The sequence below is a fragment of the Sipha flava genome, unplaced genomic scaffold (assembly GCF_003268045.1).
Source record: "Sipha flava isolate LNK unplaced genomic scaffold, YSA_version1 270_pilon_pilon, whole genome shotgun sequence".
Taxonomy (NCBI): Eukaryota; Metazoa; Arthropoda; class Insecta; order Hemiptera; family Aphididae; genus Sipha; species Sipha flava.
In genome coordinates this window covers 102,481-168,451 of record NW_020272934.1, presented here as the reverse complement: position 1 = coordinate 168,451, position 65,971 = coordinate 102,481, and the positions used below count along the sequence as shown (strand labels likewise).

Genomic DNA, 65,971 nt, shown 5'->3' with positions numbered 1-65,971 from the left:
GGATGTTACCTACAGAACAGCCCTTTGCACCCGAAATATTTTTTATAAAAAACCGTGCAACGTTGCTGAACTGTAATATTTCACGATTGGCACTCGTATAATATTATTTATCAATTTAACTATTTTTATCAACCCATTTTATCTTCATTGCAGTTCATAACAATTCTCACTTTTAACTGTGAATCATTTACTGAAACTACTATCATACTATTTATTTACACTTATAAGTTAAAATGGATTCCGAAGTAACAAATAAAAACCATGTGTGTGAGCACATATGAGCCATAAATCTACAGGTACTACATTATCTTTCAGGCACAACTGTCCACATCCTTCGGACCGCAAACGGGCTGCAACTGTCGTCCAACGACTGAACTCGAGTGATTTCAATTTCTAGAGCAAACATCGAATGGATATTATTCGATTCGATGCCAAATCAATTTGTACACGACACCATGCGAAGAGATTACTACATTAATCGACATGAAAGATATGTAAAATTTGTTCCATAAGGGTCGTTCCGTGATTGGTATCCTTTACACAGTGCCGGCGTTATGATTTGCGAGGCCTTGGATCTGAATGTACAACAAAATAGGAGCACGAGGCCCAAGAGCCGATCCAAAAGTGCGAGGCCCAGTGCGATTACACTTTCTACACAACCCTCTTGCCGGCTCTGCCTGTAAACATCGATACAGTGGCGTAGCCAGGACTTATAAATGGAAGGAGCTAAACACTTTTTTTGTGTAGATTAGGCAAGTAAGGCTTTGAGAGTTCACTCATTATCCCCCTCCCAACTTTTTTTTAAATGTTTTTTCAATATTTTAATATTGTTGTAATAATATTTATTAATATATAGTTAAAAATTATAATAAACTAGGGTGGTTGGCATCGCTACGACATAATATGGTATAAAAACTATAATGGTTATAAAACATAATTGCTAAACGATAGTCGCCACAACGTTCACGATTGCTACCAAAAAGACAGTAGTAATTACGGTAGAAGTAATACAGTTATGTATTTACCAATGACAAACACCCGTTGTTCATCAAAATTTAGTTGGTATCGAAATTTTAAAATATTTAAATACCAAATAGTAGTATACTAGTTTAGTACATACACATAAACATGACCTATAAGAGAGGGGGGCCATATTACCCTAAAATTTCCCCCTCTTTCGCTACGCCACTGCATCAATGCACACACTATCTAGCGTGCGTTTTTAAGCGACTACAATTTAAAGGAAATCCGATTGTCACTCGCGTACGAAATATTTACAGATTTATCTAGGTCTAATGTGGCAGCAGTGTACTTAGTATGTATATAACACTAATGTAACAATTTCAAAACTACGAGAGTTTTGCATAACATTTCCAACAAAAAATAAACATAGTTTTCTGCTGAGATCAACAGCTTCACTCCAATATATACATATATATCACCATGACGTAGATTACAAGACCAACATAACGATCTTCTAAATGCAGTACTCGAATATTATTATATTATTATATTATTATTATTATTATTATTTTATATTATTTATTTTTTTTTTTTAATTTTGACCATTATTTCTTTTTGATATACATGTTATTATTATTTTGATTATTTAACTAACCGTCACTATAAAATTTACTAAAATATTTATCATAATTGATAAGTTGTTAATGGTTATAGTTAACATATTCATTGCTATTCATTGCTACATGCATCGAATGTTATTATGAATAAATATTAAATATATTCCATCATGTTAATAAAAAACTAAAATTATTAAAACTACTATATTTTATTTGTAATATTATTATTATTAATATTAATAATATTACAAAAAACAATTGTAATTTCTATACGGTATAATTTTGCTATTTCAAAATTAAATCATTGATAACACAATATTTAGCCTAGTACCACGTTGAACATAAAATATATTTTTGAGCATGAAAACACAATCATTAACAATAATCATATTTTTAAAATTACAGGAAAGCTTCGTATAATTATGTAAATATATTGAGATGATATTTTATTATTATACCATTATTAAATCATTGTATAGTGAATCTCAGAGAATATATTTTTTTTTTTATCGGCACTTGGAACTGTTAACATATAATTTGTTCACTAGTTTTATAATACTTATAATTAGAGCAGAGGACTTGTAGCATTTGCATATTTTTTTTTGCACAATCACAAAAATAGCAGAGTTCGAAACAAATAGGTTTCATGCTTCCACAAAGCTAGTTCTGAAATTTTATTGTGCATATAAATGCATATTTTGCATTTTTTTTATTTTTAGGGCATATTTCTTCCATTTTATACTTTTAGATGCATATTTTAAATAATACATAACTTCATCAATATTTTTTTATCGACGTTTTTATTTATTTATTTATACAACCAAAATAACGTTGAATTTAAAATTATTTTAGATTTTGATCATAATATTAAAATGGTTTTTGATTTTTTCCAGACCCATCATAGTTTTTCTAAAAACACGTCTCGAAAGTTGTCGAGTTATTAATTTTATTTATAGACAGATGAGATAATATTGTTCAACGCACAAAATATTCATACGAGCCACGGGGACGCCTGTCGTCATTATCGGACGTATTCGTACTTCAGTAATCGTTGTGTTTCTCAACGGTTGACAATTGACCATACGTCCAAACACAGACTATTTACTATTTATTATAAAAAATGCCTTAAGTAAGTAGCCAGATAAGAAAATCCATAAAATAAACCCAATTATTTAATTGTAACTTGTAAGTTATTAAATAAATTTGTAAATAAAATGTATTCATTATAGTAAGTACCTATAGAAAAATTCTTATTTTTTTTTTCAAAAAAATTTACTTTAAAATGCATATTTTGTATATTTAAGTGCATATTTGATGAATTTTTAGAGCTACTAGTTCTCTGTTCTACTTATAATACATTATATTATATCTAGAGCTTCAAACTCGTACTCTAATAATATAATAATATGATAATAATTGGTTTTAAAGTATACTCTATCAGAAAAACTAATTATAAATGAAACGTTTTTTTACGAAAAAAAAAAACCATGACTCAAAAAATTTCCCTCAAAGTACACGTCAATAAATATTCGTCATTAAATATCTGTACAATAAATATTTAATCAATAGTGAGGTAGACATAGTATTCGAAAAGAAGATTTTAAATACCTTATAATTTTATTACTTACTCATAGCGGAATCTTCCTGCGTACCCAAAATTTCCTTAACGAAAATTATACATATATACTGGCAGCATTCCAATGGGAGATTATATTATTAACTGCTGTAGTTTATTGTGTATATAAATGCTAAAATTCAATAAAATATAGTATATAACTATAATATTATAGTATATATAAATATATATATATATGCAATGCATATTATATTATTATTGTTTTTATTAGTATGCATATTTACCGTTCAATGCAGCTGTAAATGAGTTTTCATAAAAATAAAAGTCACAAAAATATTAAAATTTAAATAAAATATCCATAAAAAATAATTTATTGATATTGAACGCAAGGCAGTGAATATTATAATTAATAAATATTTTAGTTGGTACATGTGAAAGAGACATGAACAGTGGTTAAAGTGGAGGGGGATGGAGGGGGACGCAGTCCCCTTTCTTATTTAAGGTAAATATATGTGTCCTCTTTAATTTAAGTCGCCAAAAGTCCGGATGGACCTTTAATAGCATTGGTCACTAAAATACAATATTGAATATACAATACTTATTATAATATTACAATATTACATGGAATTTATTTTCTTGATTTATTTGAACAAGTGGAAAAAATTTCGGAGAAATAATATTTAGGTATAACTATAAGAAAAAATGGTAGATAATGTACACCATGGGTTAATTTGATTGACGCTGTATCTAATTATAGAAGATCCCCAAGCGATTATTACCCATAGCTCTAAAATTAAAGTGATAATGATATCGACTATTATTTAGGATAAATATAAACAGAATAGAATAGCTATAAATAGTATAAATATTAAATTATAATATAGCATAGACACAATCTTATAATATAAACAGTATACACCTTATGTACAATGTACGTATTTATTACTGTCTACGTCGACCAACAACTAGCAAGGTTAGTAATTGTTTCTTTTTAGTATTGTGAAGTTTAAGTTAAGTTTTTTAAACATTATCTACTATGTATTTCAATTTATTTCTTTTGAGCAGGCATATGTATAGAATTATTTTTCTTTGGGGGAAATTTGTTTTTATACCCTATGAAAATAAAATTTTTATGAACGTATATGTGTAACAAAGGAGGCTTAGACCTCATGGGTTTCCTAAAAAAGGTTGGTAAGATTTAAAATTAGGAAGGGGAACGCTCCTCAATTTTTGATGAATATAGTCTCCCCACAACATTTTCTCCACTTTAATCACTGGGCATGAAATACATAAATTAAAATCCAGCTCATTTGTAGTTTGAAATTCGGCTATAGTTCGGTTTAAAAAATTTCAGTCTTTGACAATTTGGTTTAAATTTTTGCACAGAAAATCCGCATAGAAAATTATTTTCATTAAAATTGTGTGTATCAGATATTTATCTATATTTCAATTAATTTTCGTTATCCAGGTAAAATTTAGTTATGTTCTCTATATCTGTTCCAAGATGATTTTTTGTTATATAATTGGTCCTAACATTGATTATAAGTGCAATGATAATTATATACCTACTTTACAAATTATTGGATTGTACGCATTAAAATATATACGAGCAAATTTATTAAACTCCATTTGAATTTTTAAAATATGAAAATGCAAAATGGTTTTTGGGTGGGTAAAAAAAAACTAAAAATTATAAATAATGAACATTAGTTTTTGATTAGGATTATAATTTTCAAATTATCAATAAAATAAAATATATCGTTATTAGACAAATATTGTTTCATTTGTCTATGTGACCAATTAATAATTTTTCCATTTAGAAAAAATTCAATAAAAAAAAAATTACTGATCCCTACTGGAAAATACTCAAAGACAGTAATAAAAAAAAATGTATTTGCAAATATTACAATTTTATTTGTATACATATTTATCATAATATTATAATCCAATGATTTTTAAGATATGGTTTTTTTCTCTGTAAAGGCCGTCGTAATCGTAGCGCAAAATGTCTTAGAAATAAAAAATATAAATTATGAACTATGAAAAAGCAACATACAAAAAAACCAGATCTTATTTTATAGTGGTTAAAAAAAATGTACAGTTATACACGTTTTGGGCTCTGATTTAATCCTCATAAGTAGGTACAGAATTGTCATGCATAACAAATTGGTTTTTGAACATGACTGGTCTTTAAGTAGTGTTTCTGACCATTGATATTTATTATAATTATGCATATTTATAATATTTTAATAAAATATTAACGTATAAAGAATAAATGTTTATGTTATTCGTACTTCAATTTCATAAGATACATAAAATATTATGTAGGATTTGCAAAAAAAAAAAAAAAAACTAGCGGCTTAAATCGGAAATGCGTTCTTCTTTAATTTATTGAAATTGAATAATTTTGTTTTATAGTCTAAAATAATCTACATGATCGAATTATAGCAAGTATTGTGATTGATTTCACGAGAAAATGGTTTGAATTAATAAACACAACATTTGAATAAAAAATATGTTCTATGATGGTGTGTGTTTTACATTTTTTATTTCACCTGTAACAAGTATATATCTCTTTATAGTAAAATATTAATTTACCAGTCCACCAAACAGTTAATAATGTTTTGAAGTCTCGAAAAAGCGAATAACGTATTGGCGGAGTGAAATATTAGGTTATTTTTTTCTCTAACCTCATCAATATTATATGTTTATTGCGGCATCTATATTAAAGTGTTCAAATTCTCGATGGTCAATTTAAAGTCATTAGAATTGTGATTAATGAACAAAAGTAATGTATATAATTTAGCTATAATAGATTATTTTTTTTTTTTTTAAAAACTTTAAACATTTTAAATGCATCATAACTGATTACTTCCGTGATGAATAGTGTAGAATATTGTAATTTTATTGCTTTTGTTCGAAATGTATTACTGATATATTTTAAACATAAAAATGTTATACAAGTTCATATTATTGTTACATTATAGTGCAGAGTTTCTCAATCTTTGTATTATGGCGACACACAATTAAAATATTTTATACTTTGTGACACACAATAATAAAAATAAGAATCATGGGTAATATTAAATATTTATAATTAATTGATAAAGTAAACTTAAAAATAACAAAGAAAAATATAACATAAAACAGCATTTTAATAAGAAATGTATGACTGATATTTCTTACATTATGTATCAATACGTGGTAAAATCTTTGACAAGGCTACTCTTAACTCTTCTTCGACATTAATTAATCTTTACCTTTTTTTGTTTTTAATTTCGTTCAATGCAGAAAAAGCTATCTCGCACAAATATGTCGTTGAAAATGGTAATATGATGAAAAGTGCCAATTTTGTTAAACTCGGATATTCTTTATTTGTATAAATCCAAAATTCGCCTAGCCCGAGCTCATTAAACTTCATTTGAACAGTGCGACCGTTTATTAAGTCTGCAAGTTCTTCTTTCCCTTTAAATAAAATATATGAGGTTTCTAAATTAGGATTAAATGGATTCCTCACCTAATCAAACATTTTAAAATTCCATAGATGATAAGTTATCAATTAATAAGACTCTCGGAAATTAAATAAGATTTTTTTTTTTTAGCTATCAATTGGGCAATACAAAAACTAGCTTCTTGTGCTTTATCTAAAATGTTCACTGATTTCACAAATTGATTTGATTGTAGTTTTTTAGAATCTCAAAGCCAACGTTTATCAATTAGAATTACGATAATGATAAAATTGATTTAATGTCAATAGCTGATATTCTATTTTTATTCATCATAGAAATGATATCTAATATCTTTTAATTTTTGTAGTATCAATAATATTAATAGTTAATAAATATATTAATATTAAAATATATTAATATAAATTATAAGTATCAATAATATTTGTACATTTTGTGTCATTTAATATTTGTACTTCATGGGACACATTTGGATTTACCCGGTGACACATCGGTTGAGAAACACTGGTCTATAGTGTATAATTATTATTAAAAGAGTATGCTATTTTTGCGGTTTAAGCAATCGTTAATTTATTTTTAACCGCTAAAACGAAGGACGAACACTCGGTTTTAGTGCCCACCAACAACTGAGATTTCCGTTTTCATATTTTTGTTTTCTGGATGCTATGATAGGATAACCTGTAGATGTGTATGTAAGATATCTCAACATTATTAATACATTTGATCAATTCATGATTCAAATATTATAATTTATTGATTAAAAATCAATTTAAATTTAAACAACATGTATTAAATTCGTAATAAGTATAAGTGCTAAAAATATATAAGCTATACTTATTTTGATTTATTAATACCTAGAGGCAATATTTAACAGTTTAAAATACCAAAACCGTATCAAACGTTTTTTATGTTTTAATTTTTTACCTCATGTTTTTATAATCAAGATCGAATGTCACGTATATTATTGAGACATGTAAATGGTAAAAATAACGGAACAATTTAAATTAAATTTATGGCATTCAATCTTAATTGCAATAAAATACTAATATTCCAATCATTGTATTGAGTTATCGTGCTATTTTATGGGCGGTGCATTTTTCACACCACGCTTTAAATTACTTTTACGCATAATGATGCAATGCATTATGGGTGCATCATAAATTAATTTTGAACCAAATTCAATTATTCAAATTGTTTTAATGTTTATTACTACTGCTACTGCTCACTCAATTAGGACAATATTGCACATCAAAACTTGTTTAAATTTTTTTTTTTTTTTTTACTCATTTCTATTGCGTTTTTGGATGCTGAAATACGTTTACGCACAAAAAATTCGTTGTGAAGTCAAAATATTTCCTCGAACCAGTTATCAAAGTATCAGTAAAATGACGGAAAAATGTGCTCGTCGTATTTATCACTATACTGTTCATGCAGTACACTATTGACGGACAATTGATCAGTGAAACATAATTTGAACGTTGTAAATGTTGCTCAGGCTTGTGTCAGTATTGTTATTGTATTATCGTGAGAAATGAACGATGATATAGTTAACATATATATAAAAAAAAAAAAAAATGGGATTAGCGATACACAAGTACTGTTTTTCTATTTAAGTCTGTTACATTATACTTATGGTTTATATTCAAGACCCACTTACTAACCATTTTTTGCGACCCATGTAAACTTTGTTAGCTATGAAAACCAAAAAAAAGTTAAAATCGCTTAATGTATGCCATTGTATAAGTGCTTTCGTAAATAAAAAAAATTAAAATTTATATTTTTCTGGGTATCTAAAAGTTATTTAATTTTAATTATAAGTATTGATACAAAAAAAAAAAAAAAAAATGCATGTAATGGTAACGAAAAAAAAATATGTAATAGTACACAAAAAATATTAGTGCGATATTTGCCCTAAATGTTGTCACACAAAATACCTCCACCTCGGCTCGATCTTACGCAATACAGATTATAGATAAATTACATGTAAATTAGTTATATGGATTGAAATAGACTATCGCTATACCATTATTCCATTTGATTGTTCATTCTTTTTTTTTTTTTTATTTGAAAATTAAGGCTTCGACAGCAATCCATTGGATGTTACTAATTACATCCGTTAGGTCTTAGATTTAAAATTACAATATTACATACTATATAGATAAAATTAGGTATAAATTAAGATTTATTGATTATATTTGTGATACTGAAGAATTTGATCATTTTCAGAGTTTGGCTCTTGCCTAATACTTTTACTATGTTAAATGACATGTTCAGGTCGGTGTGTATTGAGAAATTGTGTAGGTACACTCCTCCACTATGTGTTCGACAGATAATAATTTGTGACATAAGTCGCATATTGGTTGAAGTTTTTTTCTTATCAAGTATGAGTGCATGAGAAAAGAGTGTTTATTATATTCTTCTAAAAATATAAAATAATATAAAATAGTACGGTTTCGGATTTATTCAAAAACATTTTTATTCGATATCATATGACATACATAATATACAAACATATATAAATATGACGTCTTTAAATTTTAAACAGAAGACTAATCACGAGTCAATCTTAAAACTTATACGACCCTAAATTGGGTCGTGATCCACCGGTTGAAGATCACTGGTGTATATTATTTGAACTCATTGAATAATAATTTAGGAAGTTAACCTGTTGTTATTATATTATGTAGACTTCAACATAGGACGATTATAATTTTTTAAAAAATATACAAAGAATATTTAATAAGTTAAATTATCTCATTATGTTAATAATAGAGTAATTGAGAAAAACCAACGTCTAACATACTATATGAAATAATTGTTCACGCAAATTATAAATGAAATAGGTTTCATTTACATTTTTGATCATGGAAAAATGTAGAAATTATAAAACGGAGTTTGGGATAGGCAATCGTGGTACGTACGTGTCTACGAGGGCGATGGTATAATTACGAGAGACAAGGGTAATGGTAATATTGGGATTAGCATAAAAAATAAAATATTTTACATATTATGTAAAACGAAGACAATATTTTCATTTCAATGCCTTGATTTTCATGAACATATATATAATATATGTATTCATTTATGAAGTATTTTATGCTACGAAATTATATATTTCATAAGCATTCATCGGCGAAACTTTTGTTTTTAAGTGTAATTTTTCATAGAGATTTTCGAAGTAAACTGTACGTTACAATTAAAACTGATCCTCGCAATATTACTTCATAATATTTAAAAAAATAAACTAAATGAAAAAAACAATAAACCAATATGCTATAATAATTTATATTATGTGAATTTTAAGACACGTGAAAATGTAATTGGTTATTCCATCGATTATTTTTTATGTATTTTTAGAACGTATATATTATTTTATTTTTAACTACAAGCACGATATCAAATTAAATACAGTTATGTATTAATAATCATAATATCTATATTATTAACACACAATTATATTTAATAAGATAAGTGGAGCTTGTGATTAAAAAAAATATATAGTAATACGTTCTAAAAATACATAAAGAATAATCGATAGAATATCCAATTACATTTTCATGTATCTTAAAATTCTTATAACAATTTATAGTTCATTGGTCTATTGATAAAATATTTCATTATTTAATCTATAATTATCTGTATACATAAATTTTAGATTTAAAAATATAACATTCATAACTGTACATTCATATAACACAAGAATTGCATATAGGGATCAATCGTTTTGATTTTTTACTTGATGCTGAATGTACTGTTTTATTTTTGATTAGGTAAGAAGAAAAAAAAATTGTGAAATTATATGATGGTTTAAAATGAGCTTTTAATAAATTAATAACAGTCGAAAATAACTGCACAGAACAGGTCTAGTACTATGAAAAATAATTTCTTAACTATTAAAGTTTGGAAGAAAATGAGAGGATCAAGTACAAATTTTAAGTTAATATTATTCCTGAATTAATATTTTATATAATTTTTTTAAATTATATACTAGCGGGAAAATGTATTTATTGATCACTTGGTTACCACTCGTATCCGAAACAAAGTACTGTATACATTACTAACATATACCCATTGATTCAACACGACATTCATTTCTAAGAAATTAAATCAAAATCCTATCACGAATAATTTATAATAAGTATTATAATATTTTATTATATATTCAATACGTACCGAGTGATTGCGTAAGTAGCCAAATGGTCGTTTATAACTATACCTTTATATTACGATTAATTTCATCCATTCCAGCAGCGTTGAACTTACTACACTTACTCCGATCATGGATTGTTTTCAAAATATAAGCAACTGCTGTCCGAGTGAATTCGATCAATCACGTATCGACGTACTGAGAGCCAGTTTGAAGCAGGTTGAGGGAAAAAGACGAATACTGGAGGAGAAGTTAGTCAAGCATGGTCGAGTGAAAGCTGAGGTGGTTGATATGAATATGCAGTTGGAAAGTCTTCAGGGGATGATGGAAGATATGAAGCAAAATTACCAGAAATCGTATAACAATCTGGTACGGGATTTCGATAATGTATCGACGGAGTATGAGCAAAAGTCAAAACAGATAGCTGAGATGAAACAAAAGAGCCACGAGTTACAATGTGATTTGCGCTCTAAGACTGCTATAGAATTGTGTTTGGTAGAAGAAATCAAGAAATTGGAACTAATGAAATCGAAATCCCTGGGATGCAACGAGGTGCTTCAAAATAAAATTTGCAAAACACAAGTAAGACGAACTGAAATATTTCAATATTATATAACAGTAATTATATTCTAAATATTCTTTACGGCAATGTGGTGAAAGTCGAATTTTTATATTTTTATCGTCATGTATAATTCGTCTAAACTTATCAGAGTCACAAAGTAACGTTTCTTATCAAATATGTGATAAAAGTATACCGTGTATTTTTTTTAAAAAAATTTTCTATTGCTGTCGTTTAGCGTCCCTGAAACTCGTATATGATCCTCGCGTTCAAAATTGTTTACAATATAATGTGTTTAACATTCGGACCAGCAGATTATATATACCATACTGTGTGCAGTAGAACAATGATGGTCCAAACAAATCAATGTCACGGGTGATTTGGATCAGTGTTGTACGTGCCCGCCTTAGCGTCCTTGGCTAACTTTATTTCGACGTTTAATTCACACAAAAAGAACAATTTTAATTTAACTGAAATTCACCCTCTTACTTTGCTGCGCCCTCAGCACGTTTAGCCAACCGTTAGTTACGACACTGGTCCGAATAATTTAAATATAATACATTAAAAGTTATTCATGTACATAAATGTTACGATTTTTCGTTTATGTCAGACAAATGAAAATACACAAACCATAAATGTTCCGAATGAATCTAATTCATAACTGACTAGGAATGTATTTTATTCTGGAAAAGGATATATTAGCTGCTTCATTGTTGACTCCCTCTTTCATCTACGATTACCAATGGTTCTAGATATTTCGATTTTATTTCTGTATGCTTGTTTGGACCATCGGTGTTTTACTGTGCACAGCACGGTTGTTTTGTCACGCGTTTCGTCCCAATGGGTGCTGTCAATCGGAATCAAATATCATAAGTGATAATTTCGCGTGACAAACAAAGCAGTTTGTGGGCGCAACCGCACGTGATAAATATTTCGTTTCAGACAGTATTCCCAGGTTGTCCCAGGGGCGTGCTACGAGGGCCCCTCCCAAGCTCTTTTCTTTTCTTCAAACCGTTGTTGTTCATTACGTACGTCGCACTAGGGAAACACGTAGAAGTCACATCCCCTATAAAACGGTCCGGGGTCGAATTTGTGGCGGGACCGGACATGCCCGACGATTCATTTCGGGTGGGTGTCGCTGCGTCGAAACGAAAAACGACCCTTAACACGCATAGTGCAGTCCTCTCCCGCGCGTGGCGTACGTACAAGATGATACGAGAAAAAAAAACAAAGATATCACGTAACGCGCGCAATATTGTTTTCGGGTGCGAAGAAATGCATGGAGTCGCTGCGGCGGGAACAGTCCGACCTGGAAGACACAGTGGCGTGCAAGGCGGACCAGTTGGTCGTGTCGCGACGCGATTTGGCGGATGCGGAGGAGGCGGTGCGCGATCAGACGTGCCGGCTCGGCGAACTGCAGCGGGAGGCCTCGGAGTGCTGCCGTGCACTCCGGGACACGTTGGCCACGTGCCGGGACCGCGAGGCCAAACTGGAAGCGTTCCGCGAGGCCGCGCCACCGCAGCTGGAAACGGCCGAGCGGGCCGTGGTCGCGGCGCGCCTCGAGCTGGCCGAGGCGAGCGCTACAGCGGCCGAGTGGACGGGCAAACGGGAACGGGCGGACGAGGAGCACCGGAAACTGGTGGCCGACGGGGCGTCGGAGGCGTGCCGGTCGCGCGCCGTGCTCCGCGAGTACGGGGACGAGCGTGACCGGTTAACCGACCGGTTGGCCGAGACGTCGGAGAAGCTGATCGCCGCGGTCGTAGACAACCGGTCGCTGTTGGCGGCCGCGAAGACCGAGGCGGACCGGTTGGCGCGGTTGACCGCCGAGCTTGACAGGCTGGGACAGCGCGCGTACCACGAGCGCCTGGTGCGTGCGGCACGGCTGACTGGGTGCGACGCGGGAATCGCACCGTCTGTCTCCGCGGACAACGACGAGAACGCGGCGTGTTTCCGGAAACCAGCCATCGACAGCGACGCATGCGCTTAGCAACACCTGTCGGATTTGTAAGGCGACGAACGATGTATATGTTACGTGTTGAAAAAGTCGACGGAAGAAAATTTAACGAATAAAAATTCACTTTTTAGGGAAACGATTCATATTTTATTTAATTGATTGGTTTTCTGTATACCGCGCGAAATCCTGTCCGGAATACGGAGACTTAACGAGTTAGGGGGTCCTTTTCCTTGCCTCGTGCTGCGAATCGACTGAAACTCGTCCATCGCAATGATTTCTTGATCCTTGATAGCGTTCGCATTAGGATCGTTCGTTCTACGACTACACTCCACGTACATGTCCCCAGCACCATCCCCTATACCAGGGATGGCAAATCCATGGCACGCGAAAAGATTTTGCGGGCACGCGAAAATTTTTACTATTATATATTATATAATATATAATATTATAGGACCTATAATATAATATAATATAAATAATTAACAAAGCAAAGCAATATTATTATAATTATTATTATTATTATTATTTATTATTATTATTATGTACCTAAACTAACCTTTTTATACTAATACATTAATTATACAATCAAATTATAATATAACAAAATATAATATTTTTAATATTTTTTTCATGGCACGCTCTATAAAAAAAAAAAAATGTAATTTTGGGCACGCAGTATTCAAAAGGTTTGCCATCCATGCCCTATATGAAATTTGTATTTTTTTTCCTATACATTAAGTATGCAATTCGTATGAATTTGTATGCCTATTACCGATGTTTGTACAAACCCTATTCCTAGTCAAAATTCATATTATGTACAATCAAATTGTAAAAATTATGTATTCACGAGAACCGTCGAATCATTCCTTACTTTGTTCCTTTCGCCCGTTCCGTTCCGTCTCTTCTTTGTGGAATGTATAATCATGTTTTTTCACGCGCAATCAAAAAAAAATAAGTAAATATATCGTTATTGTCCGCGTCATATCGGCAAATTCTTCTTCTGGAAGCCGCCGTCTTCCGACGCGGGGAGGAAATGTTTTGGGTACAGTTGTCACCACTACTATTTACACCAGTATGACCGGCCGTTCGCAATCGCAACTGGTGTATTGGTAACACTGCCGTTTTGTTGTTGTTCCCATCACTGCAGCACCATCTACATCGCTAAACACAACTCCGTCGTGCGCACGTGCGCATATTCGTGATCCACCTCTATTGCGAACGTCAGCCAAACGTCCTTATTTCTTTTTTTTTTTTATACTACCTATCCGTTTTTGTTATTTTTTGTTTTTGTTTTACGCGTGTGCCGTTCTTTTCCCACGTTCGCGTGCGTTTTCCAACTAACCGTTTGTTACACTCGCCCGTCCGCAAGTATTGTGAAAACGTTTGCGTTTCTTCGACTAAACGAGTGCCACTGCGTTCTACCGCTCAACGCACGCACTTGTCGTGGTTTTCGGACGCCATTTTTGGTGCATCGTCGTCGTCACCTTTGGTGTATCTTAGCGAACATTGTTTTGCGCCCTCGCCGCAGCTGTGTCCACTATCCGCGCACGCCATCACGAACACATCGGTCACACACTTCACTGTCCTGGTCGTATATTGTTTTTATTTGTTTTATTCTAATATTATTTGTATGTTCTTAGTGTGCGCCCTTTCGAGCATAATTTATCGTATGTACATATTCCCCCTTTGGCCCTCTAGCACATACGCTATTGTAATTTTTGCTTTCATATATTATTAATCTTTCGATCAGGGGCGGATCTAAAGCTTGGTTTAGGGAGTGGCGAATAGGAATATTTATGAGTGATATATATAAAACACAATGAATACTTTACCGTAATTTCAGCGATTTAAGGAAAAATAAGTACACCGTTTATATTCACTGTAGGTATATCTTTACTTATAATTATAAAAATTTTAATACTGAAAAATATTTATTACAATAATAATTTAACATTTATTTTTTATTCATTTGCAAATCTATTAATAACATTTTCTACATTTATAACTATATCTTTATGCGTGTGCAATAAAGCCAAGCCAGTCAGTCGACTTTCGCCTATCCGTGATCTTAACAATGTTTTTAATCTAAAAAGTAATAACAGTAGAAATAAGCAAATATGCAAAGCCTCATACACACCCGCGATGGATATAAATATATATGTATATATATAATATAATACTGTAGATGTGGGATCGCTCGGTCGTCGGTGCGATAAGCACGCGACGATCACCGAATAGCGTACATAGAAAATACTAAAATACTAATAATAAGAATAATAATATCATAGGTACACAACTTAATGATTGATACCTTGGTTAATGATTATAGGCTATAGACATGAATTAATTTAATATTATTATTAGTCTTCATGGTTATGGCTAATATAGTAAACTATTATTTAATATCATGATACTTTCTGCTATGGTCACGAACTAAAATAGTATCTATAGCTACTTAAACAATGATAAACATAATTATAATTATATTTTATTTATTTTTATTATGTATATAAAAATATTAAATAAATCTGTAAAAAAAAAGCCCAAGGGGGGGGCGAAGGCAACGTCGCCCCCCCATAAATCTGCCACTGTTTTCGATACTGTCCACTAATCATTTCTTGTCAACAAAATCTGCATATTTAATTGATCCGTCCTTTTCCGTTAATACACCGCAAACCAAAAAAAAAAAATATATATATATATTACAAATTTTATAGTCATTAAGACATATAAAATTATGTTAACTAAAACTTCCTTAAATCAGGGTAGTTTTGAGGGGTTGTTTTTGAGGTGGTAAATATATTCACCACAGCTCATTTAAAACTAAATTAGGTGTTATATATATTTATCACAGCCCATTCACTACTTCTTGTATTTTGGGTTTTAAATAAAAAATATAAATATCGGGTGATTATTAATTAAAAAACAACCAAATCAATAAATTGAATAAGTAGGGGTTGGTATATAAGAAAATGGTAACATTTTTAAATTAAAACATATTATATAAAATTAAATCAAGAACATATTTTTATAGATTAAATAGTAAAACTTATAACATATTGAGAATTTATGAATTAAATATTCAGACTTATAATTTATAAAAATACTTATACTATAAAAAGTTTAAAAATATAAAAAGATTATAATGTAATATTAGTGTTAAGGGATTTTTGTGAAATGGTTTGAATCATTCTAAGCAAAATGTAATATCACACTTTTTGCAAAGAATGTTTGAACGTTTCTGTTTTATTTTTGTACTGCAATATCCACATCGACGATATGTACTTTTGATAGGCAAATGATCACCAATATTCTGAATATAATATTGGTTTCCTACAATCGAATTTTCAGTTTTTTTTTTTCAATTTTCTTTGCATTGGTATTTGAATACCAGGTGGTTTTTTTTTTAAAATAATAACCAATTAATTTATCGGCTAAAGTTGATCTGAAATTTAGGTGTGTACATTTTGATAACTTGGGGTCGTGTAAATTACTTATTGTTTGATACAGCACAAATGAGTTAACTATACTAGCATCTAGAAGATAATAAAATATTTTTAGCCACCATCTTCTTTACTTCCAGACCACATTGTAATATGGTTGAAACTGATCGAAATTGTAGATACCACCCATGTATTAGATAATTGGAGCCTTGAGTATTTGTTTATTCCCTTAAGTATCTTTTCTATAAACAGAGCTAATACACAGTGGCGGTGCCAGGATTTTTCGCTAAGTAGGGCCAACGTAAGGCCAACAATTATAAGTTAGGGCCACCAAAAATGAGATTTCAACAAAAGATAAATACCATTATTTAATATTTTTTGCTTATGAAAAATTAATATATTATTATGTCTAAAATCAGGTCAGTGGTAGGGCCACTAGTAGGGCCAGTTATTTTCAGGTAGGACCATGGCCCTACCTGGTCAGTCTCAGGCACCGCCAATGCCAATACAGCTGCATACATTATGCATATTACTTATTAAATTTTCACATTTTTTCTCTATCTTTCCACTTACTTAATGTTATTTAATTAGAAGTCACTATATCAAACTGTCCTTGTTTCAATTCATTGTCATATTTTAAAATGGCAGATGGAAAATATTTTTTATTAAATTTAATCGTCTCACATGCAAAATTATTTTTCTCCGACATAAATATTATAGCAACAACAAACACTATAGTTTTTGATACTCATAAGTTACATTTGGAGATTTGAAACTAATATTTAAATAATTAAATAAAACATAAAATTTTCTAAATAAAAAAATATCTTAATTGTACTGTATTAAAATATAAAAATTAAACAAATTTAATATTTACGTAGTATTAAATACCAAAAAATATAACATTACATATTATAAAATGTATTATTTTTTATTTAAAAACATGATTAAAATATAAAATACAACAAAATAAATTGTTAGGTATATGCAGTTTTGGGATTATCTAGATGAAAATGTTTGTTATCTTTATCTTATTTAGATAATAATAAATGAACCGTTAATAATTATTGAACAATTTATCCGAGATAAAAAAATCACTCATCTAGATGATAATATTAATTATTCATTATCATAAAGATATTTTTCAGTTTTCCAAAAATTGTCCATACTAGTACTAGACAGTATTTGTTCGCTATTATTACATTTGTTTTATACAGTAATCAAGTAAGTTGTAGGAGCTAAAAAAGGCAAAATATGCAAGAAAAAATTGTAAAATATACATGAAAAAATTTTAAATATACAAAAAAAAAGTACTAAATATAGAGAACAAATTTTTTTTATGTTTTTATTAAATTCAACATTTTTTGTATAGTATTGTATTGTATTTTTGTATTTATATGGATTGTAATTTTTTCAATCTAAAAAAAAACAGAATGAAAGTTAATTAAAATAATTTGAAAAATTATATTTATTTGTTATTAATTCAATAAACATATAAATTATTGTAACTGTCATACCTGTTGATCTAAAAATTAAATATTTTTTCCAATAAAACATGGAAATAATCAAATAACACGATATTGTGAAATATGATACTGATATAATACCCCCTGGTCACTAAACTACTAAAGTCTAAAGTACTATCTGCAGTCCCGTGGACATTACCACTCAATTCGATGAATTGTTCGATTAAAGACTATTTATATTACAATATACATGGTGGAGCAATATTGCAATCGGAGAAATATAATAAATATTGTAGTTCCCAACATTTAATAAGTACATAACAACGTGTATACATCTATCGACCTATCTATGGAAATTAACTGTAACATTGTTTTACAATATATTTTGGCATTTTGTTAATACTAAGAACACGTCTATATAGTATAATTGACGTTCACAAATTTAATGAAGTGGTATTAATGCTTAAACATTGAAGTTGGTAGAATGAGTTTCAAATTGAAATAAATGAAATAATTGTTATTATTAAATGGCGCAATAGTTCTAACTGCTCTTCCCCTAGATAAAATATTTTTGTTCATTTTTATCTTAATATAGATAAAATTTTAGTTATCTGGACTTAACACTAGGTATATATACACGATAAATATTACAAATTTTATAACTCAAAGCATTTTTTTTTTTAATATTCCCTTGTTTCCTCTTCGTAAATTACTGATCACAGTTTGGATATTGCGTTTGGATGTATATTTTCCTTTTCGCAATAATGGTTACCCGTATAACCCTGATATTTTCTATTTAAATTTTTGATATACATATAATATTCTCTGAATAAACAATAATTATAAAATTATTATAAATTATTATTTATTTTCCATATATTTATTTTTTCATATATTTTATATATCATATCAATGCCGGATCTAAGGAAAGGGACAAGTGAGTATAATTACCCCAGATGCTATTAGTATTAGGCTACTCAAAAATTAACGAAAAAAAAAAGTCATGAATATATAACAAAATAAAATATCAAAAAAAAAAAAAAAAATCACAGTATAATGGCACTTTAAAATAATTATAATTTATAAATATGAATATACTGTCGTGTCTACGGCGTACGTGCATAAATGTTAAAAATGTATTTTTAATCAACTAGTTTATTCCGACACCCACCAGTTCCATGTTCTTGGTACCCCTATTTTAGAATTTCAAAATCTCGATTGAACCATTCGCTTGTGTAGACTGATAAACTTATTCTTAGTATTTATGCTTTTACCATTCCCGTGATATCGAACTTTTAAGTGGAAAGCTGGTGTCAAGTTCGATATTTTTAGAACCGGACTCGGACATTTCGCTGCGACCGTTTCTCCGCTATTCTATTTTTTTCCGTATAACGTTAATAAAAAAAATTGGTTGGCCATAAAATTTTGAAATTTCGTTACTATGTTGTTCACACATTGTTTATGCTCGTGTGAAAAAATTTCAAAAATTCGCAGTCACAATTTTTAAAAATAAGCGTTTGATTTTTAAATGTTTATAAAAATCACGAAATCTGCCTAAATGTAATTAAAAGTTGATAAACATTCCAATATGTATTCTAATATAAGATTTAAAAATGTAATATAACTTATTAAAAAAAAAAAATATCTTCTGGTTACAATATAAAAAAATCGGGACAAAAAACAAAAATGTAGGAATTTTTCTTATAATACATAAATAAATACTATTTTTCAGTCGGTATAATTAATATTTATAATATATTCTAAATAAAGCATTATATTATAATATTTATTGGTAAATAATAGCACTAAAACTACGAAAATGATACTTAAAATCTAAAATATTTTAAATATGCAAAAGACAACAAAATTTCATTTTTAAATCTTACATTAGTATACATATTAGAATGTTTATCAACTTTCAACTACCAAAAATAGGCAGATTTCGTGATTTTTATCAAGATTTAAAATTCAAACGCTTATTTTTAAAAATTGTGACTGCGAATTTTTGAAATTTTTTCACACGAGCATAAACAATGTGTGAAAAACATAGTATCGAAATTTCAAAATTTTATGGCCAACCAATTTTTTTTATTAACGTTATACGGAAAAAAATAGAATAGCGGAGAAACGGTCGCGGCGAATAATCCGTCGGCGAAACGATCACAGTGAAATGGTTTCGGTGAATATTCCGGTGGCGAAACGGTCGCGACGAAATGTACTATACCCTTTTAGAACGTTGAATGCACAAATGTCAGTAACAGGTGCACAAACTAGTACAGATCAAACACAAACGAGTAGCCCAATTTAGACTTTCAAACTCTAAAAAAAGCGCCAAAGTCATGGAACTGCTATCACTGAAAAAGGTCTGAAATCTTCATCGGGCTTATGGATGTCGGTAAAATTCATGTTGAACTCGCTCAACGATTCCTTGATATTGGTTGATTCGTAACTAAATAAAGGTTGAGTCAGAGTGTCCGATGAAATAACCGGTTGTCTTAAATTTTCCTCCAATTTGCCATTATTGGTAGCTCTATGTACGGCCATGGGAGTTTCGATATTGCCTTCTTTTATCCACGAGCTTTGCAAAGCTCTTTTAATTGTTATACGCTGAAGAATATCTGGTTCCAGGAACATGGTGGTCAATATTTTAAGAGACTCGCTTCGATTCAATACGTTTCTGAACTTAAAATCTTTAGCCAACTGTTTACAGAAACCACAGATGTTATTAATAATATTAATTACTTATTACAGTTTTCCTATTTTGTGAAACGTTCGAGTAGAACTGTTTGACACATAAATAAAGCCATTTAAATCAGTAATCTGAAAGCCATTACTCATTATAATTTATACTGCCAACAATATAACAACATAGAAATTGCTTTGGACGACGTTTCCGAATTAAAATAAAATGAATACTTAACAATATCGATTACCAAGTCCCAAACATTATTAGGTTTATAATTATTTTCTATCGCAACCCGTATTATGTTCCACCTGGCGATACACATATTTTCATCATTAACTCCGTAAATCGAATTTAAGTATTAACGATTTATAAAACGTTCTGCAGTAACCGTAAAAATCACAACTTTAAACAATCACTGTAATCTCCTTTAAACGAAACAATTTTTATCGCGCATATTTCAATGCAATAAGCCTGGCGCATAATACATTTTTTCACGCAGTCGAAACTACACGTTTTAATAAGACTAAACCAAATGTTAAGTATTGGCCCAACTCTGATCGTCAACCCGACCTTATCAGCGAACTTAGAGTCGACAACCGAATTGTAAATACTATCACAATGGCATTTTAATAGATGAAAATAAAAACGTACAATTTTAATTTTAATAGTTTGGGTAAATCGTGTTTTCATTTTCCGTTACCCAAAAGGTTAGTATAAGTATCGTCGAAACTCGTCGAAACGCGACGCTGAAAGCAGAGATTCTAACCGACTTCTTGGTACGCTCTGCAAACAAAGACTCTACCTAAACCTAAGTGTACATAAAATCGAGTGATTTATTTTCATTTTTCTATTTTGACATAGGCATTATCCTGGCAGATTCGTTCGGCCCGCGCGTAATTTCACCTGGTATGTAAATTTCATCCACGTGTGGTCGCGGATGACAAGAAACGTTACGGCGAAATAGGTTTTCGGAGGTTGCTAATTTCGCTACTCCGTTACGAAATTAAGCCAATCGTTCGGGTTTGTCCAATGGTAAATTCCCGTCCCGTATGAAGCATAGCAGATAAACATTTTTATATATAATATCATACACAAACAAAGAAATACATATGTTCATGGCTGAAAAACCAGATAATAAAATAAACGAACGTTTCGATTATTTAATGATAATTCATATAGAAGAAAATTGTAATTTCCCTATTAGTATTTGGGCTAATGCTAGTTTTTGTAGAGAAGTCTTACTACGCATGCTTGTGAAAGTTTTCAATCCAAGTTTAACTGAAATTTTTCAAATCATTATCATCAAAATAATAGAAGTCTTAAAAATGTTTCAAACGAACACACTTATATTAAAACAAGAACATCGGACACGGATAGAGTTAAAAAAAATAAGCGAAATAAACATTTTATAAACAACCAATTACACAAATACAATTTAGAATAACACTGTATGATTATGTAATAAGTTTGAGTTTTCATAATGTAAGCCACATAAAATTGAATTTATATTATTATTATTATTATAATTATTTATGAAAAATACTGAATTAAAAATTGGGTTAGAAATTTTTTACACACCGTTGTCGGTCTTGTGACTGAATAAAATGGGAATTCAATTTGTATTCGCGTAGAAACTTACGTATCCAAGAACGATTTTCACCCGCTACGTTCCGTGCGGCAATTTACATTCGCACCGCCCCCGATACCTTCGGTACGAGCCCCGAAAACGCTGCTGACCTAACCAATCATACACACACCCCCTTTTTTTTTTTACTGCGTTTATTCGCGACCGTTTTTCGACGCACACACGTACGTCACCTGTTTATTGATTATGTCCTTCTTCCGGGAGTCGTTGAACGGCGGCAGGTTGTTGGCCATCATGAACAGCACCACGCCGATGGCCCACACGTCCGCGACCACGGGGTTGTATGGCTTCGTGCCCAACAGCAACTCCGGCGACAGGTACGTCTGCGTGCCGCATATGGACTTGGCGCGCGGGTTCCGGCCGCGGCTCACGAACCGCGCGAACCCAAAGTCGGCAACGCGCACATTGTAGTTAATCGTCAGCAGCAAGTTCTCGCACTTGAGGTCCCGGTGCACCACGCCCACCCGGTGCATGTACTGCAGCGCCCACAGGATCTGCACCAGCCACGAGCGGATCTGCGGCTCAGACAGCCTGACCGTCTTTAGGAACGCGGCCATGTCGCCGTTGACCGCGTACTCCATGTTTATGTACACCCTGTTGTAGTTCTGGTAGATGCTGTACACCTGGCGTGATGATGAGCATGAGAATCTACGAGTGGGGGTACGCGTTGGTGGGATGCGACCGGGAAGGAGGGTGACGTCCACCTTTCGGAGGAGATCCCATTGTAGGCGTACGTTTGAAAGGTATTTTTAACATGAAAGAATTGAGTTTCACGTCTAACGATAAGTGAGTAGAGGTGTTGAAAAATAATAATTTACTACGAATACTTAAATACATATCGGGCTCCAGATTTACCTTATCGTTAGAGCCCCAATATCCTAGTAGTACCACGGTTTCGTGCGAGGATCAATATGAACGGGCAGTTGCTGTGGTTTTTATCCCACTTGCAGGGATCGATATCGACATGATTGTCTATCAATTTGTTCGTGTTCGCAGGCCAAAGGAGCCCACCGCGATTTGCAGGGATGAGATATACTAAACAAGAGTGGGCACTGTGGTGGAACTAAAGCGAGAAAGATTTAAAGCGTATTCTACTTAAGCGTAAAATCTTAGCAGCAGTAATTTTTGTAGTACACAATCTATTGTCGACTACTAGTTCGATTTTTTTAACTTCGTCACTGGTAATGAGTTTAGAACTAAAGTAAATACGATTGTATGCTAATTATCAGAAAATTGGGGAAGGGTATTTGACTCTTATTCTATGATAGAGCGTAACTTTAACATTTTCCCCGTGCTTAAAAATTCCTAGTTCCCACTCGGAGTGGATGTGACACTTACACAGCATTACAAGTAGTTGTTTCAAAACGGTAATGTTAACAATTATTATGGTAAAATATCAATATTTTGAATTCATTTCCATCATTGGGAAAAAATGAAAAGTTTTATTTTTCGTTTTATATTTTTGGAAAAAATGCCAGTCATGACATGATGTTTGGTAATTTTTTTTTTTTTTTGTTTTTATTTATCTACAAACAAATAGCGGTGAAATATTCATTATGTAATATTGTTTTTGAAATTACGAGTATTTCAAAGTACTATTATGATATTGAATAATACTCTATAACCGTATTAACTAAAAAAAAAAAAATATTTCTAGACTTCATCATCTATGAGTCGTAAAATGACCATAGTTTTATTATCATTATTATCCCAGAAAATATCGCAATTGATACATCATAACAGGAATAGGGGGTGCTCTGTTTAGACCTCTTATAAGGTTAATATCGAAAAAATATTCGGCATTCAAACATTTTGGTCCCGGTCTGTTTGTTTGTTTCTCTCTGTTGGCCGAGTGCTAGTCCCCTGCCCCAGTTCGAGCCACGTTCCAGACACATAATGTAACATTTATATGCTTACCGGTATCACGAACGGATGTTTTAGTTTGAGCAGCACATCGAGTTCACGGGGCAAAAACTTTTGGACGAAATTATCCGAGACGAAATTCTTGTCGATTACTTTTGTCGCCACCATTTTGCTTTTGATATCCCCGACTCGGGTCAGGTACACCTTAGAGAACGATCCCGTGCCCACAAGCCGCTCTACGTATATGTGCTTTTCTCTTAAAAACGCCGCGTCCGACATTGCGGATACAAGCCGGTATATCAGTGCTAAAATATGTTTTTATATTAAACGTTTTAATACTCTGTAGATAAATATTTTTATGTATTTATACTGTAATAATTCATGTATACCTCAACCGATAAAATCAACATGTTAAATAAAACGAAATATTTCCAAGGTAATATTGTGTACGTGTTATATAATTATATTCTCGTAACTGTGTACAAAACCGCTGCTATTTTAAAGGATAAATTATCAATAAAACTTTTTACGGATTAAAGTTGTCATCAAATATTATTGATACCTATGTGAATTTAAATTTGATTTTGTTCGTTTCTATGGTGAGGGACACTCTCAGAAATGTAGTTCGGAGGGGGGGGGAACAAATAGACGCTGAGTACCCGATATGAGTCGGGACCGGCTTTATGTAAAAAAACTTCTCATTATGTAACTGACATGAAAAATTTCAAATGAATAATGACTCCCACTGCTCCTCCCTCACACTTGAGGGTTCCTGAAGACACACATTGTCACTGTAATTCAAACAAGTTATTCATAGTTCTTAAAGTTCCTTGTACTTCCAATTGTTCGGCACTGAAAGCAACAACAACCAGATATCCTCTTGTCTAAAGATTTTGTTTGTTTAGTTAAAACATTTTATTAAGAAAATTTGATTTGCTCTGATGGTTGAGTATTTTTAAATGAAATTTGTTTCAAATTTTTAATTCCCTTATGAAAAATATGTATTAATTTAAAATATTTAGTTCTAGCTTAGTGATTTAGTTGGTCACTACATTACATTTTCTATGACTAATCCAAAATATTTCTTATATTTTTATAGTTTTTTGTACTAAAATATTACGAATTAAAAACTTTTTAAAACTATTCTATAAGAAAGTTATAAGCATATTATAATTCAGCAGTTCTCAACCGGGGTGACACAAAATCTTTTAGGGAAAAGGAAAAAAAAATAAAAATAAGAAAGTAATTAATATTTTAAAATAAAATCATATTATTGCCGCTTATGACGTGTAAACAGCATACTTCAAGGGTAATGAAGTTCATATCTATATATTATTTGTATTTAGTCTAAACGACTCAATTAATTAGTTGGTTGTGTAATATATAATTTGGTTGTACTGGTTGTATTATTTTATTTTATAAAGATATATAAGCATAAGCGTGAGCCGACATTACTAGCAAGGTAGTCATACATAACACATTAACATTTAATATTAACAACAAATTTGAATAGGGTAACTTCATTTAACTGAATAATTATATTTTTCCAATATTTTCATACTTGTACTTACCGTTTACGGACATTTCGAAGTGGTTGAATATAATATGATTATTTATTATTGTGATAATATTGAATATTTTGGTGAGAGAGGGAAGGTTTTTGTCAAGTGCCTACCCTAACTACTCCGTGCGCACACTTATGTATATAAGTCTACTAACTATACACAATTTAAAACAATTAATGAGCGGTTAGAATAATTTTCTTTATAAATACCTATTTTTGACTCTTTTAGTATCTCGTATTTATTCTTGTTATATACGTTATTATATACGTTAGCATAAACGACTGATTATTATTTTAATTTCTGTCTTCTGTTTACTTTTAGTTTTAATTTATTTATTTTTGCCTATCTTTGTTTTATTAATTTAAATAGTAATTATTGGTGGTCATTATTAAAAAAAAAATGAATTAACAAATGAACAACTATATACAGGGTGCGACAGTCAATCCGATGATTTGAAAAAATAAAAAAAAATAGAAAAAAATTTTTTATTCATTTTTCGCCGAACAAATAAAAAGTACACAAGTGAAATTTTATGTTATATATTAAAACCTTCATTTTTTAAAGATTGTGTCGGGCAAATGCCTCCCTTGGTTAGCCACACATTGTGAGAGTCTGACACCGAAGCTTCCCATGACGTTGTGAAGTGTTTCCAAGGTTAGGGCGAATTCGCTCCTTCAAGTCAACAATAGTCCTTGATGAGTTGTTTTCGAACACCTTGGATTTCACATAACCCCAAAGTAAAAAATCAGGAACCATCAAGTTCGGTGAACGAGCAGGACACTGGATGTCACCGTACCGACTAATTAGACACCCTGAAAATACCAGCTTCAACAGATCAATTGAGATTCGGACAGTATGGCTTGTTGCACCATCTTGTTGAAAAAGTGTGTTTTCATCTGTGTCGTATTCTTCAAGTGCAGGAAAAAAAATGTGGCTAGCATATCACAGTAGCGTTCGGAGTTTACTGTAATGGCGCTGCCCGATTCGTTCTCGAAAAAATATGGGCCGATTATTCCAAGTGATGATAGGGCAAACCATACTGTTACTTTTTGTGAATGGAGGGGTCTCTCATGCTGATGTTGTGGATTACTTTCCACCCAATACCGAAAATTCTGTTTGTTGACAAAGCCACTTAGGTGAAAGTAGGCTTCGTCACTCATCCATAAGTTGTGTACCCTATCTTCGTTTTCATTGAAAAGCGTTAACATGTGTTGGCAAAAGCGTAATCGGGTATTATGATCTTGTAGATTGAGTGCTTGAACTACCTGAATTTTGTAGGGATGGAAGTCCAAGTCATGCTTTAATATTCTCTTCACAGTCCGATCACTTAGGCCAAGTTCTTTGCTGTGACGCCTGGCTAACTTTCGGGGACTTCTCCCAACTGCTTGTTTCACCCGCTCTATATTTTCTTGAGTCCGTCTGGTTTTTTTACTACCACCTCTTTTTTGAGTCATGCTAGCTGTGGTTTCAAAGTTTTTTATCCACAGGTCGATGGTACCACGAGAAAGCACAGGATCGCGTAGAGATAAACCAAACTGTCGGCGAAACGCACGTTGAGCGCCTACAAAACTATTATTACTCTTGTAATACGCTTTTACCACGAACGCACGCTGTTCACTCGACCAATGCTCTATGATTACTAAATTCTGGGTATTTAAAAGCGATAAGAACATTCTCATCTACCACTTTAGCCACGCCAACCAGTTCTTGTTAAAATCGTTGGGTTTGACTGATTAAATAAAATAATTAAAATTAAATTAAAATTAAGAACTAGTAAATGGTTTATACTCGTAAATTAATAAATTAATTAATTAACAAATAGTTTGTACATGGAAATAATTAAATTAATGCTTAGCTTAGAGTATTATTATATTTGTAAGGAATTGTTTCGAATTAATAGTTAAATACTGAGTATATTCAAAGTCGATAAAATCGTAACTTGAATATTTATTTTTTTATTTCTATATATAAACTATTTGTTTATTCATTTGCGAATTAATTTACGAAAATTAACCATTTACTAATTTTTAATTTTAATTGACTTTTTTTATTATTTTATTAAAAAAGTTCACAAATCCGTAACATTGTATTTTTCATAGCTAAAAGGCCAAAGCGAAAATATGCGTTCTAAAAATAATGAAAAATATTACCTATTGTACTTATGCGACGCACAATATACGCAATATATCTATTTATACCATTAAATTTAGACAACCGTAAATAAAGATGTAGTTAAATACTTTTTTTTTAAAAAAAATCAAACATTATTTTTAAACTAAAAAACCTATCTAATAATGGTCTTATTGATAGTTTTTTCATTTATAAAGCTTATAAATTAATAAATAAAAAAAAATCTTAAGATCCTTAGATAGATTTTGCTCAGTAACATTAAAGCAAATGCTCGTCTGAATGATAATGTCGTACATCTTAAATAGCATATTACACCATTACATTATTTAGTAAAACTTTTTCGCTTTTGCAGTTTTATTGCTTCACCGCAGAACATTGTTTCAACATTGCGATAAAATTATAATAGATACATGTATAGGACACATTGACTAGGTGAGAAAAGTTGAAGCTATAATTATAGACGTCAACGAATTATCTCTATAGAAGTACAGTGTAGTGTACGTTTTAGTCATTCAGACCGTGAAACGATTACAGCTGATTGTAATGACACATAAAAACGAACCGCAATTGATTGATAACTGAATATTGTTTGAATAACAAACATAACAACAAGAGTCCTCTGTGCAATATGGTCATCAATAATGTCGATGTTGCAACACCGTACGAAAAACAAAAATACTAACTGGTAAAAGTCAATAGTATTTTTGTTGAGAATATATTAAAAAAATAACGCGTATACCTTAAGACATTAATCGAGTAAGCCAGGCACAGATCAAAGTGGTGAAGGGTCGAATAGGGTGCGAGTCCCCACAAATTCCTCAAAAAAAAGATTATTTTTTTACACACACGGCAAAAAAAAATTTCTATTGAATTTTATTGGTTATTTAAGAATCCTAAGCTTTTCATTTACTAATAAAATAATATGAACATTATACATCGTACAGAATCGGTTATAATTTATTTTATTTACAAGTAAAAAACTAATAATTGTGTTGTATCCTGTGTCAATCGATAATATACAGAGTACTGTTATAAAAATGATTAAAACGTTATCTTTGTGCGTGCAGGAAATCGTTGACCGTCGCACTTCACATATAATTTTCGTCATTTCCATGAAAAAAAAAAACAATAGTTTTTTTATTAGTAAATCTCGAGTTTGGAAATATAAATTCTGCTCATGAAACATTAAATCATTTTGATCAAAATTATTATCCAATACATACATAATTTCTTACAATTACATTGCCAATTTCTGTCGTAACTACAGAAATTTTTTTTTCCTCTTTAAGGCTGCTTAGAACTTAGTTGAAAGAATGGGAGAACAAATAATGACTGGGTCGACTCTCACTTAATGAGCATACGAATATAAATATCTTCAGTGAAAATAACAACAACAAAAATATAATTTACAAATTTTCTAAAGAAAAACAACGAAAACTTTACTTTGTATACCTAATAAAAATAAAGTTTACAATTAATTTTTAATGTTTACCATAATATTATATAACTTTAATTATATTCCTTAAATTGTTATATAATTTAACTTTGTTGCTAAAGTTACAACTTAAACCATACATATATTGCTATGCACCTCCCCGTGAAATATTTCTGGATTCATCCCTGGAGTAAACGCGTTTAAAAAAATGTATGAAACTTGTTTCGTAAGTACGTCGCGCACCGTTGATCATAGAATGAACTTAATCAATACGCCAATATATTCTATGCTAATTAACGCGACTAGACCCTCCACTAAAAAAAAAAAAAAATGTGAAACAATACGTGATTTTAATATTATTCCTATGATTTGAATATGTAAAATCCGTTGCACCTTAATATTACCCGACGGAAAGGCTCTTTTCGATTATTACTTCCGAAATTTAATTAACCTTATCCTATGCGAAATGGAACGATAGACATTACATTAAGCGTACACATTAAACAAATCCGTTAATAAATAATGAAACTAGTGATGTGTTAGTATAGGTGATTAAAAAACTAACAAAAATAATACTTGGGAAACCGATGCGTTATCCAATATGTGACATTTTTAGACGTGTTTTTTATATTGATACTATGTTCAAAAACCAAGCGATTTGTTTTGTTTGTAAATTTTCATTAGTATTATGAATTAAAGGGACGTCATAAAAATGAACGATGATAAGAAAAATTTGGTGCTTTATTTTTCATAATTATTAATTTTTCATTTATACTTTAATATCAGAGAGGTGCCTATCAAATTGTATATTATACTCATTTACCATTAAATATAAAATTATGTAAATAATGTGTAACGTGCCTAAATAGAATAAAAAAATATATATAGAAAATAGAAAATCGAGACGAGAGGAAGCTTAGGACAAGAGTAGCCGACCACAAATATTTGGGAGAAAAACGAAGGAGAAGAAGTGTTACATGCCTACAATAGTATATAAATTACTATAGAATATTTTCTGATAAACGATTAATAAATTATAAATTTTACCTGTATTTGAATATAAATCGAATTCAACCAAATTTCGACAGTTCAGTAAACAAATATCTAATACTTAATATCTATATGATAATATACTTATCATGGCAATTTTATACACGTCATACCTACGCAGAACGTATATTTATATTAAATAGTTCTAGTTTGTTGATATTACTAAGAAGTTTGCATAACTTAAATTAAGGAAAAAATACTTTGTTTAACCTTAAAGAGTTTTATACATAATTTTCAATTGTTGAAATATCAAATCTTTCTTATGAAATTATAAAAACATTGTTATTACTTATTATAATAATTAATAAGTTGTTTTTTTCAATATAAAAGGTAATTGTAATATTTACTCAAAATGTTTATGTTAGTATATCGAATGTAACACATAATTATGGTACAAAGATTTTTTATAGTTGTTATGTACAGTTTTATGAACAGAGCCATTTTTCAATAATTAAATCCAGCGTTTCCCAAACTTTTTCTTTGCGGATTTCTTAAAAATAATAAAAATGAAGGCGGACCCCTTTCATACAAATAAAAATTAAAAACAATAATAAATAATAATACTTTGTGTATTTTTAATTTACGTTCATGGACTTTTAGGATATACATACGGCCACCTTGGGATTCACGGACCACAGTTTGGGATACACTGATTTAACCAACATAATGAAGTCTGTGTTAACTTTGAAATATCATCCAAACAAAACAATTACATTTATACAATTAAGATTAAAACAGGTAACTATAATAACTATAAAAAATAAGCGGGTAACTTAATTAATAACTATTAAACATATATAAGGAATGAGGTGTACAAGGGCATCCATTTAGGGACAAGGAGGGGACATGCTCCTTGGAATTTTTTATGATTATTATTTAAATACATCAAAAAACATATTTATTGTATATTTGATTATATTTTCAATATATTCATCAATTTTAGAGCTCGTTATCAATAAATAGCAGTTCGTTAAAACTAATTTGTATTCCGTGCATCAACACATCAAGAATAATTTATTGTCAATTCTTAGAATGCATAGAACATATGCACATTACCATAATACTTTTTGAAATATTAGAAAATATTACCAGTGATTTAGACATTGACATAAAAATTCCAAGACTTTCGAACCAACAAACAAATCGGTTAAATCATAACGTTAAAACACTTGAAGAGTATTATAGTGTTTCGGTTTTTTTGTCATACCTGGAATCTTTAATTAATTCTTTAGAATCTCGTTTCTCGCAAACCAAAGAAACTCCATTTGAAATAGGTCAAATTATATCCATCGGAAGTGATAAAATTAAGCAAATGCGACTTCATATGTACAACAGAAAAGTGTATGATTTATACAAAATGGTTAATTTTATTATGAAGGTACATTATTGGAATATTATTGAAAAATTTACTAAAATTAATGGTGAGTATAATATTTCATACTATCTAAAGGATTGTGAATTATTTCCATCAATTACATGACTATACCTCCTACAAAATTAACTAGAGATGTAGAGATCATATTTTTTTTCTTCTTCTCATTCACATTATTTTTAATATTTAATATTAATTTTCTTATGCGTCTCTCAATCGTAAAATTAACTTAAAAGTTATTTAACTAAAAGGGTTGTTTCACCCTTAGAAAAAAGGCCTACCCAAGTGAACAATAAAGCGAACTTTAAATATTTTTGTTTTATTCAGTAATTGTGTAACTTTGGCAATAAAATAAAGTATAACTATTGTATTACACCCATTAATTTATATTACCTATCTAGAAAAAATTAATGATTTCTACTATTTAAACCGTTAGCTATTGAATGTTGATTCAATAGCTAATTTTTTACACACAATTAAATTTTTTTTAATTAATAATACAAAACAAGATTTAATATTCAATATGAACAAAACATTACATTACACAGGTCATATTCACTCAAAACAGTTCAATCATTCCAGTGTTATACAAATCAATTCAAAACCATTTTTTAGTAAAAAAAAAAAAAAAACATTGGAATTCCAACAGAATAATGAACTCTAATATTGGCTCACCATTCATAGTTTAATCATACCGACTCCCATTACAATATTTCAGTTACAATCCTCTAAAATCTAGAAGTCATAATTTTGAATGTCTTAAATGAAAATATTGTCATTCCTGATATTAATTTAACTAAGCGAAATCAAAATATCAAATTTAACAATGATTAATTTTTTAAAACACTTCATTATGTTACCATCTGTAGGTTTCCTATTACAAATTCTGTAAATTTTATGATTTTTGCAAAAACCCTTATTTTCGAAATATTAAGAAAAATATTTAACATATTAATTCATTTAAACTAATACCAACATATATGGGCAAAACAACAATACAACAAATTTCGATTACTAATAATTTAGAGAACAAAACTACATATAATAAATTATGGCATTTATTATTATTAAAAAGTTTGTAGTATGTTGTACATAAATGAACAGAATATTAATAAGAAAAAAAAAAGTTCAATTGTGTAATTAATACTAATCAGAATTAATGACAACTGATATGATAAAATGAAAGTATATAATATTAATAATAATTATGATTATAAATACATTTATTAACTACTTAGATAAAAAAAACTGTTCTACATAATAATGTCCCTTAGGAATATCAAAAAAAAAAAGTTCTTATTTTAATAAGTAAATAATATGTATGATTAAATATAAAATATGATTCTTAAACAGTATTCTTTAAGTATTCGTCAAACAAATACAGTGACAAGCTCGCATCATCGGAGGAAATTAATTGATGCAAGTCATTGGTGTAACCAGACAACTTTCTAATTGAGTCGGAGTGTTTGTGTACAAAATTATTTTCAATGTATGATGCAACCTATGAGAAAATATCACACATTAATATTAATATAATAAAAATATTTTAGTATAAAAGTATTCGTAAATAAAAAAAATCACAAAGAATAACTATTTAAACAACAAAATACATAATATTCACCTCCGAGTCATGGTTCTCAGTATTTAATATTTTCTTATGAATATTATTTGCACCTCTAGCTAAATTCTTCTGCAATTCCAATGCCTTAGCCATACTTCCCAATTCGTGCTTTTCAAATTCAAAAATCTTTAAAGTCAGAAAATGAAATATACATTAATTTTATATATTGACAGTTCAATTAAATATTTTTAAAATAATAAATTAATACTAAATAGTAAAAACCTTTTCAGAATCATAAGCATTTTCTGTATTAGTAATTTTATTGAACTGCATGTGACCTCCACGTTTAGTGATAAACTTTATAAGATCAATGGACTTTTCCCAGGCATCATCAGACAATTCTCTGAAAAGTTTTTCGAATCCCTCACGGTTTGCTTCATAGTTTCCAAAATAAGAAGACTATAAAAATAACAAAAATACATTTCATTTTACAATATCAGTTTAAAACTAGTTACTTTCTCGATAATTTATAATACTAAATACGTATTGGTTAGTTTTAAAATTTACCCATTTTATTAAATTAGAGATAAAAAATAAAATATATTATAAACAAATTATACTTAAGGAGCAAAAAATTAACTAGAATATTAAAGCTTCATTAATAATTTATTTATTGTGCTTTTCAAAATATGCATTAAAATGATTTACTTGTTTATTTAACAAAGTTAATTAAATTGTTTTATTAATAAACAAATAAATGATATACAAACAAAATTATTACTCTTTGAGTTTTGTGCAAAAACATTATTTTTTTCTTTTTTTTTTTAAATTACAATTTTAATGCCAAATAGTTTTTATGTGAAGGATAATCATGGTTTAATACAGTAGTTTTCAGCTTGGGGGTCGCGAACCATAGGTTTGGGGGTTGCCAAAAATAATGGATGAAATGGTTTTCCATATTATTAAAAAAAAAAAACAAAGTAAAATATTTATTTAATAAAATTTTTAAGTGTTAATTAATCAAAATTGTTTATCATGTAAATATTTTATCGGTAATTAAATCAAATTTAGATAAATAAAACCAAATTTTTTTTTTGAAGGGGTCGCATTACACAAAAATAAAAAATGGTGGTCACGATCTGAAAAAGGTTGAAAATCACTGGTTTAATAACATATTAATCAAAAACATTCATACACAAACTATCAATAAACGCTATTTATAAATAATATCTACCATAAGCAAGTAATGGAAACTTTTCAAAATATGATCTTGAGTGTATTGTTGTACATTTTTCATAATGTCTTCGTTATCGAAAGCCCCGTACTTGGAATTACATTTTAGAGGTAAACTTGAACCTATATCATAAATAATAAAAAATATTTGAATAGATATTTAAATATAACATAAAAAATTAATTTAACTTACTACAATTTTAACTTACCAGTGCTGCTGCATACACTTTTAACACTTGAGTAACAAGTATCAGTTGCGTAACTGACACAGAAGACGGAGATCACACAAATCACAAATAACTGTAATTTCATTTTGAAACTGAAAGTAAATAATTGAAAAAAAGAATAAAATATATTAATAATATAATATACGTCAAATAATGAATTAAGTTTATACAAATTATGAACATCAATATATGCATAAATATTATTAAGAGCTATTGTTTCATTAATGTGAATAATTATAATAAAAAAATAATATACAAATAATTTATAATAAAATATTATCATTATAATTATGCCAATAACATATGTTAAAAAAAATAAAAAACCATAACTCTTAGAATCAATTGAAAGTAATATTAAATGATTAAAACTCAATAAGATTTAAATATGAATCCTATTTTTATAAATTATATTATAAAGGTACAAATTGATTGTTTGAAATTATCTTTTCATTAAAACTAAATAGTAGTATTACATAAACTTAATATACAATTGATAATATATATACTATAAAGGTAATATATAAGTTAGCATAAATATATAAAATAAAAACTTGGATAGAATAATAGTTACAATTTTTAATATTTTTATTTAGATTCAAAAAAAATGCAAATTACTGAATCAAAATAATTTTTAATGAAAAAAATCAATTTAGTTATTCATTATAGTGCATGTATCATCATTTTATTGTCAAATCAGTTAGCAAATATTTTTGAAAAAGTAAATAATTTTTTTAATTTTCAAAAATTAAGCCCAACTAAAAACTCACACGCGCTACACTAATTTAATAAAATGTCAATCAATAACCAATTGAATAATCTTCTATAAGTTAAATATATTTAATTTATCTCCAACTTCAGTCTAACTATATACGTTTATATGTATATTGTACAGTGTAATGAATTTTTCTTTAATAAATTGAACATAAATTAGTATAAAAACAACATATAGTATAAATTATTTTTTTTTTTTAAGGATATTTGAGTGATTACATATTTAGTGCACTTTTGTTCCCCTCCCCCATTATAAATTTCTAAATATGCCCCTGATGGAGTTATAATTGAAAATAAATTTAAATCTATTAAAATGTGTAACAAATACTTATTATGAGGTGAATGTCCTAATGATAACAATTATTTTAATCCTTATAAGTAATTACTTATGTTAAGCAAGTTGCAATAATATGTAATTTATCTACTCGAGTGTTTTCCAATTATATGAACTACATGTTATCAGCAAGAAATATGTGAATGGTACTTTATTGGAAATAAGGTGAGCAGAATCATTATTTGATACCTTGAATTTAATGTTTATTGATTACAATAAAAATTTAAGCCTAATGAACTAAAATAGTAAATAAAACACTCATTTAAATAGATTTAAGTTCACAAATGTTAATATATGTATATATATATTTTTTATTGGGTTTATCCCTTTTGAATTAATAAATAAATAAATATATAAATAAAATAGTAGTTTAAAGAACAAATATCATTCAATAGTTATTAAAACTAGACATTTATTGTGAAGAATACTGTATTACATTGATAAATAAGTGTATTTTTAATACTTAAGAGCACATAGCGTAATCTGTTATAAATTATTATTTATTAACTTATGCTCTAAATAATTGTTTTAACAATCATAACTAGGGTTCGGATTTTAAGGTAATATAATCAATAAAAAAAACTAAAAAAAGGCATTGATTTATCTTGGATACACATTTTAATATAAAAATTATTTTTCTATTATTATTATTAAAAAAAGGCTTTTACCTTCAAAACCAAACCCTAATCATAATATATATATATATAATATACTATGAATACCTATATAATATATAATACTATATATACATTATATAGCGTTTAATTTATATAAAAAAAGCAATTAAAAAATTAATTCAAAATTAAATAGACTAACTAGTTAGTAATAAAAAAAATTCACTATCATGTTCTTAGATAAGCTATCTTCAGTAAAACTTTGACAGTTTGGTCTTAAAATATTTTTGTATATAGAAAATGATTTTTCGATTGGGGAATACTCCATACATAAATAATTATCTAAATCAAGATTACTTATAATTTTAAACATAACATCGCCAGTGCAAAGTATTCATAAGCTCTTATTGATTTGTACTAATAACACCTAAGTTGTGTAAAAATTATTAAATCAATTGAAAATCAAACACAAAAAGGCACAAAAAAAAAGCAAAAAGGTAATTATAAGAAAAAAAGGGGAAAAATGCATCCATTATCTTGGATACACATTTTAATATAAAAATTATTTTTTCTATTATTATTAAAAAAAAGGTTTTTACCTTTAAAACCAAACCCTAATCATAATATATGTATAATATACTATGAATACCTATATAATATATAATACTATATATACATTAAATAGCGTTTACACTTCGGGTATTTTAATGGAATATGTAAACGAAACTACATTGTAAGTGATCGCAGAGGTTAATGAAATGTTAATGACTGAATTATCATTAGACTATATAATAGTATTTTATTGTTAAGTAATAATGTTCTACCACAATACTTTATGTAGTGTTTTAGGTGATTTTTTTATGTTATAATAATTTGGTAATCAGTGCTTAAGATTTCTATTTTATACTACTCATGACATTTTAACACTATACACTTTAAACAATATTTTTGTTTGATATTGAAATTGCATTAAATATTATGCAGATGTACTCATAAAAAAGAGAATTTTTTTAACAAAGGAAAATATTTGTAAAACTAAAATTAACGTTATCATATTATTTTTAATTAACTACATTTAAGTTAATTAATAGTGAATTAATAAATTATTTATATGTGCAATGTACAAAGTAGAATACCTAAACGTAGAAAAAATAATTCAATTTCCAAATTTTAAAAACAAAAATCGGGATCATTTATATTATACAATAGTTAAAATCTAAGCATTAAATATATTCATATTGGTAATGAAATGTGTGTTGAGTCAAAAAGTTAAATGGATTATACTTTAAGGAAAACTTAAAATACCATTAGCTACAAGTAAGAATTCTAATGAGTTGTTTAAGTTTCAAAACAATAAGTAATATTAACAATTTTAGGTAAAAATCAATATTAGAATGCAATGATTCATCATATGTGTTTTCAGGCAGCCATCTTAAAACATCTACATTGTATTTGTATCATTTTCTATACCCTCCCACCCTTACACATCAACATCACAAGTATGTCCTTGATCTCATCAACCAGTCCTGTCTTTTTTTTTTTCATTTAATTACAATTAAAATCATATTGTATAACAATACAATTCCTAGTAAAATCATATTCTAGGAGATGAAAATATTAAAACTGATCAAAAAATGTTCATAGCTAAGACTTTATGTTGTCGCATTCGTACATCCAACAACTCTAACATATAAAATCCAATACCATATCTATTAAACATTACAGACTTTGCAACACTTTGTGCAGTCTAGAATTCGCAAAAAAAAGTATGTGCGTAGGGCGAAGTAAAAATTGTAAGACTTGACACGATTTACCAACGTAAACGCCGAGTTTTATTGACATTTAAAATGTTATCGTAACACTATTATTTATGCACGTTTGAATAACGTTAAAATCTTCGTATCGGATAAAAACGCAAAACGATTGATCGTCGGTAAATAAATGGGTTTATGAGAAAAAAAAAAGGTACACCGACGTTTACGATAGTGTGCGTGTTGTTGGCAACGAAAACGTCGGCGACGAGTTGCGGAGAAAAAAAATACGAGACGCAATTGCCGTTCGGCGCCCCGGGGGGTGGCTTCCGGAGGGTCGTATTGTGTTGTTGTCGCACAACGCGTTCGAATACTCACGGGCGCTGAGACGTAGATCGACGTGCGGGGAACGGCTGCGCCTGGGCGGTGTTGGTCGTGCGGTTGTTGGTCGTGCGGTCGCTGGTCGTGCGGTGCTCGGTAGGTCCGTGCGTTGGAACGATCGGTTGCGCTGTGTGCCCGTGCGGTTATACACGGGATCCGCGCTCGGGGCGCTCTAGCACTCGCACGGCCCGTACCGTGCGGGGAGGAGGATGGTGGGAGGGGGAGAGGAACAAAGAGAACGGATGACGGCCAATCGAACGGGAACGGTGAGCGGGACGGCACCAGCGCGCCGTCTCGCTCGCGCCCGGCATGGTAAATATAGATAAGCGGCGCAATAGGACCCCCACCGGGCGGCGGCGGCGGCGCACGAAAGCATCGGACCGGAGGGCGGCAAGACGGAGTGGCCCCGATAACGAGCGATTCGTTAACGCGTACCGCGTGACTCACCCGCCCGCGGTCCACGGTCAGTCGTACCGAGCGACCAGCCCGCAGTGTTTGTGTTGTTATAAACCGCGTTTCCGCAAACCCGCTACAATTGTTTTCCGCACCGTCACCGTCCCAGAGGCCCATTACCGCGCAGCACCCGACAACCGACGCAGCTCGTCTCGTCCATTCGCCAACGATCGACTGTCGTGCGACGTTTACTGTCAGTTTCCAGCACGCACTCCCGACATGTTGAAGTTCATCGTGCTCGCCGCCATTCTGTTGGCCGGCTATTGCGTCCAGGGCGCCGACAGCGTGCTCAGTAAAAGGGCGTCGAGGTTACCGAGCTGTGAGTAGACCGACCACCGTTGTACGTCCGCTGGCCCGTGTGCTCATTCGGTTTTTTTTTCTGTTTTCCCCCTTTGACAGGCAGGAGCAAGCTGATGGATGCGCCCACCGACTGGATCACCATGGAAGACCCGTGCACGGAGAAGATGAGGGAACAAATCCAGACGGAGTTCGTCGCCTCCATGACGTACTTGGCGATGGTGAGTGTAACCGATGCCCGATACTCGTATTTCACGATAAACATGTCGATTAGGTTCCCCGAGTCTGTGACGGCTTAATGGCAGTGATTGACGTTTTAAAAAAGCATCTTCTATTATATTACACTGTTTAGCGATACTGCATTTAAATCCGCTTACAATGTTTGATTAAAGTTCACATCATAGAAAAAAATAAACCTAAACTTTTATTAAATGTCTTTAGGGAGCGTATTTTGCTCAAGATACTGTAAACCGTCCGGGATTTGCAAAAATGTTTTTTGAAAGTGCCAGCGAAGAACGGCAACACGCCATCAAGATTATTGGATATTTGTTAATGAGAGGAAAGTTGACTTCAGATGTTGGTCAATTAATCCGTGATCCCGTACGTAAATTAAATTTATTATCTATTGGGTATAGTTAATGGCTATTTTTCTCATCTTTTAATGTTGCAGCAACCTTTGGGTAGTACATATAGTTCTGGTGCAGATGCGTTGAAAAATGCATTAATATTGGAAGCTTCAGTCACTCGTAAGATAACGGAGATGGCTAAGGTGTGCGAAACAGAATTTGAGAAGGTAAATGCAACTGGACACTTTGAGAGAACAATGAATGACTACCATGTAAGTAGTATTTTATATTATCAATTTTACACAGTATACTTAATTTATTTCTAAGCAATATGAATGAATGAATTTAAAGTGTTTTATGAAAATAATGTTTCAAAATATATTCTTCATTGATTTGACACAACACTTTTATCAATTCAAGTATTGTCCATGACATGCTGAATCTCGTTATAATGGTTTTTTTTTTTTTTTTAATCCGGTTTAATTAAGATACTAGGAAAGTACTTAGAATAGGAATTAATACTTAATTGTGGTATATTTATTTACTGTGATAATTCTCAACAACAGTTATATAGTTTTTATATGTATATAAATATCCATTATCTTTTAAAACTATATGGTTTCAAGTATTTTTTAACAATAAAAAAATCAGTAGTTATTAAAATATAATCTATTCAGGCTTTAATAGTTTTTATAAAATTGTACAAATACTGTTTATACTGATAGCATAAAGATTATATAGTCCTATATAAATTGTGCTCTAATAATAAATTATTATTTGTAACTGATCAAATTACCTACCTTTCCATTTTTTGTTAGAATATAAATTAAATACTCTCCCGACAATTTCATTACTTTTCATGGATTGCTGTTATAACTATCTTCAAACTTTTATTTTATTTATATATTATCACATCTTAAAAACAACTTTTATAACTAAACATTCATAAATTAAAACTTCTCTTGCAAATGATTTTTAATTTTTTTATTTACATACTATATATTTTTAAGTTTAATATACCTATTATGATTAAAAGTTTTTATTTATTTGATAACTTATTATTGTTTCTATTAATGAGGGTTATTGAAACTTGTATAGTAAGGTTATATTTATTGCATGTCCCCTATACACATTATTTCGATTTAAATGGAAACATAATAATCTGATGTATTTTTTCTTCGACATATTATTGATAACGCATAGTTATTTTATTAAATCTATACATTGAACAATGAATATTGAAAATAAATATTACATCTATATAGCTTGAAATAATTATTTATAAATTGTCAATTGTAATAGAACGAGTATTATTTTTTTACTATTACAATTACTGCATTAATATTGCAGTTGGATTAATGGTTTATCAAGGCCATATTTCAAAAATCCTTGTATAACATTACCTTAAGTATAAAGAGAATTTATAATGCTGGTTTATATATTGTAGTTATTTAATATTACTGCTATTATATTTATATTGATATAAATATTCAGTTGAACAATTAAATATGTTGTCTAGACAAATGTGTAATACAATTTTAATTTTGTTCTTTGAGTTACGTAAGTTGTTTTCTAAATCTTATTATTTTCCCAATTGATTACTAGTGTTTAAATGTCTTGGGTTAGATAATCAATAGTTGTAATAACAAATTAAAGAAACACGTTTATGTTTAGAATAGTTTTGGCAATAATAATTTATTACAGTAAGAATTTGTTGTTTATACGTACTAACAAATATTTTATTCAATAAATAATAATTATGTATGCGTAACTGAAAACTTTATTTCTGTTGATTTCAATTATTTAATTATTATTTATTTATTTCTTGTATATTTTAGTTGGTTGATTGGTTAACTGGTGATTTCTTGAATGAACAATATGAAGGTCAACGTGACTTGGCTGGTAAATTGTCAACTCTCAATAAAATGATGGAATCCCATGGAGCTCTTGGTGAGTTTCTCTTTGACAAAAAACTATTGAATGGAAATTCAGTTTAATTTATTTCTTATGAACAACATTACAAACATTATCCAAAGTTTTTCTTTAATTTAATATAATTTTGTAAAATGATTATAACTATTATTCATAAACATACTTATACAAAAACTTAACCAATGATGATCATTTAGTATAGTGATAGTAACATACGTAATTTTATTATACTTTTGATAAAAATACTTAAGGTCAAAATCTCTATTTCATTTCATAAATATTTTATCTTTTTTAAATTATATTAATATTTTAAATCAAATTATTTTTTATTAATGCCATATTATTTATAAGCAAATATACTGTTAAAAATAAAACTCACAAATTAAATGCATTAAATTGTACGTTTCATTTTTATTATGTTGCAATGTTATCTGACAATCTTAATTTTCCGAAACCTATCACGTATACATTATTATTTACTGTATCTTTCAACATTTTTTTTTCTAGTTAAGTGAATGTTTAAAATTATAAATACAATTTAAAGTATAAAATCATCTTTGTATATCATTACTTTTGTAAAATTATTTTTTTTATTATTTAAGAAATAAAACATTGTAGTATCAGAATAGTCGTATTTAACATTACGGTTTATAATGTTCAAACATTTAAATAATGTATTTTAAATATATATATAAATATATATATATATAACTTATTTATAATAATAAAGTGTAGTTGTCAATCATTTTTTTTCCCTCTTTTCCTATACGATATGTATCAGTGATGGTTCATGAGCTGAACGGACGAAAAAAATATTTACTCCATACGACCTGTTACGAGACTCGATAATCGGTAAAACCAATTATTATAAACCGCCGCGAAAGCGCGAGTGCTAAACATACGATAAGGTTCAATATCTTAGAGTTTAGCGAAGAAGAGGAAGAAGAAATAAATTCTGTTGTGGTGGTAATCACACTACAGACGACGAATTCGTAGTTCCGAAGGTTCGTCGATGCACTACGAATAAACATAATGGATAATTAAATCGACTCCGATGCACACGTTATTCGATCGCCCCTCTCCACTTTGTGGTATTTATATACGGACGGATGAGGCGAAACATACGCGTAGCCAATCTTTGGCCTTTCCTACCCGTCGAGTCGCTGTTCAACACAATAACACTGTAGCGAAGCTTGTCACCGTCACGGCTTTTGAATACCTATTACCCGGCTGAATAATCGACGCAGCGTAAAACGTTTTCTTCTACGCGTCTACCGTTTTTTTTTTTTTTCGTCATAAATAGATCTAAAATATCTCGGACACACGTCGCAAGCGAATTTTTGGCCGCCGACAGTTGGCCGGAATTCATCGTGCACGTGTAGTTCGTGTCTTATGCCTCTCGCCACAAGGGGCGTCCGGTCGATTACAATCACTTCGTCCGGGGCAGGCGTAAGGCTAAATGACACCTTTTTCATATAACAACCCGTAATATCATTATACTTAGAAAAAATGATATACTATGCTCAACTTGTACATCGTTTGTTATTGTCTAATTTTTTAGTCACGAGTCACGACGGCTCGACGCGATCCCGATTGAACGATAACAAATACTTGGGAATTCTAACAACATTTACGATAAAATATTCTACACTAAACCTTAGTCAGTAACGGTGTTAGAGTTTGTGAGGCCCTGGGTTAAATAAATGTTGGGTCTTATAATTTAAGGTGCGGGGCCCTGGGCAACTGCCCCTATTGCCCACCCCCTCGCGCCATCCCTGACTATAGTAAATATACTTAAAATATACTTATATTATTTTAATATACGGCTAAACGAAATAACCATAACTATTATCAATATTTCAATACAAAGTTATAGGTATTTTACATTAAAAAAATAATAATAATAATAATATTGCTGACATATACACACAATTGTAAAAATAATTTTGGCGCCCCCCTGAAAATGGCGCCCTAGGCGATCGCCTGAGTCTCCTTACCCTCAATGCGAACTGTTCGTAAAGTTTACAGTACAAAGGTTTTTTTTTTTTTTAATTTTTACAACCATCAGCGTTAAAAACACGATTTTTTTACTCTCTCTACAGCGGTCGGATTAGCCACCGTCGTACGTATCGATGACGTACACGCGTTTTTGACAATTACCGGATCCGCAGCGTTATTGCACGTTGTTGTAATAATTATTAACCAATGTTTTAGTTCATACGCTGGTCAATCGCAATTACTGCGTCGCGTTACACCGATCTGCATTAAATATTACGAACGCCAACGACGGGTTCGTGTTCAATAACAACCTAGTTTATTTTTCGAACCGAGTAGAGCTACAACTTATTTTTATTGATTCGATTTCATTTTAAACCGTATTGTAATTCGAATCGCGGTGTAACGTTTCCGTGTGTTGCTGCACGATTTTATGTATACAGCGCGAAAATATTCATCATTTTTATATTATTTTGCTGTGCACCGAACAGAAAACGGATGTACCCAGTAGCGTTGGAATTCGGTAGTTTTCGAGAAAAAAAATAACACTACAAAAGCACATTGTATTATTAAATATTTGAAACTCGTGGGACACGTATGCGATGATCTACTGTACCGTATGAACCATTTTTTTCTTCTATTGTTGTATAAAGGCTTCGCCTTGTCGCTGCGACAATTGTTCTCTCTCGTTTGCCAGTCTTTTCATTTCTTTCATTACTTGCTGGAGATCATAACTTCTTCGTATCCTCTAGATTCGTTTCGATAAAAAACCTGTTTATCATATAACTATTATTCGTGACCATTATCATATTATTAATGGTTTTTAAAATAAACCATAATCGTGTTTTCTTTGATATAGGTACGTCGAAACATAATGTACGCAACGAATATAAAACGTGAAAATCTGAGCGCATTGAAAAGTACCGTAATTCAAGGCTTCGAGTTAACTGCATTACAAATAGACGCGACTTTACCGCGAAAGAGAAAAAATAAATACACGTAATCAACGTAATTATGGTATTACTGATCATCGAAATCGGGTTTTGATCTATACAACGTGCCGTTTTTGTCGCTGAAAATTCTACGAACCTAGGTTTTAAAAGTTATTGACGAGAACTGGAATACAGAAATATTATTGTATACCGGGAAATCGTTATATTTGTAGATACTTTTACGCCGGGTCGCACAAATATTAAAATAAAAACGGTCCTATAAGCTGTGAAATCAGTTCGACAAGTAATCAATTTCTCTATTGAACGCACAAAGTTATGTTCGGTTGCATAGTTTTATTAAAATGTAATGGTTTGGTCATTAACCTGGATCATGTGTTTATGAATTACAAAAAAGTGATCAATGTAAATGTAGTCAATCAGTGTTGTCTACTTATTCCTATTTTTTACTTAAATCTTTAATTTTGTAAATATTGAACTAGTTGGATATTGAATATGACCCATAAAAAATAAGAAAAAATCGTAAATAAATATAATAATTATATAATAATAAAAATACTGTTCGAGCGGATTAAAACGATCATGATGTATTCTTGGCATCGGTTAAACAATAACATTTTCTGCGACGTATTTTCCGTCAGAATTGTCAGATGATGTTGAACGATGTTGAATACATTGACATTTTGATTATATTTATTATATTATATTTAACTATATTTTAATTCGAGGTATGGACAAAACGGATATTGAAATAATAATAATACAGTTTAACAATAAAAATATTACCACAAAAAGTAAGTTTATAGTATAAATATTATTGTTAGTTGTTTCGAGTATAACATATAATAAGATAAAAAGTTAAACTCTTTTTTTTTTTTTATTATTATTATTATTTATCGAACCAAAAACGGGCCCACAATTCATCGGTTCGATAACACTATATTTATTGAATCGATAAAACAAAAATTTTTTGCGCAATTGATGGAAATTTTATCGATTCGATTCCTTACTTATCGGTTCGACAATTAGTTATTGATCGTTTGTACTACCCGACATTAGAATTTCTTGTTCTACTGCTGTATAACATACTTGTTATTCACGTGAGCTGTAATAGTGATGGGATAAAGCGACTTTTACTACCGATTATTAGACAGTTTTCATCACGTGTTGCCGACTAGTTCAACTAAAATTTGCATAACCAATTATTTATAAGTCATTAACATTAGTCGACTAATTATTTCGAAATTATAATTATATATTTAACGTAATCATTATTTTGGTCGAATCCGAACTACTGACTAATTTTAAGAAATTCAAAATTAGCTTCCTTCATAGTCGTTAATTCGTAGCTCATAGGGTTAATCAAAAATAGTCATACAAAATGTATACTGATAATAACACACACGCGCTATAATACACAAAATTTTATAATAAGCAGAGGTGTATTAATGGTCAATATATGAAGGGCAAAATAATTTTGGGCCCCTATGCATATTGATAAATAAATATGTAAGTAATAATAAGAGAAAACAATTTTTCATCGCTTCGCTTGAACAATTATTTCTTCAACTTCACATTTTTATCGAGTTTAAAATGTATTGATGTAAATTATATTATGTTGCAATAAAATCAAAGTTAATATAACCTAAATGAATTAAATATAAGATACCTACATCCATAATAATAATTTATATTTTTGTATCTGTTTATTTTTTAAATATATGTCAATTAATATATATTATTATTACCTATATAGTATATATACCTAATACAGTCAACTCTCGATAACTCGAAGTTCAAGGGGAAAAATAAAAATTCGACTTACTAAAAATGTCGAGTTATCAAAAACTTTTAGTAAGTATATTTTTATTTTTAAATAATTTTTACATTAGAGGAATAAAAAAATATATTTTCTTGCATTCCTATATATTATATATGAATATATAATAATTCTATTTCCTAAAATACCTAGTGGTTTAAATAAATAATTTCGGTAAAATATTTTAAAATTATTTATTATGCCTTGGTGTAATGGTTTTAATACAAATGTAGAATTAGGATAAACAAACTGCACTTGAATAGCATTAAAAGTTGAAGTTAAATTGTAGCAGTACAATTATTAATAATAAGTAAGATTTTCCTTTACTTAGTGATCATTTTTTTATCTAATTTCATTAACCACAAATTAAAAATTTCAGAAATCATCCAGGATTTTTTATTCGCATAATAATCTAATGGTAATAATTTTACTTGTTTAAAACATCTTGATTTTTTCGACTTATCAATCAAAAATGGTTTTAATTTTTCTGTGCCCGACATATTTGGCCCTAACAAAAGTGTTACTCTTTTTTTGCTATATTTTTCACCTGAACAAGATTAACCTTTAAATATGAATGTTTTTTCAGGCAAACATTTGAAAAATAATAAGTCATAAGAAAAATAATAGCCTTGATAAACAATTTTTAGTAATGAATTTGGATAAGAAAATTCGAGATATCAAAAACTTATTAAATTAATTTTCGAGTTATCAATATTATTTAAACATTAAGTGTTATTGTTATTTGAAGGGGAATTTTAATTATTCGAAATATCGAGAATTTTGAGTTATCAAGATTCGAGTTACCGAGAGTCGACTGTATAATGTACTATTTTAGAAGAAAACAGTGGCGTAAACTGGGGGTCGCACTGGTGACTCCTGAAAATATCATAGAGTCGCAAGAGTATTTTTTTATCGACTGATGATGATATTCCTCGACTATTACATATATAATCGTACGTATTATAATAAAATCATATTATTTATTTGTCTGACAGTGGAAAAATGTTATTAACATTTTTTATTTGTATTGTAAAGACTAAATAATATTTTATACCTTTCCTGGATACTATAATGGTTAACCTAACCGCAAACGATGAATTGTAAATGCTGTTTTTTTTAAAAAAAATTTTGTTCATTTTTTACAATCTTCTTTTTCGAAAATTATTGAAAAATAAAATGTTTTATTTCATAAATTTCTACTTTTGAAAATTTATGTAAAAAGTCGTTTCTGCATTGGTAATTTTTTTTTTTTTTGTTTTATCAATATAGTTATCGCATTTCAAAAGTAACGTTTGTTAGTAAAAATTCTACATAACTTCATATATTTAATTTTTTTTTTTTTTAATGGCCTTTTATATATTTATCATTAATAATTATTTAATTAATTAGAGAATCCAAATAAATGTATTAATTATGAAATGTTCCTATAGGAACTATCTGGACAGTATCTAACATGTGTGGACTACCCAAACGATTTTCAAATCAAAACACTTCCTACTGTAAATTCAGCCCCGTTGGCTTTGGTCGCCTCGAATCTTGTATTGTTTACTATAGCCAGTGTTTATGTTCTGGCACCAGGGTCATATTTATCACTATACAGGATAGGCAAATGTCCATGGCCTCTGTTATTAAGGGACCTCGAATTTTTATAAATTTTTATTTTTTATTTTCAGAACACAAATAACATCGTATAAAATAAATTCGTGTAAGATGTAATGTTAAAAAAAAAAAAAAACAGCGTAAAATGTCACATTTTTTATAATTTCTAAGAGCCTCATAATGCCTAAATCAGGCCCTGTATGGTGCAGCCATAATATAATATTGTGAAACCACATAGTTTGAAAACGTCTGATAAAAATATTTTTGTTTCGTCTGCGTCAGAATAGATGGTCAAATTAAATAACAAAGCGTGTGCGCGTGTGTAATAACAATGTTATAAATAATCGTCGATCAGCGTACGAACTACGAAACGTTAACGAGTAAATACAATGTTCATTGTCCGCTCATTAAACAAAAGCTTTGTCAAAGACATCAGTGGCGTAACTGGGAAAAAACCTAGGGGGGAGCAATATAATATATTTATTATTACCAAAACCCTGACATCCCTCCCCTCACCAGTTAAAACATATTTTTATTGTATGTATTTTATACACTATATCTAATTGTTTAATTTTACATAAGTCTTTTAACTCATTTTATGGTTTAGATAAACATTAATTGTAGGTAGCATGTACTATGTACCAATATTGTTAAATAATATCCATAAGAATTCATTAATAAAAAGTGTTATTTTTACTGTCGGATTATCTGGGGGGGGAGGCAAAATTATAACTTATTTCCCAAAAAATTATCAGAGGGGCACTTCCCCCCCCCCCCAACAATTACGCCACTAAAAGGCATGACGTATATGCATGTTTTTTTTAATTTTTCATATTTTTATCAAGGGTTATTTTATATAAATTCGTGTATCCCTCGGCCGGTTTGGTTAAATAACATGAATTCTTCATTTCCGTAGAATTGGAAAACAGTCATTTTATGAACATTATTAAATTTGAAAAATCTATTAACTGGTTTAAATTTAAACTATAATTTACAACCAATGTATGTTTTAAAAAGACAAAACGCGTACACTCAGGGACGGCACGAGGGGGTGGATAATAGGGGCAGTGGCCCAGGGCCTCGCGTCTTAAATTATAACTAAGGCCCCGCGATTCTGATTTAACTGAACTTAAAATATTTTATTAATACAAATCATAAGACCCAACGTTTATTTTGCCTAGGACCTCGCAAACTCTAGCACCGTCACTGCGTACACTGTTAGGTCTTAACTCTTTGGTACAATGAGACGTGGGTTTCATTTTTATCTTTTCATTAATGGGTTAACTTACTGTACATACCAGTAGAGTTGTCTTACTATCGCACTCACATGGCGTTTATTGTTAAGAAGGTCAAGTCGTATCAATCTCACTCTGCTCTCGTCGATTATTATTAATCGTGTAATGATGCAAGTCTACGGCAAGTAGCCTCTATTATAATATATTTTCGAACGTCTGTGCCGATTAATAAATGTGCCGTCGATTGTTGCGCGTGGTATAGACATTATTGGAAACAGATGATGGCCCTAAAGATGTAGATTAAACGAATGCGTGTACTATAGTCGTTGCAGGGAAATTTTTATCTTGTACAAAGGGCCTACTTAGGAATCAGGACTTTTTTGCAATAATTGAACCAAGTTCGGACGATGATTTTTTTCTAAGAGCTGAAACTTTATTCATTCGTTTTTCCAAATAATTATCAAGAGTTGTAAGTACTTACTCAAAAGCACCGAGAAAATTATCAGGTACATAACAGTGACATGGTTTGTTAGTACAAACAATCCATTATTTTTTTTTTATACTTAGATGATATATTTGCATAATTTAATGAATGATTCAAAACAAACTCAATTATTATTATTTCATTATAGTGTAGTATACTACCCGAGAAAATTAGAAGTTCTTTATTTAATGATTTAAAATCAACAATGCATTTTTATGAACAAGATTTCGTTGTAGAAAATTACAAATTTATTGAAAATTAATTTGAAATGAGCCAATGGAAAATATTTTATTTCAAAAATTCGCTTAAATAATATTTATTTAAACTTTTAAAAACTTAAAATAAAAATAAAATGGATAAATTAAAAATAAAACTTAACCTTCTTTTATAGTTGCTTTAATCTAAAAAATTTAATTAATCATTACAATTATTAATTTTTTAAATTCATGTAAAATGTATTTCATATTTTACTCACTTAAATGTGCATTACACTGAATAAACTTTAATCGTGGTATTAATAGACTAATGTCTACTTTATCTTTACCGATAACAGTTATCGACAATGGTGTCATTTCAAAAATAGCATTTGAAATAGATAATAATTCATTGTTAAATATCCAGTAAAGTCTACCGAATATGCATAACTAATAAAGTATAAATATGCTATGAAAGAAAAATGGATCGAAATATGCAAATATATGCAACACAACAATTTTACTTTCATATATTATAGGTCACAAAACAAATTTCTATTCTACCCTGCAGCTTTTATTGTTAAAAGAAAACAATATGTTTCTCTGTATCGTTCCAATTTTAGTATATGTTCTGCCGAAGCAAGTACAAAACCAGGTATCCTAGCCACTAAAAATATGCTTATACTTGAACAACTCCACCCTTTAGTGATCACAATAACGATTTTCCAGTACAATATAAATTATAATATCATAATATCAATATCAATATCAAAATAATGCTTTGTATACTTATGTTACTTTGCTACTCTTATATAACTTAAATATTGTTATTGTACCAAAATATTATATATTTATATATGTTAACTTTACCGCATAACAGTATCTTTGTAAAATTGCCGTCGGGCGTTGAAATAATAATAAATAAATAAATAAAAAATCAATATAACCCGTCCTTAATGCACGCAATAATAATGTTGTGCGCAGCTATCGGTGCAGCGTCCGTTGAATTTAGAAAATGTAACTATGGTAATTCTCAATAATTGCAAATAACATTCGTCACATGCGCACGAGCTGAATAATTGCGCTACGTCGATATTTCTAGAACAAAAAATTGTGCAAATAATGCGAAATCAAAATTGCTTTATTTTCTGAACTAAATGCACATGGTCTTATGATAAATAACAATAAACCAACGTCATCAGTCCGTCTCTAATCTTAATTGAATTAATTGCTTTTCAACGATAACTATTTCCACAATTTATTTATTATGAACAGTATTTCCCATATAATACGAATATTACATCAGTATTTTCATTTTTGTAGATGGGTACTTTGTGTATTTTTAATTTACGTTCCTAGATCCCCTCCGGTAAACGTGCGGATACCTAGGGGTCCGTGGACCACGATTTGGGAAACGCTGATTAGGAAATAATTTGTGTTTCATGGAAACCCAATGTTTCTAACTCCAACTTAACTCAAGTTTATCAATTATTTAATGAAAACCAATATTTCAAAGAAAGTTTTAAAGAATGGTTCATGATTATTGTTTATTATAGTTACTACCCTCAATGTCCACATACCATAAATCTTGCGGAACCCATAAGTTTCGTGGAATACACTTTGAGAATAATATATTACGTGTACTTCGTTTAACGGTATCCTATCAGGTGTTTACAGAAAAAGAAAAAAAAATCATATATTTTAAAATCAATTTGTACGCAATATTATACTATATTATATCATATTATTTTGTTTTTATATTATTTATATCAGCAGTTCTCAAACTGTGCCCCGCGGAAGAAGTCTAGAAGCTCCGTGGGCATATATTAATTATCTAACTTTAAATATTATTAAATTTCTTAGTTATTGAAAAAAAACACTGGTAACCTGAATTGCGCAACGAGTTATACGGTTTAGTGCACCAATTTTATTTACAACTAAGACTTCTCATAAAATTTAGTTATTATGATTTCATTACTTCGCTGGTATTTTCACAAAATTAAATGAAGTAAATTTATCAATACAACTTAAAATGACCAAAGTTTTCATAGCAAATGACAAAATTCGAACTTTAAAAAGAATGAAATTTTGAACTGTGTGTTTTTCTCAATATGAAATATTAATAATTATTGTTATTTTGAATATAAATTCCTGATTTTCGGGGCTCCGTAAATTTTTTTGAAAACAAGGGCTCCGCGGACAAAAAAGTTTGAGAACCACTGATTTATATTATTATATTCATTTAGAATCTTGACCGGAAAAAAAAATATAATTATCACATTGTTTTATTTTCACGTATTCTATCGTTGTGCCGATGCATTGAATATGCAAATGACAAATGACGTTATCACCACGTTTATAGACGACTTGACAAGTATTATGCAACTATACATACTTTACAGTATCTACAACGCATTAATTATGATACAGTACAGCTGTCGACAGCAACACCAATGATCCTTTGCTTACGTATTTATGCTGATACAAAATTGAATTGATAATACTATTAGTTACGTACCAATAGTATAAGGTGTTATTGCATTCTATACAATGCCGCGAACAGATTTATTTTCAGAACAATGATCTAAGAAAATGTTCAGGTTCAATAATTACACTCAGAGCTACTTTTTACATTATGATTTGAGTGAAAGTTTTATATATACATAAATATATATTGGTATATTTATACATGACTAACGTCTTAATACATTTCCAAGTTGAATTATATTTATTCTTAAAAATCAGTTCTTCTAAGTTATCAACTCTCTGGTCATAGACTTATAAATATAAATGTTCCATATTCTAAGACGGTTCACTACGACAAGATGTTATTTTCATTTCGTTTTATTTGATTTTTCATCATTATTTTAAACACGAAAATGCACTCTTTGAATGCCGGACCCTAGAGGGAAATATATAACATAGGGTTAAGTAAGATATTTACGTGGCATAGGCAATTTCGTAATATTATTTTTGCACGTATAATGTAATCCCCTATTACACAGTTGACTTGAAAATTACATTGATCCTTAAAAACACAGTAATTTTAAGGATCAATGTAATTTTCAAGTCAAACTTTTATAGAGAATCGTATTATACTTTCAAACGATAGTATCACGAAGTTGTCTATGCCATGAAAATATCTTATTACACCCTATACCAAAACGACATAGTGTATACATATACTTAGAAACATAAGCATTACTAGTGAGTCATACAGGATTTTGAATGCCGTCGTATAAACTGTCTGGGCGATGAGATTGTAAATAAGTCTATTGTTTCGTTTTGAAAATAAATATTTTGAGAACGTCTTTCTAAATACAATTAAAATGATAAAAATTAATTTAAAATACTCGAAACGTGCCTATTCGTATATTTTTTTGTCGGTTTCATGCGCCTTATACGTCAGTATAAAGCATTAAAACGATCCGTTTTGTTGATGTTATCGGTGAATTTTTGGACTTAACGTGACTATACGTTTATATTAAATTTTAACGGACAAAAAGCCTACACACGCCTATAAGCCATGAAACGTACCACTTTGCGGTGTGCATATATTGATATATTTGTATATATATAATATTATTACGAAACCAGTTTTTCCATTTAGATTTTTGAACACACGTGTACCTCACCTCACTTAAGAAATCAAACGAGTATGAGACAAAGACTGCAGGTAGACAACTAGGTATGTGTGTGAACTTATCGCTGCATTAGTCTCATGCATATGCCTTTAAGAATGTATCAAAATAAATTAGTTTTTTTTTTTCATAAGCTTTATCGTAGCACGAAACGAAGCAGTCTAGTTTCCGTTCACCATCAGCTGCAAATCGACATGTGTTCCTACAATTGGTGTAACCTTTAAATACATTTACAGAGTGATTGTATTCTTCTCAACTGCAAAATTATTATTTTCATTGCAATAGAAGTTTTGGCATTTCAATTTTCCAAACACGTAAAATGTGAGTGTCATCGTTAAAACACCCTTAACCCGTCGACTGCATATTCAAAATAACAAAACAGTGACCGACGGGGGGTGTACGGCTTACATGCCGTGGCCCGATCCCCATCCATTCAGCGGCCGACCTAATCTGCCATCCGACTGCACGTCGCAACACGCGGCCACCTGCCGTCCGGCCACGAGCCCGACCACGTCCCGCCCATTTCTTCAGTGGATAACCTCGAGTTGGGTCCTAAATTTCCAAAATAGTATGTAGAAATTTTCACCACAAACTCAGCACTAGGTGAAATCTGCAACCCTTAATCGTAGCATCTGGCCAAACGCCAGATAGAGGTGTGAATTGCTACCAGGACCGTATTGAGGTCTGGTGGCGCCCCTGGCAAATCACTGTATTTGTGTGTGTCGGGAGGGGGGAATGGGAAATTTGCATTTTTTTTACAAAAAATAATTTGAGACATATAAGGCATGTATAAAAGCATAGTATACAAGGTAATAATTACTAATAAACTTCAATAACTATTTGTATTTTTTTATAAAGTATAAAATATAAACAATTAATACATTATAGAAACATCAAATTTTCTTCAAATGTTTTTGTTTTACAATTGTGTTAGATGATTTTAAATTTATTTTAATACATTATTACAATGAAACTCTTTTTGATTTTATAGAGGCAAATTTATCAATGACATTATCAAATGAAATTGTTTTAACTAAATATTTTTCATATTTCGTGAAAAATATTACATAAGTAGTGTTGAAATTTGTGCCCCTGACCGATACCCTCTTACCTCGCACTAAATACAGCCCTGATTACCACCTCGAAATTGACATAAATTTCAAAGGGAAAATTTGAGTTGGGTAATTAAGATAACACCACGATAAAATATCACGGTGACCCAATTCAAGTATTATTAAATGTGACCATGGACCCAATCTGAGTATTATTAAACATCGTGGACTCAACTCGTGTTCATTTTAAGCAATCAAATATCTCGGGACCCAACTCAAGAGTTCCCTCTTCATCTACTGCAACAACCACATCCCAGAATGGTATTGCAAGCACAGTGAAGCTCGATTCGGTTACGGTCAAGGTTTGTGGCGTAGAATTCACGATAGAAATCTTGCCAGTTCCATCGTTGTTGTCCTGTTGTGATGGCGTGTTCAACGCGTACTTTAACGAGAATCGCATTAGGAAGAGGAATAATTGAAAAAAAGTAAGCGAAGAAGACAGTTTCGATTTGGTTTTTTGGTTATTTTTGGTTTGGTTCGTCCATTGGCTCGGAGTCGTCAACAGGAAAGAGCAATTTTCAACACTCTGTCCTCAATTAATAAACCGATGGTGCGAAATTTTATAAATATTTTCGTATGTTTCACGGAGAATAGATAAAAATTCTGTCAACAATTGTATTGCAATATTTACGACGTGAAACATCGTACAATACACTATTGTCGTGCACTAATTCTCTCAGAAATTTGTCGTCCGTTTGGGATAAACCACAGAAACTGATGGTAGTTGATTTGCTTAATGGCAGATATGATAAAAAATATAAGGATCTGATCGGATTAGTCCATGACCTGACCGTGACCAATAGCGTGTACCAAAACATTGGATCACTTGCTACCGATGTTGACTGGATTGTGACTTGGATCTGTTCGTATCGGACCAAACCGAGACTGCTAATATGAATCGAGCTAAAGCGGACATAACACACTGAAAGGGCATGGTCAACTATGTTCATCAGCTAGTAATGGGGGTAAATTGACGCAGTCGCGTCGCGTGATCAATTAAAGAAAATATTTAAATGTATTAATGTGTACTTTTTGGTTTAGAATTGATCAATAAACCTATGATACATTCAAGCTCGGCTCAAGGGGTAGGTGACATAGGCCCACACCTAGGGCGGCATTTTTCCTGAACAATTTTTATGTATAAAAAAAATATTTGATAAAATATTTACACGTAAGGGGTGGCAAAAACTAAATTTCGCCTATGTTTATTTAAACACTTGAGTCGGGCCTGGATACATTTTATATACATGCAGAAAGGGCAAGAGGTGCCTAAAAATGAAAAATTTGCAGTTTATGTTAAAAATTACAACAATCAATGTCATATATTTTATTTATATAAACTTCAACGTATTTTATATCAATAGACGTAATTGTTAAAAATAATACCCAATAATTATCAAACAGTCTCACTATTGTTATGATGTTATGACTGTGTTACGTCGCGGGAATTAAATATTCACCAGAAGGGACGCATTTTGAATTTTCCCCCCTGGTTGCTACGGTAATGTATACAAGCACATTAGGGTGAACCTTATTTTTCAACTTTATAAATTGATAGCGTTTAATTTTAAATTTTGTATATGATAATATGTATTTTGTAAATAATTTTGTATGTTTTAAAAAAACATTAACGGTAAAGTTTGTGTGTCATAAGTCAATACCTATCTTTGTATCAAAGGAGTTAAGGTTTTATAATAATGAGCAAATTTTCCTTTTTTTTTAATATACTCTTTTACATTTTTAAGTTATTATAAAATCTTATAGAACCATTATTGTAGAACTAAATATTTTTTTAAAAGAAATATTCTTAAATATTTTTTATTACATATTGGTTTTCCTCAAAACGAAAAAAACTCGTTTGAAGTTAATGTTTTTAAAAATGGTACAGATTTTATTATTTTTATTTTTATTCTCTTAAATTTTAAAGTTACACAAGTATTATAAATAACCATTTTTATAGTATATAAAATTCTCTACAAAAAAATATTCATCGTTCATTTTTAATCGTTAACCCTTTTGTGAAAAATCAAGAAAAACCTCAAAAATGTAGTGTATTTTATTATATTATATTACTATTATTATTATTTTTATATTAAGTCATTTTCCAATTTATTTGAACTGTGCAACAATTTTAAATGAATATTGGTAAAAAGGTATATTTGTTACGGGTAAAGTACACCTTATTCATATGAATAGTATAATGTTTACATTATCCAGTGTGCTTTGGCTAAGTATGAAGTAAAAAAATAAAATTAATCATATTAATTCGAAAAAAAACAATTATTAGGTAAATTATGTATAATTAGGTTATTATTTTATACAAAAAAAAAAAAAAATTTAAAAAATTAAATATAATTATTTATTGGAACAGTTCAGATTCGTGTAGCATTTTGAGTTGCAAATTATCTCCCAGATTTACTCGTATATTTATTTATTAAACGATTATTTTTACACAAACATTTTTTAAAACCTGGACCACCGAAAAGAGATTGTGCATTAGCTATTTCACATAAAGAATTTTTGCAGCTGACACTTATAAAATATTTATAAAAGGTTCATTATGATTTTTTTTTACGATTCTTATTTCAGATAATAAGTTATAATATAATAATTCCGTTAAATTTACCGAGTTCTCATTATTTTTATTAAATAATTTATTAAAACGCTCATAAAATTTCTCTTTTTAAGAAGACAAGTTTTTTAACAAAAAACTAAATGATCAAACATAAATAAACCGAACAAGTGAACTCGAAAACCGATAGTTATAGGTTATTGAATTATATTATATCCATTATTCCATTATTCACCATAGAAATTATTCATTTTGTTGTTGTTTTACATATTTCGGTAGTTATTGATTATATCATTATAATAAAAGTATTGTAAACCAATTTAAATTTTAAAAGTCTTAATAATTCATAATATATACAAATATATTTCAGTGAACAAATTTTCGAGCAACTTTTTTAAAAATTTGACGCCTGAGGTGGTTGTGACCATTTCCCCCCCCCCTTAAATGTGGCCTTGGTAAGCACTAAGATATGTTTTTGAAAAAAAATTTTGTTCTACGTCAGATCCTAATATTCTTGTGTTTAAACATTTTCAAGAGAATTGGAAAAATATTAATACTAATAGTTTTAACCCCGGTATAGAGGGTATAGATCCATATGTTTGTATAACTTTATTTAATGTGGAGATTCAAATTCTCAACTTTGCACTTGACTGTTCTAGGAAAAAACAATTCAGAGATGATTATAGGGAGCTACTAGAACTGGCAATTATTGTACATCACTGTAATACAATTTTTAAACTTCAGTAGATATATTCATTAGAAGTTCTATACGCACGTTTTCCTAATAATAATTATTGATCCCAATTACTAACTACTTAACTCGTTCAAACTACACGGTTTTATATAAAACGTTTAGTAGAGTGTTTACATTTCAGACGATTTACTGTGGATCTAATTGGAGTGCGAAAACTTTGTTTCTAACGTATAGTTCGTCGTATTATTTAGCATTTGAACATCTGAACGACTCAGCACAATGTTTATATTTATATCTGGTATTTTAACTATTGCAAACGCGTAATTTCATTCGATAATTAAAATATAATGTTTTGATACGACAAATGCTACAGTGTACTGTAAATAAATACCACAATGTGCATCCTGCTGCAGCTGCACTATGTATTCTTCGTTCGATCGTTTTCGTTTCCGTCGTATACTATTACTATTTACCGGCCTACACAAATGTGAAGTTTATATTTCGGGTCGACAACCGAGAATATTAATGTTCTCAATGTTAGACATATTTTAAACGTGTTTTTTTTTTAAACTGGTTTTGATTCGGCCGCCTCTACTTAAATTATATTTGGCGTCGTAATCGTTACAACGAAAAAAAAAAAAATTCCATTTCTTTTTTTCCTAGAAAACATCAAAAGTGTTTACCATATTATAATGATACACGTTATTAGTGCACGATCGGACAGCAATGGCGATAATAACGTAAAAAACATTTACATACAACATACGATAAGACGTAATAGAAATGATGATTATTTAAATGTTATAAAAAAGCATTGGACAATCAGAAGAAATGGTTTTAGCCGGAGAGATTTTTACCATACGTCTGTACTATTTAAACATTAAAAACTGTTTATGTTAAACAGAATCAAATGATCTGGCGTTCGCAGAATTATATTCAAAACAACACAATGTCTAGAAATGCGTGACGATAAACGCGGGAATGTGACGATCATTACATAAAAATTATGTTTTGATTCCAACGACTAATGAATTAAAACGTGCAAGTGTTTGGTTCTTAATTACCTTAATTTATATAATCAATGTTTACTTATTACCTTAACTGCCTACTATGACCGGGACGTGTTTTTCTCGAAGTACACACGATCCGTACAAATATTAATAATTTCCAAAACATATTCATTATGAGTCTAAACACGCGTACGTACATTTCGGAAAATCTTCTGAGAGTTATAACAGCCGTCCGACGAAACAATAGCCATTATTACGATTTTATTCCGACACTCATGTATGTTGCACAAGTTGGATAAGAATTGAAATAATCATACGAATCGTATAGAAACACGTTCTCAATTATTATTATGTTCGTTTTGCTTCGATATATCATATGCATTTTTCTCTACTTACTTACTTTTTCTTTTACTCAAGACAATAACTTAACAGATCGGAAACTACTAATGTTGATTTTTAATTAAATAATGACGCAAATCGTAAATGAACGCGTGTTTCTTGAAATGAGTCGGGAACATTTTATAATTATAACTCATTTTATTTCATTAGGTAACATTATTTGTTGATGAATAATATTACTGTGTTATATTTTTAATGATTGTAATTGCTTTGGGAAATCAACACCATTTACGTAATTGAAAATGATTTTCTATAATTTATTTAATTGTTATATAATTAAATCTGTAATCGGCGTATTTTATTTACAATGATTGTAATATTTACCTAATATAATGAGAATTGATATTGTTATTCGACGGTCGGTACAAAAGATCATTTAAATGTGCTCTTAAGTTGTGTGGCTTTGTAATTATTATTTTAAGTCAATTAAGATAAAAACTATATTAGTATTTACTGTTTAGTATTATAATATAATGAATCATACTGACATTTAACGTAGATTGAAAACCAGACACATATGTTTACGATAAAGCTATATAATATTATGTTTTCCATAATTTTAACTCGGTTTCGCCACTTGAAATTAAATTTTATTCCAATCTTTTACACTCGATACAGATTCTTATTGGTTCAAAAGTCTTTAAACTTAATAATGCATAGATAACACATTTTAATATTATATTTATTTAAAACGTTTAAGACCAATATCAATTATATGCACGTACAATACATAATATATTTATATAAGATTCGATAGCTTTATAACTTTATATGTATTTTTTTTTTTTTTTTTTATTATAATCAGCAGCGGTATAAATAATAAGTACCTAATAACACATTTCAGACGTTATTTGCCAACAGCGATTTAATAATAATAATTACAATGATTATCAAATCGAAACAAACGACTAACGGCAGTTAATTGTTTAGTAAAAAGTGAGTACGCTAAAAATCATGAGCTGGTGTAATAAAAAATATTACTCTAGGCGTTATTTTCTTCCTTCGATGAATCACACACGTATTTTCACCAAAATAATTAAAACCGAAGTTCGCCATTCGTATTCATTAATCTACTCGCTAAACATGTATGAGAGTATATCGTTTTCAAAAAGACTTTGTATTCACATTTCATGTTACTTCATACATTTTTATTGTAACAAATATTTACGTCGTACAATAATTTAAAAGCAGTTTACCATTTGTTTTATAACAAAGAGATAAGAACATGCAACATACCAAATGGATAAAGTTAATGAGATAATACATAACCGTGTGTCATTTGCGTTTTATGGAATAAACACGTAAAATGTCAATCGTACATACAAGTCAAATATTGACTTCCGAGACAAAATGTTTTTTGTCTCGACCAAACAAGTCGGAGAACAGCGTCGAATCGAGAGTAAATCGTAGTACTCGATTGAAAAGATTTTTCACTTAATGCACAGCGCATTCGGTCGATTAATTAAACATTTTAAAACCATTAATGTTCGTAACTCTTTGACCGGTCGCCTGTTGATTCCTGATATCGGTACTAGTTAAAACGTTATTAATTGCAGCGAGTAGGTGATTCACCACAAATTAGGTAAAACAGATTATAGTATAATATTTGAGTCTTTGGTCACTACGGCCAGATCACCAATAATTCAATTTTAATTTTAATCGCGGATATCGTCGACTCGGGTTAGAAATCGAGATTTCCGCACGACTTAAGCTAAAAAACTATTACCAGTGCCGTATTCGTACAAAAACTACCGATATATGGGATACGTATAAGTACGAATGGACATATTTTACTCTAGAGTCGAGGTGTATAATGTCGTTATACTAATGACAATACCATATATGGTATACCATATACGTATCTGACATTTTACATGAAATGACATTTTTGGTATCCAAATATTTGTTATCTCCTCGCACGCAAAATTTATTTTCGTTCAACAACCTAAAATAAATTATTTCCCCTCCAAACCGGATATATTATTTAGAATTTTTACAAATTTTAACCATGCTAAAACACTGCTCAATAACACGTGAGTAACTACTCTAAATTTTAAACAGCAACCAAATTCAAAGAATTTTATTAAATATAATGTTGAATAATCGTAACTTAAACTTGGTAAAAAAATATGAGGCGTGTAATATTTGTTAACTTATATTATTCGGTTTTTTTCACTCTCCTGAACAATAATTGGTGAAATGTAGATACGTGGTATTGTCATTAGTCATTAACGATATTTCAGTCGAGTATTAAAATACAATGTTACGTGCATAATCATCTTTTTCTAAAAGCCATTTATACAATATCATATTCATACATAATATGTATGTATATATTATATGACTAAGAAAAGGATAAGTGTTGTCGAACAACTACAAAATTGTTCAATTATAGATTTCGAGTTCCGACAACCACTCGGCGTTAAGTGGTACCCAAATGAAAAGTGAAAAAAAAAATGAAGTGAATATTTATCGCGGTATGCATACGATAGAAAACTCGTGGACGAAGGGTTTTATACCTACGGTAACCGAACCGATTCGACATTACCGTTTATATGTAAACGATTCGATCCGATCGGGATAACTACCGATCTAAGTACGAATATACGTACCAATCGTATAATAATAATATCATGTACGCTCATAATCGAAAAACGATTATAAAAACGATTGCGTTCTAATAATAACAGTTATTATTAGGGCTCGGATGTTTATGCACTTTAAACTACTGTAATATGCATGCATTTATGCATGAAAAAATTGCGAAATATCTAATCAAAATATGCGCTAAAAATTATAAAATATGCATTTTTAGCCAATAAAAACATCAAATTATGAACAAAAAATTAAAATACATTTTTTAAATTTGTATAGCGTTTTATTTACTTTAATTTACATTATTATTTATTTTTTATTACATTATTAGCGTTACACTGTAATACTATGGTTTTTTTAATTTGATTAAATTTATATATCACTAAGTAAATTTTTGTACCGAGAAAAATTTTGTTCTACATCAACTGATGTTATTGGAGCATATTTGATGAATGCAAGATCCTCAACCTTCAGTTTATTTTTTATTAATTATTTACTATCAATTCTAATTGTACAATGCAATGATTTTGATTTTTGAGTAATTTTTAAACTTTGATAAATTTATAAAACAAATGTTTATCATTTTTTTTATTTCATATTTTATATACATTTGTTTCATTTTTATGTCATATTTTGAGTAATTTGTAATTTTCGATAAATTTATATAGAATTTTATAGTAAAATAAAGTAAAATATTCAAAAAAAAAGTATTTTTATCAATTTAAAACAAATATTTGTCATTTTTAAGGACATTTTTGTCATTTTTTAATATTTTTAAGGTCATCAACTTCCGGGCCCTATATTTAGGTACCGTAGTCCCGAACAAACACGATAAATTGATAATAATTTATTTTTAATTAAATATTTATATTTTACGTCAATGCGTGTTATATTGTAGTTACCACGTCCTATAAAATGTATATATACAAATCGTGAAATTAATTGTATAGTTGGTTAATTTAAATGGTTTTTAAAAAAAAAAAAAAAAGGTACTGAAATATGTTAGTTTTATTTTCAAAATCCCAAAATATGCAAAAGTATGCGAAATGAAAATAGTATTATTTGATTCAGTAGAACATGAATTAAATTTGTATCCAGGTTAACATTAAATTGGATAAATAGAAAAAATATGCAATTTCATAAATATCCGAGCACTAGTTATTATTATAATAATAATATTCGTCTCCGTCCACTGCTGTTGTTCGTACAAAACATAAAACGGTTTGTATAGCGATAGCGGTAAAGCGTACACGTATAATATCAGCGACAACGCAATCGCACGCAATCCAATGACGGTGTGTTTACGAGGATATGTGTATTTTTAATTTTCATTGTGACACTTTGTACCAGTGATTCCCAACCGGTGCGGGAGATCAAATTCGTCGTCCCTACCGAGGGATTCGGTTGCTCCGTAGGTGATCGTCGTGTGATGACGATCGCGTGCAATTATATATTTCGTACGCAGACACAGGCGTGGATCCGGAGTAATTATTAGACGGGGAGGGGGAGAATTATAAGTGGTGGACATGATATAATGTATATAAAATTAAATCGTTCTATAATAATATTATAAGTGTTACCGTTTACCATCAATATTTCTTAACACTGTTAAAAATAATAAACTTTCAATTAAAAGTTTTTTTTTAAAAAAAATAGGTAGCTACATTGAAAGGTAAAACTTTTTGTTTAAGAACAATAAAAAAAAATATTAAATATGAAATTAAATTAAAAAATTATAGAGCGAAATCTAATTTTCTTTTGGTTTTATGAAAACGTGTCAATACATAGTTGCTCTAGAAAAAAATATAATTTTTATTGTCGCTTGACGTATAATATCGTTACGTTTCGTGATATTTGGGGAGAAGCATCGCTCCCATGGCCTCCCTTGTATCCGCGCCTACGCAAATATAACGTTTTGAAATACCAACGACGATCTGTAGGGTTGACAGCGAGGAAAAACACGACGATCAAGAAATTAAAACTAAAAGTAACACGTTAAAACCGCATTACTTTGGACTGTTGTGCGCCGACAACAATGGATGTTACATTAATGACGATTGACCTACTGCGTACGCAGTTGGTAATGTACACACAGATAACATTTGAATACAGCCGTTGTCCCATGGGCGGATCCAGCATCTATTTATGGTCAGGGTACTTCGTAGAATTATATTATGATGTCTTGGAAGGGCCCTAGACCCTCCCCGAAAAAAAAATGTGATAATATTGTATTAAAACTGTTAACGTTTATTTTTTCCATCTATTATTTAGTTCTTCCGAATATGCTTTATTTTTAATGTAATTTGAATCCCAGCATCTGATGACGTCTGTAATCGCATTTCTCAACGCTAATCATCCGTCCATGCTCCATGGATATGTTTGTTACCGTCGTCCGGATCCATAGGAATACCGAACTATTTTGTTTCAATTCGCCAAACGGTAGGCATCAGTTCGTATCAGGTAACATGCAGAGGAGGAACTAGGGGGTGGAAGACGAGGATTCATCCCCGAGCGTAAAATTTTAGAGGGTGTAACTTTTGTAATTATTAACAACTAATTTAATATTTTTAACTTTGTTATATATTGTTATTAGGCTAAGACTCAATAAGTATGATTGTATATTAATAATAAAATAAAAGATTCTCGAGAAGAGTATTTGGTTATTGGTCTATGATAGGGCGTAATTTTAACATTTTCCCTGGGCATAAAAATTCATAGTTCCACCTTTGGTAACAGGTACCTCCACGTAGGGCTGTTCGATTATTTCGAATTAATCGATTATTACCATTATTTTTTCTCGTCGATTATTTTACAGTTTTTATAAAATTCGATTAATCGCCAAATAATCGAAGTAATTGAATTTCCGATTAATCAAATAATCGAAATACTCGAATTTCTGATTAATCAATATATATATTTATAATATTAGATTACCTGATTACATACTTAAATTTTAAACCTGTGCTAAATGCTAATATGATGTTCTGGGTTAAATGATTCGGAATGTATTAAGGATAATATTATACAAGTGGACATCTACATCAACATTTCATACTGCAACAGTGCATTTTTAAGGGATTTTCACTGGACGACAAAAAAATGTTAAAACTCAAAGCAGTCAACGTATATTACCACAGTATGATGATAATACGATATATATATATATATAAATATATAAATATATATAATGAATCATTGATGATATTCACGTCCGCTTCGCATAATTTCGCTCAATCTTTCAAAATTCTATCGACAAAATATAATCACTGGGCGACATTTGTGTTGCCTAGTTAACTAGTCAAAAAATGCACTGCACTGCAAATCTTGTTGAAAATTGTGTAGAATTTAAGGAATCAATTTATCCACTGTAAAAAACTCGATTAATCGGTTAATCAGTTAATAAAAAAAATAATAGATTAATCGGTTATTCAGATATTAAAAAATTCGGTTATTGATTAATCAGTCGTTAAAAAATCGATTTTCGGTTTGAATATTAATATTCAATTAATCGAAATAATTGATTATCTAAAACTTGAAATTAATAATCGAATGGTAAAAAAAATAATCTAACAGCCTTACCTCCGCGTATACGTTTTTGACGTTGCGCCGCGGCT

At 30.0% G+C, this 65,971-nt stretch overlaps 3 protein-coding genes and 1 pseudogene across 3 annotated transcripts; 1 reads left to right on the top strand and 3 right to left on the bottom strand.

Moving 5' to 3' along the window:
- Window positions 1-16,446: 16,446 nt before the first annotated feature.
- On the bottom strand, window positions 16,447-16,916 carry LOC112685244 (annotated as a pseudogene).
- A 3,613-nt stretch (window positions 16,917-20,529) lies between these two features.
- On the bottom strand, window positions 20,530-25,970 carry LOC112685243 (testis-specific serine/threonine-protein kinase 2-like). The gene is made up of 4 exons (XM_025557077.1): window positions 25,958-25,970; window positions 24,441-24,691; window positions 22,697-23,146; window positions 20,530-20,892 (listed from the first exon to the last, which is right to left on the bottom strand). The coding sequence occupies exons 1-4, from the start codon at window positions 25,968-25,970 to the stop codon at window positions 20,530-20,532; spliced, it is 1,077 nt and encodes a 358-aa protein (XP_025412862.1).
- Window positions 25,971-33,050: 7,080 nt separating this feature from the next.
- Window positions 33,051-38,982, bottom strand: LOC112685228 (ferritin light chain, oocyte isoform). Its single transcript, XM_025557058.1, has 6 exons — window positions 38,808-38,982; window positions 34,942-35,051; window positions 34,734-34,855; window positions 33,782-33,958; window positions 33,560-33,685; window positions 33,051-33,439 (listed from the first exon to the last, which is right to left on the bottom strand). The coding sequence occupies exons 2-6, from the start codon at window positions 35,042-35,044 to the stop codon at window positions 33,284-33,286; spliced, it is 684 nt and encodes a 227-aa protein (XP_025412843.1). The 5' UTR covers window positions 35,045-35,051; window positions 38,808-38,982; the 3' UTR covers window positions 33,051-33,283.
- A 258-nt stretch (window positions 38,983-39,240) lies between these two features.
- On the top strand, window positions 39,241-42,295 carry LOC112685227 (ferritin subunit). Its single transcript, XM_025557056.1, has 5 exons — window positions 39,241-39,582; window positions 39,663-39,781; window positions 40,002-40,160; window positions 40,231-40,398; window positions 41,965-42,295. The coding sequence occupies exons 1-5, from the start codon at window positions 39,483-39,485 to the stop codon at window positions 42,121-42,123; spliced, it is 705 nt and encodes a 234-aa protein (XP_025412841.1). The 5' UTR covers window positions 39,241-39,482; the 3' UTR covers window positions 42,124-42,295.
- Window positions 42,296-65,971: the final 23,676 nt, after the last annotated feature.

Bases quoted from the DNA above. Each gene is read 5' to 3' on its own strand.
- LOC112685243 (XM_025557077.1), bottom strand. The intron at 23,147-24,440 runs GTAAGCATATAA...TCATCACGCCAG, and splicing joins AACATCCGTTCGTGATACCG to GTGTACAGCATCTACCAGAA. The intron at 20,893-22,696 runs GTGACGTACGTG...TTCTGTAAACAG, and splicing joins AGGACATAATCAATAAACAG to TTGGCTAAAGATTTTAAGTT.
- LOC112685227 (XM_025557056.1), top strand. From the start codon at position 39,483: ATGTTGAAGTTCATCGTGCTCGCCGCCATTCTGTTGGCCGGCTATTGC. The intron at 39,782-40,001 runs GTGAGTGTAACC...AAATGTCTTTAG, and splicing joins CCATGACGTACTTGGCGATG to GGAGCGTATTTTGCTCAAGA. The intron at 40,161-40,230 runs GTACGTAAATTA...TTAATGTTGCAG, and splicing joins GTCAATTAATCCGTGATCCC to CAACCTTTGGGTAGTACATA.
- LOC112685228 (XM_025557058.1), bottom strand. From the start codon at position 35,044: ATGAAATTACAGTTATTTGTGATTTGTGTGATCTCCGTCTTCTGTGTC. The intron at 33,686-33,781 runs GTTTTTACTATT...CTGACTTTAAAG, and splicing joins ATGCTTATGATTCTGAAAAG to ATTTTTGAATTTGAAAAGCA. The intron at 33,440-33,559 runs GTGAATATTATG...ATTTTCTCATAG, and splicing joins CTGAGAACCATGACTCGGAG to GTTGCATCATACATTGAAAA.